General features: G+C 36.1%; 3 protein-coding genes and 1 non-coding gene across 5 annotated transcripts; 2 read left to right on the forward strand and 2 right to left on the reverse strand.

Annotated features, from left to right (window-relative positions):
* The first annotated feature begins 22,647 nt into the window (after window positions 1–22,647).
* Window positions 22,648–36,873, forward strand: MFP1 (MAR binding filament-like protein 1). Its single transcript, XM_059600239.2, has 4 exons — window positions 22,648–23,002; window positions 34,512–34,555; window positions 34,644–34,784; window positions 34,976–36,873. Exons 1-4 carry the CDS (start codon window positions 22,738–22,740, stop codon window positions 36,689–36,691), a joined length of 2,166 nt encoding a protein of 721 aa, XP_059456222.2. The 5' UTR covers window positions 22,648–22,737; the 3' UTR covers window positions 36,692–36,873.
* A 219-nt stretch (window positions 36,874–37,092) lies between these two features.
* On the reverse strand, window positions 37,093–37,166 carry TRNAR-UCG (transfer RNA arginine (anticodon UCG)). The gene has a single exon. It is a non-coding gene; the product is annotated as a tRNA-Arg (tRNA).
* A 3,312-nt stretch (window positions 37,167–40,478) lies between these two features.
* Window positions 40,479–48,575, forward strand: LOC132187264 (structural molecules protein). Of its 2 annotated transcripts, none has more exons than XM_059601524.2 (4): window positions 40,479–40,620; window positions 40,713–41,444; window positions 46,155–46,381; window positions 48,156–48,575. In XM_059601524.2, the coding sequence occupies exons 2-4, from the start codon at window positions 41,221–41,223 to the stop codon at window positions 48,161–48,163; spliced, it is 459 nt and encodes a 152-aa protein (XP_059457507.1). In that variant the 5' UTR covers window positions 40,479–40,620; window positions 40,713–41,220; the 3' UTR covers window positions 48,164–48,575. The 2 variants fall into 2 exon arrangements, with proteins under 2 accessions (XP_059457507.1, XP_059457508.1); XM_059601525.2 differs by having other exon boundaries at window positions 40,765–41,444.
* Window positions 48,576–49,639: 1,064 nt separating this feature from the next.
* Window positions 49,640–54,801, reverse strand: SULTR3;4 (sulfate transporter 3;4). Its single transcript, XM_059601481.2, has 13 exons — window positions 54,385–54,801; window positions 53,823–53,871; window positions 53,528–53,735; window positions 52,546–52,717; window positions 52,011–52,076; window positions 51,791–51,904; window positions 51,574–51,690; window positions 51,346–51,472; window positions 50,979–51,265; window positions 50,621–50,811; window positions 50,404–50,489; window positions 50,058–50,134; window positions 49,640–49,955 (listed from the first exon to the last, which is right to left on the reverse strand). Exons 1-13 carry the CDS (start codon window positions 54,712–54,714, stop codon window positions 49,812–49,814), a joined length of 1,968 nt encoding a protein of 655 aa, XP_059457464.1. The 5' UTR covers window positions 54,715–54,801; the 3' UTR covers window positions 49,640–49,811.
* Window positions 54,802–72,089: the final 17,288 nt, after the last annotated feature.

Below are 72,089 nucleotides of genomic sequence, written 5' to 3' on the forward strand. Positions count from 1 at the left end.
CAAATAGGGAGCTAACTGCTAAAGTTGTTATCAAAACAAAGATACCAAGAATGACTGTTATTGTTGTTTTGATAAAGAAGTACTTTTGACCATCTTTCAATATAATCATAGTACCTGTATTGAACTTGGTGGCCCTGCAGAACTTTGAGGTTAGATGGGTGACCCCATTCTTTTGCTGAAATGATCTTTGTGATATACATTTTATCAAAGATTATTCTTTTCTGTTCTAGATCAAATTTGTCTGGGACAGAGTCTTTGGTAATTGATGCTATTTGGAGTAAAATGTCTCTGTAGAAATTGATTGATTTAGATGGGTGAAATGGAATGAAATTCCATTTAGGAGGGAAATAATTCTTTACAAGATCCAAAAGATTCTTGAGATGACGTTGGTCATGTTCTACAAAAAACTGGTTTTCAATATAGGTTTATTGGACAAACCTAGATCTATTGGTATGGGTAATTGGGTGGTTGGTATAGAATTTTTGTTGCTGTATGAGTTTTGAAGAGTTCTGTTGGGTAGGGATAACGATTGCTGTAGGACATTCTACCAGCTGGTAAGGGTCCGGATGACTTGGGGATGCTAAAGTGGATGAAAAAGTAGGTCTTGGGGAACCAAGAACCTGAAACTTGTTTAACATGTTAATGGGTGAACATGTATCATAGGGGTTTACGTTCCTGGGCTCAAGACTATATGGTGACTTGGTTGTGACTTGATAGAAGGTGTTTTATTTTTGTTTTTACTGGATTGTGGCTTTTCAGCCATCTTTTCCCTGCAAAAATTCACGAGTGAGGAAATCAGGTATAGAATTTTGATCCCCTTTGATATATTCAATATCAAAATCAAAGATGCTTAAAATTAATTGCCATCTGGCAAAAATATGTTTACTTGCTATATTATGTACATCTTTTTCTAAAACATGTTTTGCACTTTTACAATCGACTCGAATTAAAAAATTTTGGTTTAACAAATCACTTTGAAACTTTGAGATGCATAATACTATAGATAAAATCTCTTTTTTAATAGTACTATAATCACTTTGTGTTGAATTCCAAATTCCTGAATGGAAACAAACAATTTGTTCAGGAGAATCTGGAGAGATTTTCTGTTTGAGAATACCCTCATATCCAATGTTGGAGGCGCCTGTTTCTACAATTTTGAAAGCTTTTACGTCAGGAATGCCAAGACAGGGCAAAGTCTTGACATATTTTTTGACTTCTTGGACAATTGAAGTATGAAGATCTGTCCAAGGTGTAGGGTTGCTCTTAAGACGATCATACAATGGTTTACAATATTTTATAAGGTTTTGATAAAATTCAGCAACATAATTAAAAGATCCTAGGAACCTTTGAAGCTGGTTTTTATCAAGGATGATATCAGGAAATTTGTCTGCAAATTGAATGGCCCGATCAATGGGTTAACCATTCCTTGACTGATGTTGAATCCTAGAAATCTGATTTTTGTTTGAAACAAGTTGATTTTTGTAGCTGAAACAACTAAACCACTAACTTTGATGATACTAAGAAACGAATGAAGGTGTTTCCAGTGTTCATGAATTGACTTTGAAAATATGAGGACATCATCTATATAAGCAATTGAGAAATGTGCTATAGGGTCAAAGATTTCATTCATGATGTTTTGGAATTCACTTGGGGCATTTTTTAACCCAAAGGGCATGACATTTCATTCATAGCGGCCAAATGGTGTAACAAATGTTGTTTTGTATCTGTCGTGTTCATGGATTTGGATCTGCCAGAATCCATTCTTCATTTCAAATTTTGAAAAAACATTGGCTTGACCTATTCTGTTTATCAGGTCATTTTTGTTTGGAATATGATATCTTATCTACTGTAAAACTTTATTAAGAGGTTTGTAATTTATTACTAATCTTGGAGCTTCTCGTTCTAATTCTGCATCTTTCTGTACGTAAAAGGCTGAACAGGACCAAGGGTACTTGCTTTTTTTAATTATTCCCTTGCTAAGCAATTCTTTAATTTCAATTTTACAAAGTTCCATTAAATCTTGATTCATTTGGACGGGTCTAGCTTTAGTAGGAATATTTCTTTCACTGAAATCTTTTTTACATACGGAAGTTTTACAATATGTTTTTTCCTATGCCAAAAGGCATTGCTGAGATCAGAACAAACTTCATTTTGTATTTTTTTCTTTGAATCTTTCAATTTTCAGTAAAAGGATGTCACTTGATCGTTGTTGTTCGATTCTTTTATTTTTAATTTCTTCTTTTAGGGAGTTCAAATGCTTGCTCTTATTCTATAAAATGTTAATTGTTTTAAAAATTGAAACTTCTTTTCACATATTGAGATCTTTAGTATGGGGTCTTTTGAAGAATTTAAATTTTACTTTCTCTCCTAAAACTTCTGTGGTAATTCCTTTGTGATCTGTAGTGAAAGGATACAAAAGACATAAAAAGGGATTCCCTAATATGACTTTTGAATCAGGCATGTTTTTTATTAAGACAAATGAAGTTTTGAAACAAACATGATCTTGACAGACATGTGCTTTAGGTAACTTGTAATATATCTGCATTTTACTGCCATTGGCTGATGATAAATGTTTTATAGTTTTTGAATAATATTTAGTAGGTATCATTCCTTCATGAATACAGTTTAAATCTGCACCTGAATCTATCAAAGCTATAACTTCAAATTCGAATTCACCATTAATAATTATTGTTACTCTAGAATGCCATTTTTGGAAATGGATTCTATCAATTATGTTTAAGTATTTTCCATCTGTAGTTTCTTTCAAAATTAAACTTTTGGCTGAAGATTTTGTAGATTTTTCGTCTTCTGATTCTTGTTCACTTTTAGATTGACTCTGTTCAGAAATTTTTTTATTAATCTTTAAAATCATTACTTTTTGTTCCAATTCTTTGTTTTTGGCCTTTAAATCTTTTATTTCTATTTTGATTTGATTGACTTCATGCTGTAAGTCTTGAAGGGTTACTTCCCTTTGTTTTGATTTAAATCTGTTGAGGATTTTATCAATACTAATTTGTGGTTCTGTAATTTTTATTGGTCCATTTTTTGTTTCATTTTTTATTAAATTACTCTTGAATTTTTTTAAGGTATTTGGCTTTAGTTTCTGGGTCTTCTATTCCTTCTATCAAATCAATTAGCATTTCTTCATGTTTAGTTAGTACATTTATCTTAAGTTTTGTTTTACAACATGAATCTTTGCAACCTAGTTCTATTTCTGAATTACTAGAATTTTGACTTGATTCATAATCTGTTGATGTGTTAAAAATTTCATCTTCATTGTCACTAGAATCTGAATTTCTGAGTTCTAAGATTTTATATAAATCTTCTTTTTCTTTGTTGAAAATTTTTAATTGGTTGATTTTATCTTAAGTTTTTATAAGCTTTTGCATTTATCTTAAGTTTTGTAATGGCCTGTTTTTCCACATTTGAAGCATTTTACTTTCTTTTTGTCATATTTTGTGTTTTTTGGTTTTTTGTAATATTTTCTTGCTATTTTATTTTTCTTGTAATATTCATTTGGTTCAAAGTTTTTGTTTTTTCTATAACCTTTTTTGTAGGGTTTTCTAACTTTTGCGTATTTATCCTTATGTTTTCTTCTAGAATGTGGTATAGGGGGTAAGCCATATTGTTCACAAAAATTTCTGATTTCATATTTTGCTTCTCTTTTTTCTTTGTTCAAGTTTTTATTTATCTTCATAGCTATACACATTTTTAATCATATTTTACTTATTGTACTTATGATGTCTCCGTAGGTGAGATTATCATATTCTATAATTCCAGTTTTATTACTTAATTCTTCACGGATTTTATGGACAAATAGGTTGGGTAAACAATTGATAAATTTCTCTTTCCAGAAGGCATTTTTACAGTCATCTCTTAACATTACTCTTGACATAAAAACATCTTTATACCATCTAAAATCACTTAAGGTTGGACACCTAAGGTTACTTAATTGGTCATGGATTCTTGATGTAACATTACTAAGGATTCTTGTAAAATGTTTCATTATGGTGTAAATTAAAACATTAATTCCATCGAGGATTCCTCTGTTATGTGCTTCATCATAAATTGGAATTCCTTCTTCATCTTTTTGAACTGCATATTTTATTTCACTACGATTTGCTTCAGTTAGATATTTTTCCCACCAAGCTTTTAATGTTCCCGTAAATCCTGATGTTAAAATGTCTACAATTTCTGCATTTGTTTTTTCTGAATTTGTAAGGTAATTATTAGTAACCATTGACATGTGCTGCAGTTTATTTAAAATTTCTTATTCAGACAAGCCATCAATATTCCATTCATAAATCTTGTCAGTAGAGACTGAAAATTGGTTAAAAACATTTTGTTCTTCATATTGAATGTCTGGTGGTATAGGTCTAGAGTACTAATTTGGGGAGTTAGGCGTTAGCCTAATCATTCTATTAACTTGGAATTCGCTGAATTGTTGTTCAAGTTGTTGTATTTCTTGATCTGTAGTTTGTTCAGATTCTGAACTTTGTGTTTCACTTGTTGTTTCATATGTGATTATTTGTTTGTCTTTTCTAATGACTTCAACAGTTTTAGAGGGCGAGGTTTCACTTTTGACGTTTTCAAGTTGTTTTAGCGCATCACTTTTGACATTTTCAAGTTGTTTTAGCATATTATTGACCTTTTCAAGACAGGTTTCGTCTTTATCCTTTAAGTATAACGTTTTGGATTGTAAAATTTTTAAGAGGGGTTGTTCGTAATGGGGTTTTTTCTTTTCAGTTTGAGTTTTAGTTGGGGGTGTAATTCTGTTTTCTATTCGGTCTAATTGTTTTCCTATGGTTATGAGGCTTTGGTTTGTGTAATTGTTCTGTTCCATGATCTTTTTTATTTTGTCATCTTTGGAAATTTTAAAAGGGGACGCTAAAATTTTTGATCCTTTAAAGTTTACAAAGATCGGTTCTTTTGGAGGGTGACTTGCTTCTATTATTGTTTTATCTTCTTTTTCCCACTATGTTAACATGTTTAATTTTTTATTTTCATAAATTTTTATAAAGTCAAAGAATTTTATATGTAACTTATATTCATTCATAAATTTTTCCCATTATGCAAAGATTTTTATTTTTTGTTCTTTTGTATATTTTAACTTATATTTTTCTCTTTTTTCTGTATTCTTTGTAGAATTATAGCTTTTTATTAAGGGTTGGAGGTCAAAGTAAATGGTTTACTTATAGTCATTAATTGTGGGTGTAAAGGAGGTTCTTCTATATCTGTTTGTGTTAGGGAATTTGGTCCTTCTTCTTCAAAATTTTCTTGATTAGCTGTATAACATGGGGAGCTTATTACAGATTCTACATTTATACATTTTAACTTTAAATTTTTATCTCTTCTTTAAGGTTCAATATTAACAGAGGAAGAGGCAGAATTTCTACGGCTTGTTGGTGTATCTTGTGGATTTCTATGGGTTGTTGGTGTATCTTGGAAAGCTGTTTCTTTTATCATGAATGATGGTTTGTTGAGTCTTGGTCTACCAAAACTTAACCTAACAGTACCATCTAAGTATTGTTGTAAACAGTTTAGATCAAATGCTGTATTTTTTGTTTTTGTTGGAATGTTTTCATTTTCTAAAAGCCATTCCGATGGGAGTTCTACTTCAGACCATACTACTGATTTTGGTACTCTAACATTTGCATCACAAGAATGTGTTTGTATTAGTAGAGTTTTATCTTTGGGACTTTTAACAAGAGAATGAACATTAAGATTTGTTTTCATTGATTTATAATAAAATCTGTAAATTAATGCTAAAGGTTGGCTTACTTCTAACATATCATAATTTGATGTTTTAATGTTCAAAGTTAAAGCTTTTAAGATCTGTGGATCACTTAAACTTAAAGTGAAGTCAGGGAAATAGTCAAAATGAATTGGTCATTTATGAAGACTAGATTCAACGACTCCTAACATGCTAGTGCTGTAATCTTTATGTCTTGTATCTCTTAAACACAAGCGTACATAGGCATTAATTCCTAGATGGACTAGGAATTTTACAGCAACTTGAATTAATCCTATGTGAGAGAAATTCATTTTATTTTCTCTAAGTTTTTTAATTACTTCTTTAGAAAGTAATTGACATGTATCATGATGTTTATTTAAAGCATAGACTTGTTCAACTGTTTTTACACTGTAATCATTGCTAAAAGACAAGGGTGAAAAACTTGATTTATAAATTTCTTTGGTTGGGACCTTGTGTATGTTCCAATCATGTGAATCTATATTTGCTTCAGGAATGTTATATTCTTCTTCATTAACTATATCAGGTAAAGAAGGTAAACTAGATCTAGAGCTCATAGAAGATGTGGATCTAAACAATCTAGACATCATTCAAAATTTTTGTTAAGATCAAGACAACAAAACTGCAGACTTTCTACTTCCAAATGCTTCTCTTTAACGGGTCTTTAAGTGTTCTGAAATAGCTATTTGTGTGTCCTATTATGTGGCCTCTCGACTTACAATCCTACCCAGCCTAACTGCGCTGATGGCACATTGACGGCACAAAGCGTACATCCCATAGAACTTAAAGGTTTTGCTAAAAATAACATATGAAAATATACTTGTTTTACAATTCTGTTTTTTGGAGTTAACAAATATATGAATAGACATCAAGATGAACAGATCTACACATGGCTTATATATATATATATATTCGAAAAGTAAAAGGATTTTATCTCTACCCCCATATACCTATACATCTAGTCAATAAAGTAATGAAATAAAAAGAAAACTAGAGCCTCATTAGATCTAACCGCTAAATAACTTGTGATGCGCATTTGAATAGGTATAAGCAAAGGTCTCACAAAAACAAAAAAGAAAATGTCCAATGCCATTGATTAGTGTCAATTTTGAAAAATCTCTAATCTTCATTCTAATGTACCTTTTATTTTCAACTATAAGCAAGGTTTTAAATTTGGAAAATATCCACAATATTAGAGGGACCACAAAAATGATATAATGTCGAAATTTGAGGATAATATATATATATATATTTTCAATGACAAGATTTGATTATTTGATTTTTTTTTTTACATATTTTCCAATATGTTTTCTGTTAAGACCAATATATTGGCTGTTATATTCCATAATTTTCATTTTTTATAATCTATACACACAAACGTAATACACAAATAAATTATATATATATATATATATATATATATATATATATATATATATATATATGTTGGATCAGTTGTCATGCTTGGGAGCCTTAGATTCTAGGTTCTGCAAGGAAGGTAAAAAGGGTAAGATATAGAGGGCGGCGATGTGGGGGGATGGCGGTCAATCCACCTCTGATGCCTAAGTTAGATGACAAAAGGAGTATAATAGTAATAACACAATGTAACGCCCAACAAAAATTAATTAACTTGTAATTGACTTTATGGTTCGCTTCTCAGCTTTATTCTTCACGAAACAAGACTCAAGGTTTATAATCTCTCCAAAGAGAGACTATAGCGGAAGACTTTTAACTATAGGATAGAGATAACAATAACTAAAATTATAACCACAATAAACAGAGTAAATAGAAAGTATCATAACATAAATAGATCCCCAAAAGTATCAGTCAAAAGCCGGTCACCAAAATAATAATACAGACCACTAGTAATTGTTATGAAATAGCATCAATGCCTAAGCTTAATCAAAGATAACATAATCACAATCTTGATCATCTCCTGATGGGTAGTTCCTCCATCATCCCGCATGGATTTGAGCCACATCGAGTCGAGATTCTCAAAATGACTTGAATCAAGTCCTTCACCGCCATTAATTGGTTCTCCGAATCCATCCTTTGTTAGAATCGTTATGACAACATAGGTTTCATAATGGAGGGGAAAATAATGCAATGGTAAGTCTAAAGACTTAGTGAGTAAAAATGCACATGGTACTTATGCCATTTAATGATGAACTCAATTTGATAAATTATGCAGTATTATGGCATGACAATTATTCATGAATGTAGTATAGATATAGTACATGCTATAATCATGTGAATCAATGATAGTTAAACTATATGGTCTATCCAAGATGTTACCCCTTCTCAGCATGATTGACGCTGTCCCGAGGGACTTGTAATACAATGTCGGTGCCCCGACCATTGTACGCTATCGTCCATAACACTAGCAGCCCGATCGAGTTTGACCTTGGGTGGCCCACACTACTAATGATGTATGTCCTGTAGTGTCCCGCCAATTACGGTTGTGTCGGTCACAAAATAACCATTGGATCCAAGGACCATATATCACATTCACACACACATTTGACCATGGAGTTAACATGTATGGTAAGCCCATGACCGTTATCTTGAACGTACTGGTGTACCATGTTATACGATGCAATTAATCTTATCAATCTTTTACATGCATGCTCTTACAATCTCACCATGTTTATTATCTTGTTTAAGCAGCACATTTTCACAAAGTGTAGAGTTCATAGCATAGCAAAAATGTGTTTTAAGAGAGTTTTAAAAATGTATGTTTGATAAACAAAGTAATTGTGCAATGCGAGAAAAATAACGGCTAGCATCATGTGAGTTTGTATTCACCTGGATCGCAAAATTCCTCCAAAGGTTCCTCCGGTGGCCAAAACTCTTCAAATTCGTGAAAAACCTAGTATCAGTTCTAAGTTTGAGCTAAAACAATCCCTGATCCTAAAACTTTGAAAATAGGGGTTGTTGTCTGAATGTTTGGACAAAATGGGCGAACGTTCTGCAAAACACGCTTGGGTGAATGTTTGGGCTCGAGGCTGAATGTTCGGCCATAATGTTTCAGGAGGCTGAATGTTCGGCCATAATGTTTCAGGAAAAACTCCCATTCGGTCCAACAGGCTTCTAATCAGTTCTAAACTAGTTATAGGTTACAAAAAGGATCTCTAACATACCATAGCCCAAAACAACCTTACCATGCAACAAGAAATACGCTAAATGACAATGAAACGCTAAATCATGCTAAAATCAAGGTAAAAACCTATAGGAACATTATAACCTCAAAAACTCCAACCAAACCATGGAATAAAAATCTAAGCACAGTAACAATTAAATAAAACACGAAGTTGGTCAAAAAGATTACCTCTATTTGAGCAAGAAAAGCTCTCATCCTCTCTTAAACCTTACCAAACACTCAAGTAGTGTTTCTCTAGGGCTCAAAAGGCAGAATAAGGTTATGAGGGGCAGGGGAGAGGGTTTATATAGGCGGAGAAAAGCTGAGTACACTTGTTGTGACAATTTGCAGTGCAACGAATGGTCAGTGGTCCTTGGCCGAACGTTCGGTGTATTGTGTGTACAGTGATTTAGAGTTGCAGGCGTACGTTTGGTTATTACCCATTGGGTCAAACCTAGGTCAACGAACATTCGGCGTGGTCTCCCTCCGAACATTTGGTGTACTATCTACCCAGTGGTTTCTTGGTTTTGCTCCCGAACGTTTGGCAGTCCTTCAGGTGAACGTTCAGGCAGTACTGAAAACTCCCAAAATATTACCCCAAACGGGTCCTAATGACCCGAGAGCCCTGGTTAGCCCTTTGACTAACCAGAGGTGGTTATTGGTCATAACTGTTTGGTTTTGCCTATTTCCGATTACCGATCAAAATTTATTGGTTAATTGGTTTCCTAACCGATTACTGACTGATAAGATTTTATTCCGAAATTTTCGGGTAAAACGGTTCGGTTAAATTGGTTTTCGTGGGCTTTTTATTGGGTAATTACTATTTGCTAATTGGGCAAAAAATTAGTTGTTTTTGGGGCCCAAATATATATATATATATATATATATATATATATATATATATATATTGACTAAAATAACTTATTGAAGCTTTTATATATTGATCCATACAACTTTTTTATATTATAAAATAAAATTTTCCAAAGCAAATGGACTAATTAACATGAGGAATGTTACAATGTTAGCAATATGAACTAAGCAAATCTCAACCAAACAAAACCACCCATGTCTTCAAATAACCCACATAAAGGGCAACACGGTTACACAACCCGAGATACAACCCAACTTTTCCATTGTCTTAGATCATCATCATTTTCTGTAGTAATATCTATTTGTAGATAATGTTTACACTTCAAAAAATGGATAAGGCTCAAAAAGCATATCCCAATCCGCCTTATTTGCTTCCATAGCCTACAAGCACTAGAAAACATCAAATGTCAAAAATAGTAACAACAAGAACAGTACTACGAAATTTAAGTTGATTAAACTAAGAGGTCAACTAAAATCACAATACGTGTGCGTGCTTGTTTGTGCATAATCTGATCAACATACAAAATAATGTGAAATTGTTATATCTTGACCTCCATGTGAGCAGAGTTGCAGAAACTACATATCACCAATCAAATCATGGAACCATAACCTCATGCACCCCAAAGTTGTGCGAAAATTTTGCACTTTAGAACACATAAGCAATTAGAGAAGATAAATGTAATGGAAAAATCAACCAAAACAAAGATGCAACAGAGTAATATGTTAAAAATAGAGATGCATACAAACCAAAGTAAACTCACAAGATACAGACTTTTAAGCATCATGGTAGTAAGAAATCAAAGAATACTAGTTCCTTTGGACCCACTCCAATGTTACTTGGACAATCCTACCATGCGAGAAACTTGTTTTATAATTTTAAGGGAAACTTCACTTACCCCCCTATACTTTCGCACTTTTTGCAGACACCCCCCCATTGTTCAAAAACTCTTATTTTGGTGTTTCAAACTTTCGTTTCGTTTCAAATACCCTCCTACCGTTAGCTTTTGCAGTTAAATCAAACGGAAGATTTAGTAAAAGACCTTTATACCCCTAAATTTTTTTAAAATTCCAAATTTACCCTTATTTATAAATAAAAAATTATGATTATAATTATTATATTAAAAATAATTTAAAAAAATGAAAAAGTGACCCACCAGGGGTCACTTGTGACCACCAGAGGGTTCCGGTTGGTCACAAGTGACCCCCGGTCACTATTTTTTTATTTTTTATTTTATATAATAATAATAATAATAATAATAATAATAATATGACTCGTGGGTCACAATACGGGTGGGTTGGATCTACTGGTAAACCCTTGGGTCAAGATTTTTTTTAAAAAAATTATTTTTTTATAAAAAATAAGGGCAAGATTGGAATTTCACACCCTTCCGTTATGATTTCACAGAAAATCCTAACGGAAGGGGCAAAGTGGAAGGAAACGAAAATTGGATACATCAAAGTGAGAGTTTTTAAACAATGGGGGGATGTCTGCCAAAAGCGCAAAAGTATAGCGGGTAAGTGAAGTTTCCCCATAATTTTATTGCATCTCTCTCAGCCTCTACTCCTCTACCCAACCAACAATAACCTAGGATCTACATCCACTGTCAGATTTGCAGACAAAAAATGGGCATTCTAAAATACTGTGCATCCTTATAATCACTCATACAGAAAAGAAATCAGATAGATAAAGTGGGTGCTAGAATTTGATCAAAACAAAATAAGATCACCTATAAGAACCGAACTAGGAGGTCCCCTTTACTCTTTGCCTTTGGGAGCAATTGAACTTCTTTAACATTTGTAAGGAAAGCCAGCCGTCCATCCTAATGGTAGACCTTCATAACCCAAACCAAAACAAACCCAAAAACATATCAGACAAGTAGAATTAATCCAAACAAAAACTAACCCAGATGAAGAATTAGATTTCAAAAGCCAAACCAAAACAAACCCATCAAACCCATACACTCTCAGCCTCTAAACCTAACTTTAGTGAAAAAACAATAAATCACCTGTTTCAAATAAATTCAATCACAGCCAAAAGAGTTAAAAAAAAAAAAAAAAAAAAACCAAAACTCACTGAGAGAAAGAAAGAAAGAAAGAGAGAATTGATCAATCAAACTCATTGAGAAAGAGAAAGAGCCAAAGAACTGATCAACTCACGACCACGACCACGACGCTGCACCACTGACACATGCGAGAGAGCTGAGAGTGAGACTGAGAGAGTGAGAGGGGCGTGCCACGTGCGAGAGAGTCAGAAAAATGAGAGTGAAAGGTTGTGACTTGCTTGTGAGACACTGAGAGACACCGAGAGGTGAGAGAACAGGGGGCGGAGGTTTGATTTAGGTTTAGGAAAAATTAAGAGTTACATTTATACCCCCTTACCGGTTTCTTATTGGTTATATTGGTTTTCGATAACAAAATTTTAATCGACCGATAAGATAATCGGTGTAAAATTTTTAACCGATTACCAACCGATAACTATCAGTTGCGGTTAATATCGATTCGGTCAAATTCAGTAGGCGGTTGGTAATCGGTTAATCTGCCCACTCTTAGTAATAGCCTAGTAATTACCCGGGGCACTACACACATGCAACCAGTAAAAGAGTATAATAGCGAAACAATAACAGATAACTTGTTAAGGAATGCAAGGGTGGAGAACATAGCACCTGCCTCCCTTCCCCTAGTCAGGGGCATTTTATAGTTGAAGCTAGGGTTAGGGGGGAGCATCTCACCATGCCGTGAGGGGCGTGATTAGGGGAAGAAGATATCCTCTTATTTTACTTATGAGGATGTCACATATTCCTTGATCTCTAGTCCTCTTGATTTAGGGATCTGAATCCTCTCCAATCCAAAAAGGACTAGAGAATATCCACTTCACGGCTTGACGGAATCCAAGGCCAAAAATGAGACACGTTGTTCTCACAATAATAAAAAAAAATAAAAAAATAAAAAAATAAAAAAAAAAAACGTTATACTACACACATTAACTTAAGCCCAATCGCTTGATTGTGTTCTATGGTCGCTTATTCTATTTCTTTCGGTGGGAACAGAATCAATCAATGAAGAGAGAGAATTTTCAAGAGGAAGAAGAAAAGAAGTACGAGCCTATTTGTCAACAATAGGGAAGATTTCTATCAATTCTCCATCCTGAATAATGAAAACTCCCCTCCCTCTAGTTTTTTTTCTTGGTTTTGTAAGGGTAAAGGAAGTTCACGACTGAGAGTTTATGGTAGGCGCGAATCCCTTCTGATTGGAAACTTTAATTGAAAGAAGTCAAATTAATTTAATTATTAGTTCATTCAATTTCAGTTGTGACTTAACTTTCAGTAGAATCAGTGGCAAGAGTGGAAGGAATTGAAGCTCTTCTTCAATCGGGAATAAAATGACGAGCTTGAAGAGGGAAGAAAAAGTAGAGTGATGGGAGTTATGTTGGAATAAAAACCTCTCGATCTGATCTTGAAAGAGAGGATAGTTTGCGACCAGAGATCGATCTCAATCTGTCGAATCTTTCTCCCCTACCATCAGTCGTCCAAAAGGTCGTTTTGGTCAAATCCAACACCAAAAAGAGCAGAAAAAAAAAATTCACACAATGATTCTGAAATGAAGAAATGAGGAGAAAATTAGAACAACCCATGAACTATGAAAAGATGAAAATTTTGAAAGATGAAAAATCCCATAGCACATAGGGGAGAAAATAAACAAAATCAACACAATGATTTCGAAATGAATAAAATTAGCACCACGAGTACGTGACCCTGGCTTTCCATGGCCACTTGGCGGTGTCCCTACCTACCCCCAGATAGTCAAGCGCTTCACCGACGGACGTCCTCATCAGATGGATATGGAAGGAGAAGAGGCCTTTCAGATTAGTGCCCTCAAAGACGACAACCAGTGCATATACTACATCATGATCTGCCGGGTCCACCCAGTGGTGAGCTTCACCTCTATTACCATCGAGAAAGCGCGCAGCCTCTATGCTCTCCCAACAGAAACCCCCATCGATTTCAGTTCCTTCATCATTAAGACAATGAAGGGAGTACGGTTGGCCGACTAAGGCACCGCCCTTCCATATGGAACTCTGATCACCTGGATAGCCAAACATGCCGAAGTATCTACAAAGGGCCTGACAGAGCTACCACCACCTCATGATTTCTCAATGCAAGCAAGTCTCACCTCCAAGGATCTGAGCCAGAGCCGAGACCACCATGAGCACCAAGAGCAGCAACAGCTGATGGAGAATCCTTGCCTATGAGCAGAGAGGAGCGAATGAGCCGTATGGAAAGCACGCTCAGCGAGATCCAGCCATCCATTCAGGGGCTACAAGTGGCGCGAGCAAAGGACCACGCCATCCTCATACAGTTGCAGAACCACTTGATGAGATCTCTCGACGTCAAGGATTACTGTATTCACAGCCCAAGCGTCAATCGAGGAAGAGGGAGCCCGAGCGCGCGAGGAACCCTGGTCGAGGATCTGTGGAGCCTAGCTCTAAGAGGGATAGGCGATCCCACTCTTAGACTAGTCTTGTGACGACTTCTTTTCTGTCTCTTTTTGTTTTTTTTTTTTTTTTGGCCACATTAGAAGTCTACCTTGGTGGTGCAAATTTTGGTGTGTATGCAGTCTTTCTAAACTTACTATACCTTATCCTTATATGAACACCGTAGATGCTAAACTTGCTATTCCTATTTTTATTTCATTATTGTTTTTGTTCTTTTCAAAGTCTTGTTTTATATATCCCAATTCTCTCAACTATTTTACAAACCCTTCCACGAGGAGAGACTTTTCTTTACTTTCAAAACTCGTAATTTCGAGGACGAAATTCTTATAAGGAGGGGAGAGTGTGATACCCGGTAAAAACAACCGTTTTTATTAAAGACTCAATATGGCTAAAAATTTCATAAAGCATAGTTTTAAAACAAAAGACCTAAGCCTTCACACATAACCAAGATTTCCTGGAAAGCCTTGAGGAAAAACCCAAGTTCCACCCTTTTCTAGCCGTATGAACACCAGGGGACCACCCAAATATACGAACCTGTCTTCAATGAGGACATATGCTCAGGGAACCACTCGTACGTACATTGACCATTCTTTGACCCAGTGGACAAGACCTAAAATGTACGCCTTAACCCTTTTATCCAACATGTAATAGTACCCGTACGCACGCTGACACCTTGAAAAGCAGTGTTAACCCATTTTCCACTTTTTCAGAGGAGGCATGCCTCCCACCCCCTATATAACACCCCCTTCGTCCTATAAACCTCTCTCACTCTTTGAAAAACCCTAATCCTAGTAGAAGAGGAGATTTGAGAGAAAAATCATGTTTTTAAAAGATGATTTGGTAAAACCCTCACACCCATTTCTTTACAAAAACCAAGTATGTTTTCAAAGAGATTTAAACCACTCTTTTATTACCTTGAGTTGTATGGTAACTTGCTATTACATTGTATATGTCTAATTAGTAGTCTAGAAGGATTTATATTAGCCCATAAATCTCATAGAAGCCTCAAAACACAATTTAAAGTTGTTGGCCGAAATACCTAACTCATTGGCTGAACGTACACTCTCGAGGCGGTACGTACGACGAAGGAGCAAGACATCTACCCCTTAGTTCCACCCGTGTAATATTAGGTCCAGCAATTCCTTTTGTTAGATAGAACTTAACACCATACTCATAGAAGTCCTCTAGTACTACGCATAACAATGTGTCGTATTTCGTTATAGCAGGATTTTGTGATGTTGGAGGACTCGAGCAGGCGAATGAGGTAAGTAAACACTTACGAATACTTTCCTTAAAAACGTGGAATATGTCAGCTGATTGACCACGCGTATGATATGAGCATGTCTACATTTTTGTAATAACTTGCTAACTGCTTTAATAACTTGTTGATAAGATGCATTGTATGACATGGTACACCGATATGTGTGGTATAAAGGCTATGAGCTTACTATATAGATTTGATTCTATAGTCAAATGTGTGGGTTGTTATATGGGTCTTAGATCCAATGGTTATTTCGTGACCGGCGTAGGCTTAACGGGCGGTCACTATAGGACGTACATCCTTAGTAGCGTGGGCCACCCAAGGTCAGACTCGGTCGGGCTGCTAGTGTTATAGAGGGTAGCGTACAATGGTTGGGGCATCGGCATTGTATTACAGGTCCCTTGGGACAGCGCCAACCCTGTTGAGAAGGGGTAATATCTCGAGTAGACCATATATGATAGTTATCACCTATAAAGCATTAGTTTTCCTACATTTAAATACTTAGGTGATTGCTGCCGGGAGTACACTACCCTTTATCAAACCAAACGATATTTTCAAAGTGTATTAATGGAGACAACTCCTCTTTTCAATGATATTGGAACTGCACGTTTATTTTCGCATAATAATAATGAGCTTATGTCATATCCAATTGTGAGGTTTACTTACTAAGTCGTTAGACTTATGCGGTTATTACTCTTATAGGGAGCTTGTTCCTAGAAACCAAGAATGGTTCGATTGCCACCAGAGACTTTGCTTTAAGATCTTCATGCTAGTATCAAGTTTGCTTTATATTATTGTTAGTTGCTCCATGCCTTGAAATTGAGGATTATACTTGCACCTGTAATAATTTATAGATTTCTTAGATTTATTTCACCTTCTTATGTATTAACTCTAATAATGCTTAGAGGGTTGTTCCCCATTTAGCCATTAGTTGGTTAAACTAGGGTAATTGCTAGTAACCCTGCCAGCCTAGTCATTGCCAATTTTGGGGGCTTTGCAGCGTTTCGAAGGGCCCATTCTAGTATTCTGCCATTCCTACCGTGGCCCAATGGAAATTAGTATAGTGGGCCTCTCCAAGGGCCCACTCCAGAAGTCTGTCATTCCCTTGGGTCATGGTAGTGGCGCAATGAGAATTAGTATGGTGGTTGTTGTGTGCCATTTGGGGAAATCTAAATGGTTTGGTGGAGGCTAAATAGTCACGTGATGTTCTACAGGGTGTTGCTAAGGCGTGCTATGATAATGATGTCGATTGTTATCCATACGGAGCTTCTTTGATCGCATGTCGCATCTATTTGTTTGACAGGGACATTTGGGGTCGCGCAACGTCTAGTGTGAGGCCTTAAAGGCCTGCCTTTTAGGGGCTGATGCGACATTTGAAAATTAGGCTGCGTCTCATTAAGAACTCCCCTTCTAAAGTCTTGGGGATGACGATGCGGCCTCTAGGGTCTACACGAGTTGGTGTGTGCGGGTATGGCTCTAAATTGTTTTTCTGTAAAGTGTCTTGGGAGTACGAGACTCCACCGTTCTCTTGGATATTTTTCTCTCTCTTCTCTTTGCAAACAGGTGTTTCTTCTAGTTTCTAGACCTTCATCTTCGTATCTTTGTCGTTGAGTTTGGTGGTAAGGCTTGGGAATCTAATGTGAGGGCTTCTGATCTAGAAAGGGCAAAAGTAGATTTTCGCTCCTGTGGACATACACCTCCGACTTCCCTCGCATTGGAGGAAGAGCTATTGGCGTTGATGGCAGCGACGAGGTCTGCCTGACGATGCCCATACTTCTAGTAGGATTTTGTCTACCGATTCCCAAGGTTGCAAATGAGATATTTGATGTCCTTAACCTCACCCTGTCCCAAGTTTCAGTCTTTTGAGAAAGGCTGATGTTGTGCAATTATCCACCTAAATTAATAAGCGAATAATCGTATGTTTTACTCGCAAGTATACAAGATCAAAACGATAGTATAGAAAGCAAGTATGAGATCATTCTCACGAGGATTGCTATAATTATGCTAAAAAGAAATTCCCTAAATTAATTAACTGAATTAAACAAGATAAGATTGAATTGAAATAATAACAATGAAATAAAATAAAAGATTGAAATTAAATAATAAGAATGAAAGGGTAGGGTTTTGATATCCACCGCTAACCATACTCGAATAAGATAAACAATATGCCAATATTCTAATCATATCAAGATACCCAATGTTTGCTAACCTAAGAGCATGGTATCTACTCCTTAAGCTATTGATTTTCCTAAGCAACAAATTAGGCATGGTATCTACTCTAATTCTTTTATCTCTCAATTGATTTAGCATGACACTAAGTTGTTCTTCAAGAAAACATAAATCTATGAAAATCGACAACCACATGAAGCCTAGGGCATGGTATCTACTTCAGGTTCTCCATGTTGATTAATCCAAGAACCTGTGATGGGGTTCTTTTGTCACTTTATTAAGCCCAGGACTAGGTCATCTAAATTGACTTAAATAACAAGTCCATACCACATGCATATGATGGTCAAGCACATTCAATAAAGCATAAATCTATGAAAATCGACAACCATACGAAGCCTAGGGCATGGTATCTACTCCCGGTTCTCCAAGTTGATTAATCCAAGAACCTATGATGAGGTTCCTTTGTCACTTTATTAAGCTCATGACTCGGTCATTCAAATTGAATTAAATAACAAGTTCATATCACATGCATATGATGATCAAGCACATTCATGTGAGGAATGAAATAACTTAGGAAATAATCAAGTTAAGTATCCAAAATATAATTGTGGCAAAGGCGCCATTATTGAAATCCTAAAGATACATGATTAGAGCTTCAATCGAGCCCTAACTAAAGTATTAGCTACACATAATTCAAATAAAAATCATCCTCATACAAAAATAATAAGAAAATAGGGAAGAGAAGAAAACCTCAAAACTCTTCTTGATCTAGCTTCCAACTTTTCTCCCGAGCTTGTGTTCTCCCCCCTCTATTTGGATGAATAGAGGGTCAATTTTATAGAGTTTGGAACAACCCTAGACGTTCTTGTGCAGCCTAACAACTCAAAAATCGGGTTGGAATTGGATTCTAGACTTTGAAACTGTGCAAAACTGTGTCAAAATGTGTTCTCTGGTGCCCAACGCACGTCTGCGCTAGATCACATTACTGCGATCGATCCTAATGGTTTGGACACTCGAGCGCATGGCTGCGCTCGATCCTAGTTGCTTGTGCGCTCGAGCCTAATCTGGCTTGTCGTCAATCGCATTTCCTTCAACTTTTTCCGAAAATGGCTTTTAAGTGTGGAACTTGCCAGAAACGATTGCTTTTCTTCAAAATCCTAAAAATGCAAGAAAAAACAAAAACAACTCAAAACATCAACTTATAACAAAACTAAGAGATTAACATATATGAATTAAGGGGCTTGAATGTGTAACATTCAACACTTATCACACCCCCAAACTTAAATATTGCTAGTCTCTTAGCAATACGAAACTAAAAATAAAAAGAAATATAAAAAAGCAACTACTCTACCTCCTTTGTTGTGGGAGACATGATTGCATTTAGCATATGCAATAAGCCTTTTAAACCCATAGGCATCCCTAGTAGGACAAGTGAAGTCTCGTGAGGGTTTAACATAAATGAATTAAGGGGCTTGAATGACTCAATACCTCAAGTTATGTTTATGGGTAAGGCCTTATTATCTTGTTGGTTTGACATGAATAACCCCATGTTCAAAGAGTTCTAATGGAGACCCATGGATTGTGTTAAGGTTTTAAGATGCGATTAGTGATGGGTTAGCGAGTTAATGATCTTGGGCGTACCTTTTAGTGCGTAGACGTGTTATTTGTGGTTAAGATAGTCTTAAGCTTGCTAATAGGACCTTAGATCATGCTTAGGTGTGTAAAGTTTGGACATTTTTCCAGATGGGAGGTTCTACCAGACCTTTGAACATTCGCAAGGATTGTTGAACATTTTTTGCTGAATGTTCAACATGATAGTTGAACGATTGACAGATAGACAAAATGACCATTTTGACCCCTATTAGGTTTAAGGGTATTTTCATCTAGATCAGAGGCTGATGATAGACCATTTCATATATTTGGACGTTATGGACTGTCAAGGGAATCAACCAGTGGAGAGTTACAACAATGGTGAATAAAACTTATACGGATACTTGTTATTTACATTTTTACATGGCATGATTATTTTATATATGTAAAGCGTGCATGTTTACAACTCACATAAAATACATTTTAGAATAGTATGAACTCTATTTTTGTCAAAATGATTGATGAATAACTAGATGATGAAAATTCTAAGTTTATACATGCATGCATGTAAAAGACTGTGATTTAAATTGTATCATATGACATGGCTGGTACACCAGTATGTGCGGAATAACAACCATGAGCTTACTATTATATAGGTTAACCTTATGGTCAAATATATTTACTTTTATTGTTTGGCCTTGGATGCAATGATTATTTGTGACAGGCAAGCCATGTATAGATGGGTCACCATTACGAAAGTCATTAGCGGCGTGAGCCACCTAAGATCGGACTCGGTCGGGCTGCTAATAAAGAATGATATATGGCAATATTCGAGGCATTGGTATTGTACTACAAGTCCATCGGGACAACACCAATCTTGCTGAAAAAGGGATTAATATCTCTAGTAGACCATCTTGTTTAACATATGACATGCTTACTTAATATATCATGTACTATATATATAATGCATTACCATAACATTCATTTTATTCAAAATAGAACTTCATTTATATTATTTCTTGTGATTTATAACCTTTTTTTTTTTTTTTATATATATATATATAATTGAGTTTACTACGTAATAACTAATTCGTTGACTAAAACTTATATATTTTCCATCTCTAAAACATATGTTGTTTTCTAGTTGGCCTATACCTAAATGCCAGATTTGAGTGAGAAAGATTTTGAGTCAGATGCGGCCGTTTGATGTAATGCTAGTGAACGGGTTAGTGCTTGAGGACTCATTGCAAGATTTTGGAGTCTGTTCATGGTAACGAGTACTATTGAATCTTAGTAGATGCTCCGGTTGTAATTATTAATATTGATAAAATAATAAAAACCATATGTTTCCGCAGCTTAATGTAGGAAAACGCACTTCAGCCCCCCAAAGTTTCATCTCATTTGCAATTTGGACTCCAATGTTTAAAAATTGTCAATGTACCATAACAAAGTATCAAAAATTTGCAACGTGACCCATCCGTTACCCATTTCTGTCTAATTTGACTGAAAATTTCTCACGTGCATGTTTTTGTCTCTACTTTCCAAAATTACCCCATATTTTTTAACGGAATTTCAAAAATACTCTCAATTAAAAAAAAAAAAAAAAGTTGGGTTGCCGTAGCCACCCCTTTGGCCATTTGAGGGTGGCCTAGCCACCCCTTTGTCCATGGGGGTGGCCAGGCCACCCCCATCTGGCCGGATTGAGGATGGCTCAGCCACCCCCAATGGACTAAATGGGGGTGGCCGAAACCATCCCCAAATGGCCAAAGGGGTGGTTGGGCCAGATCGGGGGTGGTGAGCCACCTGCACAGCCCATGGGGGTTGTTCGGCCACCTCCAAGGTGGCCAAAACCACCCCCAAACCCTTTGAGCCACTCTCAATCCAATCAGATGCCACCCAATGTCCAAATTGGGGTGGCTATTTTTTTTTTTTTTTTTGCTTTTTTGTTTGCTTGTTTGTTTTTTTTTTTAATAAAAAAAAAAAAAAATTTTAAGGTTAATTAGGTATTTTCAATAATTTTCGTTAGAGAAAATAGAAATTATTGACTGATGGGTCACATTACAAATTTTTGATACTTTGTTGGGTTGCATTGCCAATTTTTAAATATTAGAAGCTAAATTGCAAATGAGCTGAAACTTTATAGGGTAAAGTGCATTTTTCCCTTCTCTTTTTAAGGAGAAGTGATTCCTTATTCGTATTCCTTAGTAGAATTATATGAGGAGGTGAACCGTAAAATCACTTAATTTCTCGGAGCATTACGAGAAGAACCACTCCAACCACGATTTGGACTTAGCTACAGTAATACAAAGGCATAGATGCATTATCTCTATGGTGAGAAATGTGGAATTTCACACTCAAAAACTTTCATTTCACGGATCTGGAAAATCAAGCACAATTTGAGAGGAAAACGATTTGAGCAACTTTCTACTGTTTCTACATGAAAACGTTGTACATAGAGAACACAACACAGTTCATTTGACAAGTTGACTCTTTTATTTGGGTAAACCAATGATTTAAGCTGTCTACGGAGAACTCAATTCATGATTTCTACATTTTCAAACACAGCACAATCAGGGAAAATCAAGCTTACCACCATCTACAAAGACAAACCAACGACGCAGTGCCAATGCTTCGAAAAACATAAACAAAAACGCCGGATTTGGGTGGAAGAACATGAATGCGGTGGCTGGCGAAAAAGATACTTTTACTTGGGTGAAGAACTATGACAACGTGGTGAGTTTAGAGAAGTGTAAGGGGTTAATAAGTTTTTTATATTTAGTCCATATTCTCTTACAAATTAAATAGATTAATTATTAAATTTGTGGGGTCTACTTAAGTTCATAAATTTAATGGTTGATATGAGCCAAATATAAAGAAAATATTGATTCATAACATTTCTCATATGACGTGTTATAAATACATGGCTTATAGTTTTTTTTAGGTCAGTAATTAAATTGAACATATGTTATTATGTTATTGGTATTATATTATTGGATCTGATGCACCATACGAATGGAATCCGTCAAGATTTTGGACAAAATTTATTAGTATAAACTTATTTATTATTTTTGCATACTAAAAAGAGTTCTCAAAATATTTTTTATATACACAAAGCTTATTGCAAATTAATGTAAGCACATTGATTGATTTTGTAGTTTCCTTTTTTTCAAATAATGCCAGAAGGAAAACTTTTGTTTCTCTAGATGTGATCAAAACAAATTTGTTTTTCTTAAGAGTTTAGTGTAGGCTAAAACAAAGGACGGGGCTTTCTAGTAATTACGACAAAAAACATGGAGTTTTAGGTATTTCTAATTGGTCACAGTAACACAAAACTAGAGAGGAAAGATAGAATCATAGAAAGTAAGAACAAGCACTTCGTTTGAGTGCCACTCTGTCTCTCCTTCTCTCTCTCTCTCTCTCTCTCTTTCTACCCCCACCGAGAAATCAGAAAAAAGGTAGAAACGATGGGTTTTGTAATGGGGAGCTCTTGCTTTTTACACTCTCTCATCTGCCAATCACGCTTTCCTTCTTCTCCCCAATCCATTTTCTTCTATTCCTGCACAAGAAATGCAGAGACCAAGAGGAAGAGCATTGGTCCAAGGGCTTCTATGCACCATGAGGACCCAAACAACAATGTTCACTGCAAGAGGAGGGCCATTCTGTTAGTGGGTATTTCAGTTCTTCCATTATTGCAACTCAGGGCCGGAGCTCTTGAAAGCACCAGAACAAGTAAGTTGACAATCAAAGCTCCTAAGCTTTTAGAGATTTATGTGTTGGTTCTTTATTTTCTTCCTCCTCTTAACTTTTTCCCCTTTGTCTTGCAATTTCTATGATAAAGAAATTCTTATTTCTGGAACAACTTGATGACTTTGGTGATATGGGCCTTCAAAATATTGCTGTTATAATGTATACTATGGAAGGAAAGCTGTTTGGGTTTATTTTAGAGTAATTTATTCCGTACTATTTGAACTTGGAAATTAATCTTCTTATTTTTATCAAACAGTGTTTTTTCTGTTAGCTGCATTTTATTCTTTATTTATTTTTTTCAATTTTGTCCTTTCCTGAGCAAATTAATAGTATTGGTTAGGTAAATCTTTCAGTTTTTGGTCTGACTTTTGGGGCCGTCCAATTTGTTAATTGCGATTTCATTGTGCTACTAAATGATTTTAATTCTTTTTTAAGGTATCCAACTATTTATGCATGATATAATGGCTGATTACCTTAAACACCTTCCAAGACAATTGGGTTTTTCGCTGATGTAGCTTGAAGTTTGGGATGTGGTACTCATACAAATAATGGTATGAGAACCAAAGTGAAAATATAAGGATATTCAGCAGTAAATCTTGATTTGACTCACCAAGTTGTGTGAAATGGACTAGTAAACTCGGTTCTAGTGATTGGGGGAGGATGATAAGAAATTTAAGTTTTGGTGAGTTGAAAAAGTTGAGTTGGTTTTAATAGTTAGCATTAGCTGTTAAATAAAGTCTGTTTGAAACATCGAGATAAATGCGGAGCCGTATTGGTGCTTAAATATTTCTTCAAAATAGTCATTATTTTGAAACAATAATTATACAAGATATAAATTACAAATATTAGTAAAGGAACTTGGCTTAATGTAATATTTGATTTATGTGAACTCGACAATAGAGTCTGTTTAGATCATAGGATTTGAAAGTTCTTAATAGTGTAGAGTAGTTATAATTGTCTGGATTCAGGGGAATATAGAGAGAAGCTAGCTGATCATGGTGTGACCATTGGGATTTCATATACCGTTATATTTACCCTTCTCTTCTCATTGATATGGTGAAGATTATCAATACAAAAGTGCATAATATTCTTTGATAAGTAAGTGATCATTGAAAAGTAAAGCACAATAAGGAGGTGCAACCCTGTTTTACTAGAAGTATGTAAACACCCAAAAAGAAGAGTATGCAAGAGAAGCATCCAAAGAGAAAATCTAAGATTCAAAATTCAAAAGGTCCAAAAACTCCCATAAATTTGGGTAGGAAAAACAACTTTGGCTGATGTCCAATCATAGTTAGAGCATAAGAATGGAAACTTCAATTTCAATGCAGGTAATTCACACCCTCTTAAAATTCTGGACATTCCTCTCTCTTCTAATACAGCACATGATACACAAGGGAACTACCTCCCAAATTTCATGAGTACGATGTCTACCAAAATTTCCCTTCCAACACATTAATAAATCGGCAACATGTTGGAGGCTTCCTACAAACCCAAGCATATTTGGGACGGCATTATTGAGAAGATAGACAAGTAGTGGGCTAGTTGGAAATGATGTATTTGTCGAAGGGTGGCAGGGTTACCCTTATTAAGAGTACACTTGCCAATTTACCTACGTATTTCATGTTTCTCTTTCCTTTCTCGGTGAGTGTTGGTAACTCTGTTGAGAAGCTCTAGCGTGATTTCTTGTGGAGTGAGTTTGGCAAAGAGTTCAAATATTACTTGGTGAGTTGGTACAAGGTTTGTTCACCAATCTTTGACGGAGGGTTGGGTATTAAGAATTTGATGGTGTTCAATTGTACTCTTTTAGGTAAATGGTTGTGGTGCTATGGGATTGAAAGAGAGGCTTGGTGGAGAGTTGTGGTGGACTCTAAATTTGCCGTTTATGGGTGGGTGGTGTTCTCTTGACCTTGTTTGAGTGTTTGGGGTGGGGTTATGGATGAATATTAGGAAAGGATATGAGAAATTCTTGTTTCATACCATTTTTAAGGTGGAAGATGAATCCAGGGTGAGCTTTTGGCATGATCAATGGTGTGGGGGATGTGGTGTAAAGGCAACTTTTTCAGTTTTATTTGGTATTGCTTGTGCAAAAGATGACTTTATTGCGGCTCACTTGGAGTTTTTGGGTGGTTCCAACCAATGGAATGTAGGCTTTGCTAGAGTGGCGCACACTTGGGAGGTGGATATCTTTGCCTCATTTTTTCAGGTGTTGCACTTAGCTAGAGTGAGAAGTGGAAGTGAAGATAAGCTGTGGTGGGTCCCCTCCAAAAGAGGGTTGTTTAAGGTCAAATCCTTCTATTGCTCATTGGCTTATATTGAAGGGTGCCACTTTCCTTGGAAGAGTGTGTGGTGGACTCAAGTTCCTTTAAATGTGGCATTTTTTGCTTAGTCGGCAGCTCTAGGTAAGAACCTCACTATGGATAATCTCAGGAAGTAGCACGTCATCGTGATGAACAGATGTTGCATGTGTAAGATGAATGGGGAGTCTGTTGACCACCTTCTTCTTCATTCTGACATGGCTTATGCTATTTGGATTGCCTTTTTCAATTGTTTTGGGTTGTCCCGAGTTATGCCTAGATGTGTAGTTGATTTGTTTGCCTGTTGGTGGACCTATGAAAGTTCGTGAAGTGTCGCGCAGTATGGAAGATGGTGCCTACGTGCCTTCTATGGTGTTTATGGAGGGAAATGAATGACTCAAGTTTTGAGGACTGGGAAAGGACAATGGAGATTTTATCTTTATTCTTCAAAACTTTGTATATGTGAATAGCTTCTTATGTGTCTCCTCTGTCGATTAATTATAGTGACTTCTTTGTTCTTTTTGCTTAATCTAGTTATGTGTGTTTTTTTTTGTATACATCCTATGTACTTAGGGGCACCTTACGCTTTTAATGATATTAGTTGATAACTTATAAATAAAAAAATAAAAAAATAAAAAATTGTTTAGGCATAAACCACAAAACTCCAAATAGGCCAAATACGAACAATCACAAATCTCTGGCTATGTCATGGTGAAGAAGTAGATTATTTGCTGTCTATCCCTTGATCTATGTCGATATTTTACCTGCACCCTTGAAAATGATGGGATTGATGTCATACTCTTTATGCTGAAAAAGAATGGTTCATGCAAGGACATAAATTTAATTTGAGAGACAGAATTCTAATGTCAAGCTGGCTCAAGCCAGAGGAACTTTTGCTAAAATAATTAAGGAACCATCACCTCTACGCTCTCTTAAGCTTGTGCAGGGCACCTTTGGGTGTTGCAAAACTCATCGATTCCCGATATTGAGCTACTATTGGTAGAGATTTCAATCTTAACCACAGTGCATGTTTATGATTAATGCAATGAATCCAATGGATGGTCGTCATGGAGAAGGTGAGGGGTGCATGAAAGGAGGTAGACCCTCTGTGTCACGTTGGGCCTCAGGTGGTTGTCAATTGATATAAAACTTTTTAGAATCCCAGATAAATTTACAATATCATGGGAAATGATGAAAACTTAAATGAGTTATTGACCAAGAGAGAGACGTTGAGGCTTAAAATGTAGATTGGACAGAAAAGTTAGTGTTGCTACTACCTGTTCCAATTGGGAGATAATATTGTGGCAAGAAAGCTTGCATTTTTCTTTTCTTCTTCTTCTTCATCCCTAGTCTATTTAAGCATAATTTTGTATTGTAGTAAGCATCTTTTGATGGATGAAAAAAAAATCTACTGTTGTTGCCTTCTACTACCTGTTCCAATTGGGAGATAATATTGTGGCAAGAAAGCTTGCATTTTTCTTTTCTTCTTCTTCTTCATCCCTAGTCTATTTAAGCATAATTTTGTATTGTAGTAAGCATCTTTTGATGGATGAAAAAAAAATCTACTGTTGTTGCCTTCCTAAGCATAATTTTGGATGAAAAAAAAAATTTTGGATGAAAAAAAAAATTCACTGTTTAAGCATAATTTTGTATTCTTCTTCTTCTTCTTCTTCCTATATAAGCATAATTTTGGATGAAAAAAAAAATTCACTGTTTAAGCATAATTTTGTATTCTTCTTCTTCTTCTTCTTCCTATATAAGCATAATTTTGGATGAAAAAAAAAATTTTGGATGAAAAAAAAAATTCACTGTTTAAGCATAATTTTGTATTGCCCTACACCATCTTTGTTTCAGGCAACCACAGGACGTTTCATTAACCACACAAAACCAACTGAACACTCTTACAAAAAATCCCACACAGCCTTACCACCCATCAGTGTAAAAAAAAAACAAGAAACCCAAACAGAAAACCAGTCAGACAAATCCCAAACAGTGCAGGATACCTCAAAGGCATGTCCTTCAAGACCAAGGTCGTGATACAAGACGTGTACCACCATCGAGTTCATCCCAATCAAACTCATCCATTCCAGTACAGTACCATCAGGAGGTCATAATATGGGCAAGGTCAACAAAATTATGTAGACCCTAATGAGAGAGTCATGAACATATCAAATTGGAGGCCCCTACTTTCGACGGTCGTCTTGACCAATGGGGTTTCACTAAGTGGTTGCATGAAATGGACCATTTTTTTGAGTGGTACAAATTATCAGAGAATAGGAGGTCAAGTTTGCTAAGATGAAACTCAATGGGAGTGCTCAGCTTTTCTGGGAGTGAGTCGAGGAACTCCTCATTAGGAGGAATGAGCCTCCTATCCTTGACTGGGTTGAAATGAAGCTTGAACTTCAACAGAAATACTTGCCCCGGTCATATCGAGGTAACCTTTTGGACCAATGGAACAATTTGAGCAAGGAAATAGACTTGTCATTGACTATGCTGCACAATTTGATGAGTATAAGATGAGGTGTGCTGTATTCGAGGATGAAGCTATGGCCCTGAGTAGGTTTATTAGAAGAGGCCTCAATGACGACCTCAGGAGGGAACTTTTTCTCCGAGGTATCACCACCCTTAACCAAGCGTATACCTTAGTCCATGATTATTAGTTGGCAACCAAAATGCAATTTACAAGGCACATTGACACCTGAAACACAATCACCAAGTCTCTGCCTTTGGGTAGTAATTCCTTGCTAGGACCTCCTCCTTTGAAATCCAATTCTAAGAGCATTTCTATTAAACTCTTCAAATTTAACTTTTTTCTAAAATTTGAAAAAACTCACAAAGATGCCATTTAACAAAAGATCTTTACTCTATTTCAAATTTAACTTTTGTAAGAGAAACTCTCCAAATACCAAGAGCCAAAAACAGAAAGTTATTTAGCTTTTTAAGTGTAGATATTCATTTCCCTTCTCTCTATCGTCCACCAAGAACAAAGAAAGAATAAAAAATAATATTTAACGAAAGTAGAGAAAGATATAGAGAGTTTTGATGTTTGGTACTTTTAAAAGTGGCTCTCTAATTTTGAAAAAGTGGGTTTTTCTCTTCAAATTTAATTCTTTTTTGAAGAGCTTAATAGGAGTGCTCTAATGGTGCTGCTGCACTTGTTAGGGATGACAAAGGTAAGGGAGTAGCTAGTGATCCACAAGATGCATTTTAGGGTTCAATGCTTCAAGTGTTATGGTTTCAAGCATGTTGCCTCTAACTGTGCCAACAAGGCCCTTGTCTTTGATGGGAAAGAGCATGTGAGTGAAGAAGAGGCGTCGAAAAACTGATCTATGAGCCTAACCCTGATGAGTTCTGGGACTTAGATGATGATTGCTCAAGCGATCCTAACCATCTAGGTTGCATTCGTGCTACCTCATTTCAGATAGGTTAGCTAGAGAGTGGCCTTGAAATACCTGGAGTGGGTGTGGTAAGCTGTGCGCGTGAACAACCTAGAGAGGTTTTTGTGGTCTCTCAAGGAGAGCCAATGAAAGAGATAGGTTCTGGACATTCAGATGCCCCTAAGGTTGTCAAGTTATCTGGTCTTCTAAACCTACCTTATGGTCACATCAATAGGTCAATAGGTTTGAGTCCATTTGAAGTTGTTAATTGTTATAAGCCTAGAAGACCTTTAGATCTTCTCCTGCTGTCCCCTCATGTTATAGTTCTTGAGTTAGCCAATACATTTGCAGGACATTTGCATGACTTGCATAATGAGATCAGTAAACAAATTCACTCAAATAATCCCCAATATAAAATTGCAGCTGATGACTGCTGCAGCTGCAATCAGCTGCAAGGCATTTCCCACAAACTCATGATGCCTACCAATTCATCCCACAATAGCTGCCTATCATTATCATCATTGGGACCACACACACCTGCGAAAGCCCATTCGAAGTTATCACTAATACTTCGAAAAGAACATGCAATGATAAAACGCCCCACACAAATGTCCAAGTTTTCCACCACCCTTCTATCCCATATAAGCAAAATACCTCCAAAAGCTCTTGGATGGTATAAGGGAGCTTGACATCTCTGGGGAAGGTAGAGGGTTGAACGATGAGGAAAGGAGGCACAAAGTTGAGTTATCTTCGGAGTTGGAGAGATTGCTGTTGTGTGAGGAGATAAGCTGGCGTCAAAAATCTCGGGCTCTATGGTTAAGGGAGGGGGACAAGAATACCAAATTCTTTCACAAAGTGGCAAATTCAAACAAGAGAAACAATGCCATTGAGTCTTTAATTATCAATGGTTCTTTGTCTTCGGAAGCCACTGATATCAAGGCGCACATTATTCAGTTCTATACACAATTGTTCACTGAAAGCTATAGTCGGAGGCCTATACCGGATGGTTTATCGTTTCAGTCTATTGGAAGTGAGGAAGGTTTGTGGTTAGAAAGGGATTTTGAAGAAATTAAGGTGCTAGAGGTGGTAAAGGAGTTACAAGGAGATAAATCCCATGGCCTCGATGGTTTCTCATTGGGTTTTGTGCAAACATGTCGGGAAGTAATTAAAGAAGATATAATGTCTGTTTTCAGTGATTCCCACAACAAGGTAAGGTTTCAAAAAAGCCTTAATGCAACATTTATAGCGCTTATTCCAAAGAAAGCAGGGGCAGAGGAGTTAAAGGACTTTCAACCTATTAGTTTGGTGGGCATTGTGTATAAATTGATTTCCAAAGTGCTAGCGAATCGACTGAAAAATGTGTTAGAGAAGATAATATCAAAGTCTCAAAATGCGTATATCAAGGGGAGACAGATTCTAGATTCAATTTTGATAGCTAATGAATGTATTGATAGCCAGCTTAGATCTGGTGAACCCGATTTGTTATGTAAATTGGACTTAGAGAAGGCGTATGATCACGTGAATTGGGAGTTTTTGCTATTCATATTGCAACGAAGTGGGTTTGGGGTGAAATGGAGGAATTGGATAGCGTTCTGTATTTCCACAGTTCGATGTTCAATTTTGATTAATGGAGAACCCTTAGGTTTTTCTAGTAGCTCCCGGGGTATAAGACAAGGGGATCCACCGTCTCCTTTTCTGTTTGTTATTGTGATGGAGGCGCTAAGTAGAATGATGGAGGCTACTGAAACTAGTGGTCTTGCGGCTGGTTTTTCAGTGGGATCAAGGAACAATCCTGATCTCAGTGTCTCACATTTGCTGTTTGCTGATGACACATTGATTCTTTGTGGGGCCGATGAGGAACATCTCAGAAATATGCGGTGTCTTTTTCTATGTTTTGAAGCGGTCTCGGGGCTGAAAATTAACTTGTCAAAGTCTGAGATTGTTCCAATTGGTGAGGTAGAGGATATTGATAGGCTAGCAAACATTTTTGGGCGTAGGGTGGCAGGATTACCTATGAAATATTTGGGTCTTCCTCTGGGGGCACCTTATAGGTCTACCACCATTTGGAATGATATTACTGAGAAGATGGGAAGGAAATTGGCAAATTGGAAGAAAATGTATCTATCAAAGGGTGGGAGGCTTACACTTATCAAAAGTACTTTATCCAACCTCCTTACATATTTCTTGTCTTTATTTCCTATTCCTGTGAGTGTGGCGAATAGATTGGAGAAGCTACAAAGAGATTTCCTGTGGGGTGGTCTAAATGAGGAGCCCAAGTTCCATCTAGTGAAATGGCCTCAAATTTGTTCTCCCATGCAAGATGGTGGTTTAGGAATTCAAAACTTGCGCACTTTCAATCTCGCTTTATTGGGTAAATGGTTATGGCGATATGCAACGGAAAGGGAAGCGTATTGGAGGTTGGTAGTAGAAGTTAAGTATGGGTGTATGAATGGTGGATGGTGCACCAAGGTGGTGGAGGCCCTTATGGAGTTGGGGTGTGGAAACATATTCGGAGAGGGTGGAAAGTTTTCTCAAAATTTATTACCTTTGGAGTAGGAGATGGCTCCCACATTAGATTTTGGCATGATATTTGGTGCGAGGATCAGTCCTCAAAGGAAGCATTTCCTGCATTATTTTGAATTGCGAGTAACAAGGAGGCATGGGTTAGGGATCATATGTAGCTGGTCAATGGTGTTATACAGTGGAATGTTCATTTTTCACGGGCGGTACAGGATTGGGAGGTAGAGGTGGTGATGGCTTTTTTTGGGAAGTTATATGCTTTCCGTAATCACATGGGGGTGTCGGATTGCATGCGGTGGACTCCTTCTAAACGACATATCTTTGAGGTCAGGTCTTTTTTTCATAAGCTTTCTTCCTTGGGGACATCCTCTTTCCTGTGGAGGAGTATATGAAAAGTTAAAGTTCCATTGAGAGTTAGTTTCTTTGTGGACAGTGACTCTTGGAAAGATTTTGACCTTGGATAATTTGCGTAAAAGAGGTATCATTGTGGTGGGATGGTGTTGTATGTGCAAATACAATGGCGAGTCTGTAAACCATCTTCTCCTTCACTGTGAAGTGGCCCGAACTTTATGGAGTATAGTTCTCTCTTTTTACTGTTGCTTGGGTCATGCCTAATGAAGTGGTAGATTTGTTAGCCTGTTGGCGCGGTCAGCGAGGCATTATTTTAGCTAAGGAGGTATGGCAAATTACACCATTGTGCGTCATGTGGATTATTTGGCGAGAGTGGAATGGAAGATGTTTTGAAGATCAAGAAAGGTCAATGGAGGAGCTCAAAAAGTTGTTTATTCAAACTCTGTTCCATTGGACTGACGCTTTTAGTATGCCTCAATTTTTTACTATGTCTCAATTTTTATCTTTATGTTCTTCTTTCTGCCTTTAGTGGAGCATTTTTTTGTATTCTTCTTGTGTACTAGGGTTGCGCCCGTCTGTGCTTTTCAATCAATCACTTATTTATCAAAAAAAAAAAAAAAAATTGCAGCTGATTTATGTAGGAGTCTCATTGATTTTCATTTAGAGGATTATGTCATGGTCTGGATTAAATCCAAAGAGTCTCCACATGGATCTGTTTGAAAATTGCAAGCTGTAGTGCTTGGCTTTTCAAAGTGTTGCAGTGGGTTGGGCCAAAAGTATATGCCATTGATGTTCCACCCGACCCTGGTATTAGCTTCACACTTAATGTAGAGGATCTATTTGCTTATACAGGACCCACTATTATCCCAAATGATCCTTTCAAGGAGCCTTCCCTTGTCCCCAATACCAATCCTAAACTTGATCCTAGCTGCTTCTTGAGTTCTTATGGGGGAGGCTGTTCGCAGCATGTTGAGCCATTCCTCACCCATACAACCATCCTTTCCACCAGCACATAAAGAAAATATTGCTGCTATTTGGATGAGCAGGTTCTTTTTTCCAGGGATGGAGGAGTCCAACGTTTCCCAGTTCGTTGGAGAGGCCAACTAGACTAAAACCGCACATGGGTCGCCAAAGACATGTTGCAGCAGCTTGATCCTGATCCTTGGGAGTACTACCAGAGCTACTAGAAGCTATTCTCGATGGGGTCGACTTGTAACACCCCGGTCCCATATTGGGAAGATAAGAAGAAGCCCACATAGAGTGGGTAGTTTATAAAGATAGTCATGGGTGCTAAGTCCCACATTGCCTAGTTACTAGGTGAAACTGGGCTTTATAATGAATTCTAGGAAAGCTCCAAATTGACTAGTCTTTTTGGGGTAATAGTGCAGATATGGCTAGCGCTTTTTCCTGACTTGTTACAAGTAGTATCAGAGCCACCTAGTAACGCCAGGTCATGTGGTACTGAAGCACTGCATGACGTGGACCTGACGAGGACGTCAGGAGTTTAAGAGGGGGAGTTTATAACACCCCGGTCTCATATTGGGAAGATGAGAAGAAGCCCACATAGAGTGGGTAGTTTATAAAGATAGTCATGGGTGCTAAGTCCCACATTGCCTAGTTACTAGGTGAAACTGGGCTTTATAATGAATTATAGGGAAGCTCCAAATTGACTAGTCCTTTTGGGGTGATAGCGCAGATATGGCTAGCGCTTTTCCCTGGGTCGTTACACGACTTCTTCCCGTCCTGGGAGAGTTGATGGGGACACCCAATACGTGCTAGTGATTACACATGTTTGGCCTTGATATGTTATGATATTTTTTTGTTATCTTATTTTATTTTTCAATGGGATGGTATTTTTCAGACTTTGGGTTATGTTAATTTAGTTGACCTTTATGTTATTTTAGTGGGGCTATCAGCCCAAGTGTCAATAAGGTTAGGGTTAGGATTTTATCCCTACTCTATTTAAACATAATTTTGTATTTTGGTAAGCAACTTTTGATGAATAAAGAAAACAATTGACTGTTGCCACCTTCCTCCTCCTGACTTCTCCTCTCTCCCGTGCTTCTTCTTCTCTCCTCTTCTCAGCTTCTTCTCTCTCTTCAAACTTTCTTCTCAATTGCTTGTTTTCCCACATCACTTGGCATCATGCTAGCATGAGATTAGATCATCTAGGAAGTACATTTGCAGAAACAACTGATTTAAAGTCTAAGCTTAGATGTAGCAATGCTCGTTGCTGACTAGGCATTTACTAGTGCTTATTATCAAAAGGCTCCTATTTTGCTGACTTTTAGTAAGAGTGTTTGAAAATGCTCATTTTCATGTATTAGAGCAAGCGTAGGTCACAAACATATATCTGGACCGATTTGTCTTTACAAAAAGGCAAAAATAAGTGACAAACTCATATTTCATGCCCCAAAATTAAGTATTCTTTTTGGTCAAACAGTTTGTACCATCTTAATAAGGCTTGGAGGACATTCATCCACCTAAGGTTCTGAAATATGTGGGGTACTGCTACTTGCCAGCACATATTGACAAAAATTGTTTATACAGTAATGGCTTGTTGATATAGTGGTAATTATTTAGTATTTAGGGGCATTCTGATTTTTCTTTGTTTATGATGTTCCTAGTATCCTAAGATATTATTAGAACAAAAGGTTTTAGTGATGCAGACAAAAAAAATTAAAGAAACCTACTTTTGCCTACTCCAGCTCATAGTCCAGATACGTCATTACACAGCTCACACCTCCTCATTTTCAATTAAAATATTTCTTAGGCTTTTTCAGTTTTAATATGTTGCATAATATCTCTCACGAAGATTCTGATTATTTCTTCATCCTTTGGTCCTTTTTCTATCACAGACTAGTCTTTCTTCCTCAACTATTTTTATTTGGATCCAGTTTTAATCTCCTCCATTTGTGATTGTTTATACATTTATGCATTTTCTTTCAGAAGAAAGTGGGCTAAAGAAACCTGAGGAGAACCAAAAAGCAGAGGTCTGAATCTCTGCTAGATTAACTAATGAGTCCAGATTAGTAAATTCTATTGATTATATGTTTGTGAAAAAGTAACTTTTATGAACAGCAAGCACTTCAAAGAGATGCTCCACCAAATCCCTTCCTGTTTCTCTTGAATGGACTCGGAATATTTAGTTCTGGTGTGATTGGTGCTCTGTATGCATTGGCTCAAAGGGAAAGGACAGCTACTGACGCAACAATAGATTCTGTAAGCCACTAATGACCTTCGCAATCAAGCTTTTCTTATAAACTGATAGACTTGGAAACCTTTGAGCATTCTAGACAATCCCTTCTGAAGGAGCTCTTTTGTTTTCTATCATTACTATCATTTTATTGGCAGAGTATATTTTGGCTGGTTGTTGGATTTTATCCCATATATGCACTGCTTGAATTTCACAGATGAAGTCCCAACTGAAAGAAAAGGATGTTGCCATTGTTTCGTTGGAGAGAAACTTTGAATCAAAGCTACTGAAAGAACAGGAAGAACGAACCAAGCAACTGAGAAAGGCAAAGGAGGAGCAGCAGGCCTTATTGAACCAACTAAATTCAGCAAACAGTACAATTACAGGTTTGGGGCAGGAGCTGAAAAGAGAGAAAAGATTGATTGAGGATCTTAAAGTTCAAATTCAGTGTCTTGAAACCAGCCTTTCAAAGGCTAGGGATGATAAAAAGGAAGTTGAAGAGAATTTGAAGGAAAAGCTTGATTCAATTGAAGTCTTACAAGAAAGGATCAATTTGCTCATCTTAGAGCTCAAGGATAAAGAAGATAATGTTCGAAGTCTTAGCTCTTCTCTTGCTGAAAAAGAATTAGAGTTGAACAACTTGAATTTTACCTACAAGCAAACTAAGGATGAACTAGCTAAAGTGCATTCAGAAATCCAAGGATTGGAAGGTGAATACCTGAAAATTCAAAAGGAACTAGAATCAAAAAATTCTTTGTTGGACGAATTAAACACAAGACTAAGTTCTTTAACTTCTGAGAGAGATGATTCTAAGTGGAAATTGGATGTGATTCAGGAGGAATTCAATGATCTGAAGTCATCTTCTGAGAAGAAGGCAGCTTTGGATGCTAAGCATTTGGGAGAAAAAGAAGAGGAACTTCAGCAGCTAAAGCAAAAGCTTGAACTTGCTCTAAATGAAGTGAGTGCAATCCAAGCAATAATTGCTGATTTGACCCAAGAAAGGGGTAATTTGAAAGAAATGCTAGATATAGAATTGAGCAATGTACAGCATCTAAAACACGAGCTCAAGAGCACTAAGGAAAATCTTGGAAATTCAAGAAAAGAGGTGTCTGATCTGACAAGTAAACTGAAGCAGTCTAGAAATCTGTACACAGAGCTTGAAGGTGAGGTCTCTAGGGTTCATGCAGAGTTTTCTCAAGTTAGGGAATCACTCCAGAGGAAACTTGATGAGGCAACACTAAGTAGTGAAGCACTGGCCAGTGAGCTTACAGCAGTGAAGGAACTTCTGAAGAAAAGAGAGGAGGAGCTGCAAATTGTGTCCCATGAAGTAGCATCTGCAGTGGAAAATCGCGATAGCCTACAGAAGGAATTGGTTGGTGTGTATAAAAAGGCAGAAACTGCAGTAAATGATTTAAGAGAAGAAAAACGGCTAGTTTCTTCTTTAAGCAAAGAAGTACAGGCTTGGGAGAAGCAAATCTTGAAGGACAAGGGGGCCCGGAAATCCCTTGAAAGAGACCTGGAAGAGGCTACCAAATCACTTGATGAGATGAACCGACATGCTTTGACACTTTCTAGTGATCTAGAGAAGGCAAATTCTAGAATCTATGACCTTGAGGATGAAAAGGAGGTGCTTTACAAGTCTCTTACTGAGCAAAAGAACGCATCTAAAGAGGCCCGCGAAAACGTGGAAGATGCACATGACCTTGTCATGAGGCTTGGCAAGGAAAGGGATAGTTTGGAGAAGCGAGCAAAGAAACTTGAGGAGGAATTGGCAGCTGCAAAGGGTGCAATATTGCGGTCAAGGAGTCATATTAATTCAACAAAAGCACATGTAAATAATCAGCAAGCACAGCTAGGTGAAGCTGAAGGCAATGCCACTGTTACTGCAAAGAAAAGTGGGAGGAGGAGGAAGGCTAGTTCCCAAGAATCTTGATTCCCATAATCTTTTCTTCCCACCATGTTCAAATGCTCTTTTTATCCTTAGAAGTGAGTACTATGTATGTACTTTAGGAGTTTCATTGCCGGGTTTTGTTTCCATTTGTATGTATAGTAGTATCAGGTTCTGGAATGTTTTTGACTGATGGAATATGGTATGAATTTTTCAAATTTTCTTTATATATCCTTATATTGATCCAAGCATTGCAGGAAGCATTTTGTTTACCTTCTCTGGCTAATTAAAAGAACAAAAAATAAATTAAAAAAAATTCCAAGGTAAGTGGGATGGCTTTAGATGTAGAAGAAGAAGTGATTTTTCTTTACCTGCCTGCAATTAACTGAGAAGTTGGTAAAATAGCAATTAAAAAGAAAAAAATAATAATAATTAACTCAGGCGAGCGACCACAGTGGGAGTCGAACCCACGACCTTTTGATCCGAAGTCAAACGCGCTAATCCACTGCGCTATGCGGTCACCTGGTGCAATGTATATAGAGTATATTTAAATATCATGAGACCAACAATGATAGGTTGCTATGAAAAAGAAGTCAAAAACAAATTAATGTCCAGTTACCAAAAATCATTTCAAGTTTTCTAGTCCTAATCTGTAAGGAAATAGGTGGCTTTCAGGTTTATCCCAAAATTATCCCAACCTCTATTCTAATTTGTTTCACACGTTAGGGGGGTACTCATGACATATGAGTAATTTGCTCCATCATTTGTTGGAGTAATGTCAAGTACCATATTTTTATCATTATAAAATCTTTCTAAAGTTGATGTGGCTTTTAAAATTATAATTAATTTTAAATGAATTATACTTGAATTTTGATCCAATAGTGATTTTGAAAGCCACATCAGCTTTAAGAGGATTTTAGGAGAATAAAAATATGGTACCTAGAATTACTCTATTTGATGGGGTTTGTTATATCAACTTTTTTTTTTTTTTTTTTTCAAAAAAAAAAAAGTATATTAACAAAATTAATATATATAATATTAACAAAATTGTATTGTTAATGGTCTCTTTACTCTCTTTCTCGTTTTGTTTCCTTTTTTTAAAATAATAATAATAATAATAATAATATATTAATTATTGGGTTTTCACTCGTTTAAAAAATGGTCCCTATGCTTCAACATTAAAAAATAAAATAAATTCAGTCTGAGGTTTCAAGCTTTAAAAAAATCAATCCTACTATAATCTTTTTCATTCAATTTATTTTATTTTAAGGAGAAGACATTTTATACTTATTCATTAATAAAAAGATCATGAGCAAAAGCTCTTACAAATAGAGTAAAAAACTCTTAAGCAAATCATAGTCGAAGCTACGAGATTACAGACGTCAAAAATATCAATGAATCAACATCCACTAACCCATGACTAGCCTTTAGTTTTAACAGCATATCTTTTCCAGACAGACTCAATCCAATGCATATGTAGCTCTCATTCCTCGACCCTGAGAGCAGAAAACCCCTATATCGAAACTCATCCTCCTCGACCCAATAATCAGGATACCGTTCACATCCATAACCCAAGGGTATGGACCAAAAGCAAATATCCCACAGATCATCAAGCGGGCAGATCAAAAGAGAGGACAGAGAGCCTTATTACGAGCAACAAAAACACAAGAAAAAAAAAAAAAAAAAAAAAAAAAAACAGGTAGGTTACAAACAAGAAAAAATTGGAAAAGAAATACAAAGGAAAAAAGAGACAAAAGCCAAAAAAACACAAAAACAGAAAGCGATACCAAAAGAAAATAGGCATCAGCGAGGCTGCCGAAAAGCGACGGAAGGAGACGATGGACATGGACGGAGCCGGAGTGCTAGTGGGAAGAGCGCGAGTCGACGTGGGTCTAGCGGGGGACAGTAGATCGGACTTAGACCACTATGATCCAAGAGCCAAGCCAGAACTGAAAAATGACTCGACGGATCTAAGCTCAAGGGTAGTAGGAGAGGGGCTAAACCAAAAACGGGGCAAAGGAAGGGAAAAAGGCAGAAAAGAAAGGGAAAAAACACCGCATAAGGAACTAGGGAGCATCAGGTAAATAGTTTATCTCATAAGGTGAAGAGGGGAAGAGAAAGCAGCAAAGGATGAGGGGAGAAGGGGGAGATCAAAGGTTCTCCCCCTCTTCCTGTGCAGCGTTCTCTACTAGGAGAAGAAACCCTAGGAGAGAGGGAAAACTTTAACTTTCTTTGGGTTATTTTTTCATTCAAATTGCCAGTAGAGTTTCTACAACGTGAACAAGGTTTTTTTTTTGAAAGGAAAAACATTTCATACTCATTCATTAATAAAAAGTCGCTAGCAAGAGTTCTTACAAACAAAGTAAAAAGTTCTGAAGCAAATCATAGCCGAAGCTAAAGTTACAGTCATCAACCAAACATGGCAAACAAAGGCAACAACATCCGCTAACCCATGACTATTATCAGGTTTAAGTTCAGATCTGCACCAAACAGACACAATCCAATGCATAGGTAATGCTTATTCCTCTGCCTTGAGGGCAAAGAACCCCATTTTGTTTAGTAGCCAACCATCACGTGATAATAAAGATACTCTCTACAATTTGTGTTGAATTTTAATTATACCAACTACAAAATAGTAATACAAATAAATAAATAAAGGTGGATGGGTCTTTACCAGAAGTAGCAATTCGTATTTGTGTATCGAATTTGGATTGTATCGAAGCATATGAGTAAAATTATATAAGTTAATCTTAACTCGACTCGTTTAATTAAACGGGTCAAACCTCCAATCCTAATCCTTTAATTTTGTATTAAGTTCGTGTCGAGTTCACGGGTCATATCAAATTTTTTTTGTCATTTATGTCATATGGCAGATTCAGGTCGTATCGAAACATGTAGATAAGATTGTATAACTCAAACTTAACATGATATATTTAATTAAACATGTCAGACTTACAAACCTTAACCCTTTAATTTTGTGTTAGGTTTGTATCGAATTTGTGAGTCATGTCAAAAATTGATAGCCCTAATCTCCATAGCCTTCACGTAGACCCCAACTTCTTTTTTATGTTTTTTTTTTTTGTTTTTTTTTTTTTGTTTTTTTTTTTAAGTAACAGGATATAATTAGAATTTCATACATTACATGGCAGTTGGTAACTAGGTGGCTTGCTAATATGACAGAAATTTCACCTACAATTTGGTCAAGCACTTGACCGATGAGAAATGCTAGAGGTTAATATATATTTTTTATATTTGGCCCATACTCTCTTGCAATCGACCATTAGATTTGTAGACTTGTGTGGACTCTACATAAGTCAATGATGGGCTCTACAAATTTAATGGTTGATTTATTAAAATTTTAGAGGAATATGAGCCAAATTTGGAGAACATATTATAGATTAGGTTAAAAGAAATTCCTCCAACACAGTTAGGAGGAAAACTCTATCCTATTGACCCTTAGTATTTCTCTTTTTCAAACATATGAAAAAATAGGGGCCAATTTTTCTTTTGGACACAAATTTTCTCCAAATTAGTTTAGAAGAAATTTATTTTAAAATACTTTAATAAGTGACAAGTATCATTCAACATATTTAGATTTCTATAAAATTAATGTTTGGGTTCATAGATTAATGATGGAAGGGCAATAAATAACTTTTAAAATATTAAAAAAAACATGTGAGAAATGACATTTGACACTTATTAGACTAATTTAAAGAAAATTTCGCCGAAGTTTGAGTCATTCAATCTAATTGAAATAAATTTACCTTTTTCATTTTTTTTTATTATAAAAGAATGGAGAAAAATAATAAAAATAGAAAGAAAGAAAGAAAAAACAGAGCACCAGCCTGGGCTCTCAGTTTTGAGTACGCAAGGCGCAGCAATTTGGAGTGGTGCGAATATCCTACAAACAAAAACCTCGTGATTCCTTGCGAGAAAGAAAACTTTCTCTCGCACTCTCTTAACAATCTCATACGGTCAGCTTCCACCTGTCGATCTACTTCTTCTTCTTCTTCTTCTTTTCTCTATTTAGTCTTTGATCAATTGAATTTTAATCTGGACCTTCCAGCCCTTGCTACAATCATATTCACGCAAATCTGAATTTCACTTCATTCTCTCAGAAAAACTGGGTCTTGCTTCAGCAACTGGTTATATTTTCTGGGAAAAACTTTTTGCATTTTGGTTCATTGCAGATCCGAATCCACAAGACATGGGTTTGAATTTGAGTATCAGGAAAGTAAATAGAGGAGGGGAATTGGGAACACTGAAGGAATCAGATTGATTTGGGTTTTTCGATTTTGTTACTGCAGTATTGGGTTTTCTTTCGAAAGTAGTTTAGAGTTTAGAGTAGTGGATTTAAGGTAGTTTGAGTCGAAGGATTTGAGAATTGGGTTTGTGATGGGTTAAAAAATTGTTCGAAGTTCAGAAACTATTCGTGGGTATTATGGATATGGGTTTGATTATTGCGAGGATTTGAGAATTGAGTTTCAGATTCTGTGGACAAGAATTTTTTTTTTTTTTTTTGACTTGGAGAATTGGTTGGTGGGTTTGGGTTGCCTGGAAGAGGTGCTGTAGTCATGTTCTATGGTTCTGTTTCATGGGACCCTTGGCTCATTGTTGCCCAAATTGTTTGCCTTCAATGCTTATACTATCTCAGTCTTGGAGTATTCTTGACAATTCTTGTCGGGACTCGCGTGTCTAGGATGAGCCTGGTGTATTTCTTTGATTATGCCACTGCCACTACCTCTACAGTTACCGGCTGGTCTGTCATTGCTTCGTTTCTGCTCAGCTCGTTTGCAGGGTGAGAATTCCATTTCACTTTTATTTATAATTTCATAACTTAGATCCTTTGCTTTTGATGTCTCTGGCATAAATATGAATCTTAGTTTTTATTTCCGTTCAGCACGACATTTCTAAATTTTGAGTAATTAGAAATATTTGTGGATTTCTATCTCCTGCTTTTTACTTTCCAACTCCTTAAGTTTGTATGAGGTGTTATGCATGGTATGATGCAGACATGATGTTGTTATTGCCAAACCTTTATTAATTGCGATAAACTAAATGATTCCATTTTGGCTAAACTGCTCAATCTAGAACCATATTCTAGTTATTTTTACCCCATAATGTCATCTGCCATAGTATTGCGCATGTCCTTGTCATCCTTCTACTTATCCTTGTTTGCCTTCAACTGAATCACATTTTACTGGTTCAGAGGTCAGATTTTGTTATCATTTGTGAAATCATGGAAGTTGGCTTTCTCTTATCTTTTCTTTAGTATTTGTTATGTTTCTAATTGGGCTTGTAACTGCCCAGTTCAACATCCTCACCATGGTATATTAATTTTGGGAACATGTTTTTCAGTTAATGTGCAGTGGATGTCTTGTTTTTATCATTTAAAAGTATATGGTTAAGCATTCCTCTATTGTATGTATACCAATGACAGCTATATTATCTCTTTGTATATTGCACTTTTTAAATTATTTGGGCAATACATCTTGATGTTCCCCTCATTTTATATGATTTATAATGTTCCCCTCATTTAAGATGCCAAATATGGTGACAGTGGATTTTCATAATCATCTATTTTTTTACCATCCATCCTTTTTTCATTTCTCATCTTTTCTGTTAATTTTTCTTGCAGTAAAGCCTTTCTTGTTGACATTGGAAGTTTTTGGTTTCATTCTTTTGAGTTTTACTATTGATGTCATGCTTTTCAAGTTGGTCCATGAACATTCCTTCTGCCTTCCGTTTATTCTTGCAAAACGCAAGATGTCAAAGCTATCATCAATGATTTTGTTGCCAATTCGGGTTTGTTTTGTTTAAGATTGAACATCCTCAAACTTGAAGGATGTAGTCATTCTGGTGTTCAGCATGGGCTTGATTTAGTAGTTCTCTCTCCCTCCTGCATGAGTTCCTAATCATTTATGGATTTTTAATTTAGTCTATTCTACTAGCCTTCTACTCTAAGTTAGTATGACAAAAAATGCCTACGAGCTGGAGATGCAGGACATAAGCTGTATTGGGCTTAGATACCAATTTGATGTAGGATATTTAGGAAATTCAGCACTAGATTAGGGTTCTTGATAAGTACTTGAAGGCTTCCTTGATAGTACTCCCGACAGTATCCTTCTTTCCAAAATAGTGAACCACCTTCCTGATCTGAAAAACACAACTACCCCACCCGCTCCCTTCTCAGCCCTCCGGAGTGATGATGAAGCTTTGCCACCCTCTTGCACCGTATTCTGATACCTCCAAAAACCTACCATGGCTATTCATACGTCTTGGGCAATGTGCACTATACGATCCACTCTGAAAGTCCTATAGAAGTCCTGAAGATTGTCTGTTCTAATCAACTCCTCCTGTCTTTAACAATCAGCCCATGCTCGGCTTGCCCCAGTAAAAACCTCTGTTCCTCTCGGAAAAATGAATACCACTGTTACCAATCTCAGACAACATTTTAAATAATTTTGCTTCGACATAGAAGTAGCCCAAATAACCCATTGCTAATCAAAAGAAATACGAACCGCAAAATCCTTAATGATAATGCTGGGACGTGCCCTCACGCGCCAACTACCAAAGCCTCTTTTGGTATTTTTTCACAGTTGCATTTATTTTTTTTATCTTTTTTTGTTTCAACTTTTGCCTATTCTTGAATAGTACGTGTAGCTGATCGATATGTACTGAGAATAACTGTATAGTCTGAATTTTGAACCATATCTTATTTATCAATTTCTTTTCCTACAAGAGTGAATTGTCCCTCATGTCCTACCTGTTCTCCATTGAGCAATTCGGAGGCTTTCTCCTCATCAAAAGCTTCTAGCTCACCTTTTCATCAAGTTGTATTGAATCCTCTAGCCTTTTGAGCTCTGCTGCTTACTCTTCTGGCTTTTCGAGCTTTCCTGCATATTGTCTAGACTCATTCACATGCTCTTCTAGCCTTCCAACCTTTTGTTGGGGCAGTTTCTCTCTATTAGGCCTTTTCACTTGCTTCCCATGTTGTTTTGGCCTTTTGCATGCATTTTTAGCCATTCAACATTATATCTAGACTTGAAAATTGTACAGTCTGTTTGGCAAGATTTTTTAAAACTCTTTCGCATCTCAAACGTTGAAAACTCTTTTTAAATATCAGTTAACCAAACAGATTTCAGATGTGGCCTCCGCCATTTACACATTTTTCAAAACAAACCACAACTCTTTTGGTAAAAAAAAAAAACACTTCTCACCAATCACTATTCTATAAGTAAAACGCTAGACGGTTTTTATTTTATTTTATTTTATTTATTTATTTATTTTTTTAAAGCTAGAGGTTTATTTTTTCAGTTGTGGACGTTCCTTATTATATATTAAAAAAATCTGGCATGGTAGTCGTCCACCCAGTCGTGGTGGCGGTCACTGCAGTGGCCACTAGGGCCGTTCGACAGCCATGGGGCAGCATCCTTTTTTTTTTTTCCTAAAAAAAGTTTCTTCTTTTATTATGTAGAAATAGTTCTCATTTGTTTTTCAGAGACGTCAGGAATTTTTTTTGTGGACCCCACCAAATCAAATCTCAATTTTGACCTTTTTGAGAACTCTTTTCAAAACTCAAAACACTTTTCAGCACCTAACCAAACCTACCCCTAGTTTTTTTCATAAATCTTAATAACATCTCAACTGGATAGCCTTTTTGCAATAGCATCTTCTAAATCTTCTACATGTATATATGAGATCTTTTTTTATTTATTTATTTTTTTTTAAGTTCAGTTCTCATCCTACTGTTGAATTGAACAATAGTCATAGTTTCATTTTCAAACTCAAGAAATAACTCCTTATATCTTCTTGCAAAATCAGTCGCATACAAATCACCCTGTTGAAGAATATACAACTTGTCAAGAAGATCATCCTAAAGATCTTGAGGACAAATTTTGTCTCTTAGAAGTGCCTTACTCTCTTCCCAAATCAAATTTCTTGTGTAGGATCTCCCACAATGTGAAAACATCATGCAGAACCTTGCATTGCTACCATTTTGATGTAGTATAGAAGTTGTAGTGGGCTTACAAAGATTGAGATTCCCAAATATAACAGGAAATAAATAAAAGAATTTCAAAACCAAGTTGGAAACTACTAAACCTAATAGAAAAAGAAATCACAAAATAAAACACAAGGCATAAAAGAAGACTCAGGGGCCTCTGTTACAACCCATGTCAGCAAGTTTGAGATTACTAGATTACTCCTATTCTAATAGAACTTCGGTAAAAGATAAGACTCAATCGTAACTAGAATAGATTAGAAAGGACGCAACCCTAGTACACAATAAGTAAAGAAGAAAAAACCCCTTTAATGAGAAAAAGAAGAACATTCTCTTTGTTTTGTTTTGAACAGCGTTCTTTGGAACTTTTGTGCTAGTTACAATCTTTACAATGTTTCATTTCTGATCATATGTAAGTTGTAAACTTGAGAACTGACGAAATGTTTCCTACATTTGGAATCATGACTAGAGTGCTTCTTTTGACTTCTCAGAATCTAGAATCTCTTAGTGTTTAAAAAATACCATGGGTTTGACATGTCCTTGTGTGTTGTGCAAGTAAATTTTCCATTTTGTTGATGTGATACTTTGTGCTAGTTACTTTTTTGTAGACTATTGTTCTAGACCTGACAAAATGCTTGCTGACCAGAAGAAAACAAAATGATGGCCATTATCCCCTCCCCACCCCGCCCCCCCCCCCCCCCCCCCCCCCCTCCCCCCCTTCCTTCTAGTTTCATTCATATTGGTGGTAGAAGCTGTGCCAGTATTTGCTTTCATCCCATAATGTCTCCAAATTTTGATTGCCATACATTTAGCTGGTTTGTAGTTACATCTTGTTGTTAATGAAATTGGGTATTCATGAGGACAAAATGGTGATTAAAATTTTATTTACATGGACTGGGTCCCTGTCTTTATGGTATTTTGTGCTTTTAGAGGCTGTTTTCTGCTTACTTATCAAAAAAAAAAAAAAAAGAGAGGCTGTTTTCTGCTTTGTAAAGGTGCCCTATACCTTTAAAAACGTTTTATGCTAGTCTTTCCATAAAACTAGATCTATTATGCAGTATGTGGTGTATGACTTGAGATCCTATTTAGATAAATTGAAAATGGTACCACTGTAAAAGTCAACTTAAATGTTTATCAGAAATGTTAAGGCTAAAGGTCACTTCCCCCCCTCTCTTCTGCATTCACAAAGTAAGATTTTAATCTCACATGCTCTATGAAATCAATGTCATAGAGTGCTACTCTAGTTAGGTGTTTCCTTTTGTATACTTCCTGTGTACTTAGGGCCGCCTTACACTTTTAATGATATTTGTCAATTACTTATTTAAAAAAAAAAAAAATCAATGTCCTAGAGATGAAAGGAATCTAGCAAAACTTAGTAATGGTTTGCAGATGTGTATTATCTTGGAAAATGGCTAAGAAAATACATAGTATTTTTTTTCTTTATTCAGCAAAATGAAAAAATATATATTTCTCTTGTTGACTAGCAAATTTTTCTTGTTTATACAGAGCTGGATTTATGCTTTATCTGATTGAGAGGGCAAAAAAGTGCTTAGATTTTTCAGCCACTGTGTACATTATCCATCTTTTCATATGCATTGTATATGGAGGTTGGCCTTCCTCCATAACGTGGTGGGTTCTGAATGGTACTGGAATTGCAGTGATGGCTTTGCTAGGTGAATATCTGTGCATTAGACGTGAACTGCGAGAGATTCCCATTACACGATACCGTTCGAGTAAGAACTTTTCTTCTGTACATTAATCAAGATAAATGTTCTTTCCAGCTATTTGTTTCATAGGTGAAAGAGATTTTGTTACATCTGTTCTTGTTACATAGTTCACTATCAAATGGTGGCTGCTGACTACTTTTTAGTGGGGATTGATTTCTAATCTGTCATTTACATCAAGTCTGGTACTCAACTCCATGCATTGAATGTTGTTCCGCTGATACTGTTTTATACTCTGTTGGGTCTGCATATTAGCTTCTGAATTGTGATACTATTTATGCTTAATGTTTGAATTTGCACTTTGAGTTGTTTCTTTTTAGTTTAATACTTAGAAAATGATGGAAGCAATGCTCTGTCATAATTTTTATTACCATGAAATAGTCCATTTGCAGATATATATGCTTGTAATAGGGAATAAAACTTTAAACTTCTGCAATTCTTCTTTTTCTCTTGATGCCTATCTTATTGAGTCAACCTTCTCTTGGGCAATTTCCAATTGTTGATTTCCTTGTGGGTTGACAACAGCCTGTATGCATGATCTCAAGCAGCCATCAATTCATATAATTGGTGGGAGTTCACTGTTGTATTTCTGTCCAGAACTCGTTAAATGTATACTTGTTCGCTTGCTTTCATATATATTATTGATTTTGATTATGGTATACTATAGTTTGATATCCTTCACATGCACAGAAGAAGTTGTTGGTTGAACAGTAATGATAAGCAGTAAAATTATGACTTCTCTCTGGTTGAATCCTCGTGCATCAAATTCTTGATCAGTGCCACAATTCAGTCACAATTCAGTTATTATATGGTTATTTTACCACACATCAAAAGTCAGTTTGTCCCTTGTTATGTGTAGGACTTCTGTGAGCCCCTTGTTCTTTTGTAAACCTCTAAACATGAGTCTTTATTCTCAACCGTATTTTGGGACAAGGGATAACAATTTCAAATTTTTTATATTCTGTAAATAGACTGATCCATCTTATTGAGAATCAACCGCCAAAAGCTACTTGAGACAGACTTTCATTTTATCAAAAGTGTACTCGTAATTAAAAAAAAAAAAGAGTTCAGTACCAATTGCAATTAGTTCTCATCTTGGAAAATTTAAGAAAAATAATTGGAAGGAGATGCTGATGGTTCAGTTTGGAGAGGGAGAAAAAAGGGGCGGGCGGGTGGGTGGGTAGTTGATCCACGTTTGGTATATCCACCTTATCCATTCTAGATGGACCCTTTTACACTTACATATTCAGGTTCATGCTTAGAAAGAAAAAATCTGGTTCATCATTTCAAGTTTATTTTATTCTAAATAAAACGTACAGGTTTGTTGCCTTAAAAGGCAGATTTCAATTATTTGTTAAAACTTAATCCTTGGGGAAGTAGATAGGGTTGAAGTTCATCTCTCTCTCTCTCCCAACTCACCCACCCTTTTTTAGATAAGTTCCATTTGGACTGTGGTATTTGCTTGCTGTGTTTCTATATTTCTTTCGCTGTGATTTACTGGCTGTTTAATGTGATACCCAACTCTTTCCGAGTGCCCCTTTGTGTTTGTTGGATTGGCAGTTGAAGGATTGTTTTTCCATATAAATATTTTTTTTTTCTTCAGATTGATGGTCTAGACTCTAGGAATATTATGGGGGCAATCTTGTGCCTACTAGAAATCTCATAGCTTGAAATAGAATACTTTACCGGATTTAGTTCCAATTGTCAACAAGGGTTGCATAGTGTCTTATTTTAGCCCTTCTTGTAGTACCAACAGGATTAATTTGCAACTATTCCCATGCAGATGTTTGACTGATATGGCAGACTGAAGAGGCAAGGGCAAAATTTTCTGTAATGGCTGTTTCTTCCATACTTTTGGAGGGAGGATCACCTGGTTCAAGCGCATCAAGTACTGAATCTATAAGGTGTGATAAGAAAAAAATAGCTTTATCTCTAGATTCTGGTGGCTATGACAGAAGAAGTGCAAAGAAATTTGAGGTGGCATTAAATGACGGGAAGAATGAGAAAATGAGTATAGGAAATGTTTCATGTATGACTAACTGTAGGTTGTTTTGGAAAATGTGATCATGCTTTATTCTGCGTCTGATATATCATTCCTGGTTTATTTGTAATATGCTTAGTTTATTTGGGTCTTATTCTTTAAGATGATCAATTGGATGAATTTGAAAAATTTATATAATTCTGTGTCAAGACTTGTTTTATATGGTTGCGGATGTTTGTTTGTTTCTCACGTACTCAACAAATTGTGTCTGAGCTGGACCAGGCATGGGTATTGAACCAATTGGGCATAGTCTATGGCTATGGGGCTAGTAAACTGTCGTACTAGGTAGCTTGTTTTTGCGATTTTTTGGCTCAAGGCTAGTTATTAATAGGTGGTTTATTCAATAAACATACGTTGATTGTCCTAATTACATGTAGGTAGAGCTTACCCCGAAGCAAACATGATTATTCATATTTCGTAGAATAGATCGTGGGTTGGTTTATAATTGATCAGTTTGGCTTGCATATATGATAGATTCTTCGAATCTCATCGATATTCATCTTTATGGCATGCTTCAAACTTTTCATAAGGATGAATGAAATTTAGACAATTTATCTTATGGCTTCTTGTTAGAGATGGCCTTTCGACGGTAAGGAATTGGTGAAATGGGGTTGTACAGGGGATGTGCTCTTCTGTAGAGGTTGTTTAGAAAGTAGAGAGCATATGTTTTTTCAATGTTGTTGAAGTCTAATTACTGATCCTTACACAAAACTGGGAAGGGGGTTAAGGGATGGAAGGCTTGCCGGTTGAAAGCTAGCATGGGAAATTTATAGTCTTTGGAAGTAAATAAATGATCTTAAACATGGGAATCAACCAAGATCAGAGGAGAAAATTGTTCAAAGATTAAGCTGGGAGATGGATCATGGCGAAAGGAGGATTTAAGCTGACACCTGAAAATATGGAATTATGCAGAAGATGGAATTTATTGGCAAGGATTCTGTGAGTTCTGAAGTCTAGTTGATTGGCTGATTGCAATTGCTTGGAGTGTGGTTCTAGATGAGAATTTACTATAACTCAAACAATATAGTTCTTTTGTTTATTTGGATTTGTTGTTGTAATTCATATAAAGGGAGGTGTGGGTCAAATTTAGCTCTGCTGAAGTAGTTAGTGAGAGCAATTGTTGAGTGCTGATGTTAGTATTCTGTATTGTTTGAGTTATTTTATAGTAAATTCTCATTCATCTTGAGCCTGTTCAAGTGCAAAAATCTGAACTTCAAAATCGCTTCTTTGATTGAAGAGCATATAGCTTTCATCTTTCCCACTAGAAAGGGACAAAAAAGAAAGAAAAAGCTACAAGTTTGATTGCCTTTAAATACTGTCGCCGACTATAAAAGAAAAGAAAAGTCCTCTCCTGAGTCCTCTGAGTAGAACTCTTGTTTGATTGCCAAGCTTTGCAAGTCATGGCTGAGGATACCACAAAGAAGAAATGTGAGCCACAGCTTCTCCAACAGAGAGGTAGAGTCCATTCACACGGAAGGATTCCAAGAGTTGTGATTGCTCTAGCTTTTCCATCACACTCCCAACAGGATTTGCCAACACAAGCTACATAACAACAACCACAACATAACTAATCAGAACCCCACCAAACAATTCTGGCATTTATGAAACTTTCTGAGATAATTACTATATATTTATTTATTTTACCTTGAGTGTTCTTTTCTGCATCATCTTTCTGATTTCACATATTGCGTCTATACCACTTGTGTCTATGGCTGTCACAGCTGAGAATATAATAATAAAAAATGGTCAGCCAAATGCACCAGAATCGACATCGGTTCGTTGGACAACACTTTTAGAGGGTGTTTTTCTGCTTTTTGATTCAAAAGATGTCAGTTTTGAGTGTTTTGTGTTTAAAGTTGTTTGTTAACGCTTTTACGTTTTTTTTTTTTTTTTTTTAAAAAAAAAAAAAAAAAAAAAAAAAAGCAAAAAGCTTGTGTCGTCAAACAACGCCGATATCTCACGAAACGAGTTTGGATGACTGAAGTGTTACCTGTCATGTCTAAAATTATACATTTCAGTGTACTGGCATTGTTTGCCTTTATCCACTCTTCCTCCTCTCGAACCCATCTTAACATCCTGTGCCAAAAAACGTTAACAAGTCAAGGAGATGCTCAAGTGTATCCTACTAAAACTATATGCATAACTTCACGTAATCCCAAAGTTGTACTTAGAAGCAACTTGGAAATCATATATTTTGAGAGACTCACCTTTCTTGCAGGTAAGTTGAGTTTGCAAAGTAGATGGGAGACTCAATAGCAAGAATGAGAAATGAGGGCACCCTTGACGCTTCTCTATACCTACTGAGGTTTTGGTATATTTGAGTGCCCTGGATATTCCCTAATGCCATTGTGTTTGGCCTGGTGACATGCAACAGAATCTTGAAAACTGATATCCCAACCTGAATTTTGCAGACAATTAGCTTTAATAAATCATCACTTATCCTAAAAGCTTAAGCCGATAAGAAGGGGCGAGTTTAATCATTTAACTCCCCTCACGTGTAGGTTTAAACTCTCATTTAATAAGTGAAGCTCAACACGTGAAACATGAAGGGGTGAAAAAGCTTACCGCAATGGCAAGTCCTAGAGGCACTGAAATGAAAAGAACACCGAGAAAGGAGCACAAACAAGCCATGAAATCAAGCTTGTCAACTTTCCACAATTTGTATGCAGCCTGGTAATCTATCAACCCGATCACAGCCGTTAAGATGATGGCCGCCAAGATGACATTGGGGGTGTAATAAAACAGTGGCATCAGAAAAAGTAGAGTCACAAGCACAGCTGAAGCCATCACAATATTTGACACTGCCGTTTGTGCTCCGGCATTACAGTTTACAGCCGATCGAGAAAATGATCCTGAAAACATTATCTTATTAGAAACTTCAGCCATTGTTAAACAACTGCATAATTTGGAAAAGGGTATCATAATTGCATGCCTGTGGTAACATAGCATGAAGAGCATGAACCAGCCATGTTCATAAGACCAATAGCCATCATTTCTTTGTTTCCATCAACTTGGTAGTTTTTCAAAGCAGCAAATGTCCTCCCCACTGCAATTCCTTCCTGTAAGTAACAATACAAAACAGCAGGAATTTGGTAAGAGAAAAACATTGCTGTGGTAAATCACCGTCAGGGAGGCCCAACACGTAGAACATTCAACTTACAGTGAGAGACAAGATCCCTGTCACGATGCCGGTTTTAATAGCGACAGCTAGATAAGGGCCACTCAAGTATAGCATGTTTAGTGAAGGGGGATTAAGGCCCTTTGGCAAATGCCCAATCTTTTCAAAAAAAAAAAAGGATAAAAAGAAAGATCAATACATGATTAAACTAATGGAAAGAAAGAAGTTCCAAAACCTGCCACTTTTTAGTACTACTTACAATTGGAATTCCTCTTGCCTTAGACTTGAGGAGGAAAACTACAAGGGTTGAGAGAATAACTGAAGTTAATGGGGCTGCTGCTGAGACCCAAAAAAGCTTCGGTTTCCTATTGCTCTGTTTTCATTAATACAAAATTAATTAGAACATTAAAAACAAAAAACCAAAAAACAGAACATGTTGATGAGTAGATTATGCTTTTGAGCAGCAAAGAAACACTTACAATATGCCTTGTAGTCAACATAAAGAGGAGGAAACCAAAACCCATGACAATGGTTTGCCAAGACCACTGCACATCAATTGTACCACTATTACTCAAAATACTACTGAGGATGAAAATTGAAATTAGACTAATATCAATAAAACACAATTCTTTTTTTTTTTTTTTTTTTGTAACTAAAAAAAAAGAAAGAAATATTTTAATATCTCCAACAATTCCACCACAATAAAAGTTTGACATAAAGAATCAAACTTTTATTGTGTGGAACTGTTTGATATATTGAAAAATATATACATAATGATTCTCCCTGGAGAAAGTTGGTGGCACCAGGTCCTTCTAGTAATTATTTCTATGTTTGAGTTGCTTGGATTTATTAAAAGAAAGCATACATGGTTAAGTTGCCTTTATTAATAATTTTTTTAAAAAAAATTCTAAAAGCTCCTTTTGTGTAAATATCTAAAGTATTTGCTAAAAAAAAAAAAAAAAAGAGAATAAATTTCCATAGACTAGCGACTACTTTATTCTGGTTAATAATTACCTCATCTCTCTGGTTTAAAACAGAGGACATGACAGGAATCATTTGCATTTTGCTTGTGAAGTGGACGATCCCCAGCAATCCTTTCAACTGTTGCAATGATACGATGACGGCTGCACCAGCCATAAACCCAACTAGAGTTGCCTTTGACAGAAAATCAATTACAAACCCTAACCTGCAAATCACAAGTCAAAATCAACTACAAATTCAACAAGGAAAAGAAAATGATTATCTTCTTTTTATCAATCTCCATTTACAAATTATTCTTTTACTCTTTAAAAGGTGAAATATTCTTTTTTTAAGGTTATTAATTTATGTTGAGCATGTGTGATTGTAAAATGATTGAATCTCACGTTAAAACTGTGTCTAAAGTATGAGCGGTTAATATGACATAGTTGGATCAAAACCTATAAACTTTAGCTTTCAAATTAAGTGGTATGCTAACATACTATATTATAATCTCGTTGAGAGATTCTACAAGATGTTAATTTCTCTAACAAGTGATATCAGAGATAGGTCGGTGAAGCGTGGCATGGTGGACTGGCGCAAGCATTGACAAAGAGTTCCTAGAATAAGGGAAAAGATTCATGGCATGGGCACAAACGAGTCCTTAGAGTAGAGGAAAAAGTACACGACACGGGCAAACTCACCTAGCACATAAAAGTTGATAAAAAGTTTTCATTTGAGGGGGAGCCTAGCAATGTAGTGATGAACTCACTTATGAATATAAAAAGATTGAATTTCATATTGAAAATGAGTTACAAGTGTGAGCGATTAATATAGCATGGTTGACCCCAAACATATAAACTTAAACTTTTGGGTTAAAGACTCTATACTCAATCTCCCTAAGAATTTTTTTGTTAAAAAGACTTCTCTTTCTACCACCATTTCTAATATAGAAATAAGAGCAAATTTTGAAATAATATTACTCATTCATAATGAAATGACAAAAGAGAAGGGCTGAAGAAGTGAAATATTAGAATACCTTAAGAAACCTAGAGAAGCCTGAAAGAAACCAGCAAAGAGGGTGGCAGTGAAGGCCAACTTAAGATAGAGAATTGGGTCTTCATTAGGAGAGACTGCCTCACTTAGCATTGATCCCATCACCAAAGATGCTATTGACACTGGCCCAACTGCAAGATGTTTTGAACTTCCAAGGATTGAGTAAATCAATGGGGGCACAAAGCTTGAATCTGCATCAAACCCAGTTTTTATTTTTTATTAATTAATCAAAATAATTAATATTTTTAGTAAATACATCAGTGGTTATTGATACTTACATAGCCCGACTATAGGTGGCAAATTGGCAAGCTTTGCATAACTGATTCCCTGCAGTATAGTATTACAAACTAAATTAGATCACCAGAAAAAAAAAAAAAAAAAAAAAAAAAAAAAAAAAAAAGAGTTCTTGTCTCCAACGGTCAAATGGTTTGATAAAATGTATATTCCATTTCTATGATGTAGCCAAATAACATCACCTTATGAAAAAGGACATTGGAAAATATAGTTTATGAGGAGTAAAGACAAAAACCATGTTCATAGGATACATAATATACTAATTCATATGGTCCACGAGAAATGGAACCAAACTTCAATGACAAACATAATTAATAACTCCAAAGAGTTGGCTTGAATGGTAAGTCATTTGGTCCGGGTACTTAATGAAGTATCAAGTCCAAGGTTCAACCCCTTTTGAGTGGAAATCGAAAGCCCGAGTGTACCTAACTCTTGTAGAGGAGACGTTTTGCATGGTGTCTCAAAAATCTAGTTTGAGCGAAGCCCTGGACACCCGGATTATTAAAAAAAAAACAAGAAGAACAGAGCTTCATTTGTTTCTCTCACCTGTGGGATAGCGAGGCTGGCAATGGTAAGACCAGAGATGATATCAGAGCGCAGAAGAGGAACATTGTACTCAGAGCCCCATTGAAATATAGGGAAGAAAAACTGAAGAGAAAGGATGAATTTGTTGAGCCAAGTTTGATTCTTGAATCGGTAGAGTGGATCATCGGGGAAGAAGATCTCGGAGATCCTGTGCTTGAGTTTATGGAGAGTGGTTTTCTCTGGTGGAAGGCGAACGTCGTGAATTTGCATTGCTCCCCCCAACTCTGATGGGATTGTGAGATTGCTTTCTGGACATGCAAAGTGTTCCACTCTGTTAGAGTTGACACCCATTTCTCTTTGCTCAAAGACCCACCAAAATGCTCAACAAAAACCTCAGATACTGCTAAACAATGAAACCAAACAAAAAAACCCACTCGAATGTTGTGTGCTTGTGAAAAAAAATGAAGGGGTTCTGGGGATTATATAGATGAAGCAGAGAGAAGGGCATGTCTCAAATGGCAGTTAATTGAGCAGTTGTCAAATGTTGCGTGTCAGGAGCATTTTGGTCATTTCACTTGGATTTGAAAGATAAAATATAAATAAATTACTTTTTTTATTTTTTTAAGAAAAAAAGAGAAAAAAAAAAAAAGGCCATGGAATGAGGGTGTCATGGAGTTGAAGCGTCAGAACTAGTGCACAACACAATGGAGGGCCCTGAAGAACACTCTTTATGATTCTTATCGCTCCACAGTTTCCTTTTTAGGTAGATGGTTTTCAAGGGTGGAAAACTTGGAATATCTGTGGGGTCCTTCACTCCCGTTTCGATGGACAATAATGAACCATAAATAAGGTTGTAAATGAACCAGTCTGATTGACTATCAGTTTGATGGAATAGAATCCTCTCCATTTCATTTGAAATAGAGAGTATTTATTTAATGTAAAATAAATAGTAATATTGTCTTAACATTAAAGCTGAATGACCAAATTTACATTACTACCTCTTATTTTACGTTCAATACTCAATTCGAATTTAGTTCATTTAATAAATAAGCCAAGCTTGAACAAATTATTTAGCCCAGTGATAAAGTCGAACTCAACCCGTATTCAAAAGAATATTAAATAAACAAATATAATCTTGACCATTTCATACACGTCTCGATTGTACTCCATTTTTGTGCCCTGATTGTTGTTTTCTACTATGACTCCATTTGAGCCCTCACTGTTGTCTTTTGGTGGACTGGCATTTCCTGCACTTTTCGTGGGAGTGGGTCAAGGATTCAAGCGCCGTGCAGGATGTTTTGGGTGCAATGGAAGAGATAGAGCTAGCCAGCCCCAGGAATACTCAACAAGGCACTTGAAAATATAAAATATGGTTTAACTTAAACCCCTTCGATAATTAGATAATTAAATTTACATTTTTTTTTTTGGTAAGTCACTTCTTCGCAAATAGTCAGACTCTGGAGAGAAAGATATTAGCGTGTGAGAGAAATGGCTTTATGGGTATGTGACAGTCTATATAAGTGTGTGACAGTCTTGTGCGTGTGTGACTAATTAATTAGGAAGATAAACTGTTCATTTATTACAAGACTTAACCGAATGTTAGTAGTAGGGACAGAGATGGGGTGTCTTGACATTCAGTTAGAAGTCTTGTAATAAATAAACCGTTTATCTTCTTAATTAATTAATCACACGCCTATAAAACTGTCTCCCTCACACACAAATAACTTTCTCTCTCCAGACTCTGATTTCTCTCTCTCTCACACACTAATATCTGTCTCTCTCACGCTTTAGATCTCGTATGAACCTCTGAGTTCATGTAAAGTAAACCACAAGAACTAAGTTTATATTTTTTTCCCCTTTTTTGGGTTAAAATCAGTCACGCCTAAACAGCCCCATGTGTGAAGAAGGTGTTACTTGAAATGAAATAAGACAGAAGACATCTAAAAAAGCATATAATAAAGCAAATAAAAAACATCCAAGGGGGGGTGTTGGCTTTATAAATATCAAGCAATACAAAAGCTGAATCCATGCCAATCCATTCGACAGGCCGGCAGGCATATTGCCTAACATTGGTGGGCAGGAGAGAGATATCCAAATCCAATCCAAATTCCAATTGCCTTTTCTTCATCATCACTTGTGATCAACACAAACCCAATCATATGTAGGGCTTCCAATTCAATAAAAATGTATAAAATCATTACATACCCTCCCATCCAATTTAAAACATATGGTAATACTAAAATATACTTCACAAAATAACTTTTTATTGTGTTTGATCCATTCAATTTATGGAAAAAAAAAAAAAAAAAAACTAAATAAGTCGTTTTCATATTACTTTTCTACCTTTTTTATTATTATTTTTTATTTTAATAATTCTATTTAGCAGACTCCAATACAATTGTCATACAACTCGATAATGTGGCAGTAAAAATCACAATTGAATAAGTATTTAAATTTCCTTTTTACAAGTGATGATCCAATAGTTAGTTGATTTTTATTGCCATGGTATCTATTTATATGATAGTTATACAAAAGTTTACTAAATAGAATTACTCTATTTTTTTTTTTTTTTGGTTATTCAGTAACTCTAATTGTAGATCAAAACTTTGGTAAATCACACGGCCCTAGAGAGAAAAAACCTGTGGGGGAGTTTCCCCTCCCCCCTACTCCCCTCTTCTTTCCTCTCCCTCCCTTTTTTTATTTATTTTTTTTCAATTGTTTTTTTTTTTTGGTTTCTCCTACCAGTCCAGTTGCTCCAACCATCCTTTTGCTTATGTTGCGTTACTTTCATCCGCTATTCACCGTGCTGTGCCGCTCTTCGCCTTTCCGAAATCAGTTGGGCTTTAGATCTAGTTTTTCAAATCTAAATCTAGTTCCCTCAATAGGTTTCGCTCAGCCACCGTGGTCCGCGGCTCCTCAATAGTCCATCGGCGCAAAACGGCTTCATCTCGTCCACCACGCGCCGGCCAATGCGCTTCGCCTCCCTCACCCCGACTGTTGTAGCTGTTTACTGGCTTTTTTTATTGTGTTTTTGTTGTGTTTTTTGAATAAGAGTTTGATTTCTCCTTAAATCTACTTTCATGAGCCATCTTTAGGGTGAACGTTTTTATCTTAGCCTTTGGGTTGAGGATGATTAGTTTCGGTGTGAGGGTTTTACTCCCATAGCTTAGAAAATAAAAGTTTAGAATATGGGCTACCTATGTATTAGATTGAGTCTGCCTATAGCATATATGTTCTATAACTGAAGTTTGAACATGGGTTAGCGAATGTTGAAGTTATAGATAGGATTTGATTGTAAGATTTTTATGTTTGTTTTTATGATGTTGTAATCTCATAACTTTAGCTATGATTTATCAGAGCTTTATGCTCTTAATCTTTTTTCAAGGAATGAATATGAAAGATTTCCTTAAACAAAAAAAAAAAAAAAAAAAAAAAAAAAAACCTTTGGTGAACCTAAGTCCAGTACTCTATCATGTAGAGGATTTTTTTTTTTTTTTTTTTTTTTTAAATAAAGTACACATAATCCCCTCAAACTACAAATTCATTGTCAATTTCTTCCCTAAACTATAAATTGTGTCAATGTTCCTCCTAGACTACCAAAAAAATGTCAATGTTCCTAATGACAAAAAATATCATTCATAAATTTTTTTTTTTAAAAAAAAAAAATCTAAAAGAACACAAATTAGAAAAAAAGGGGGGCGGGGGGCAGCTCGATTTTTTTTTATTATTATTTTTTTTTCAAATTTATAAGGATATTTTTGTCTTATTAAAATTTTGGTAGAATCATTTTTGTCTTTTCCTGGCCAGGGTGACATTGATATTTTTGGGTAGTTTAGAAGGAAAAATTAACACAATTGATAATTTAAGAGAAACGTTGTCAATGGAGTCATAATTTGAAGATGGTATATATAACTTTTAAAAAAAAATTATTCGATATATATATATATATATTTTTTATTGTATTCGATATGTTTTTAGTAGTTGTATAAGTCGTTGTGGCATTCCTGAATTGAATCCTGGCTCTGCGTTGAATGAGGAGGCCATTCCATCAGGACCGTCGAATTGATGCCACCTTTTACTCCACTGGAAAAGATTCTCGCTAGCTAGGTAGCCAGTCTTTCTTTCTTTCTTTCTTGGGTCGGCTTCTTTTTTACTTCTCCTAATTTTTTTCTATATCTGTTAATATTTAATCCGTAAAAGAATCTATAATGTCAAGAGTATCAATTTAGTTGTAAAATCAGGGTCAAAAAGGAGAAAAAGATACAATAAATTTGCATATTAACTTAATTAGTAAATTAAGCACCAAATTAGCACCTATTTGGCATCTCCTACATATCAATTTATTAATAATAACAATGATATCTTTATTTATTTATTTTTCAACCCAATGAGCCTCATGATTGAGGTTGTTATAGACAGCCTTAATTTGTTTTCAAAAAATAAAAAATAAAAAAATAATTGTTTTTAAGTAAGAATTTTTATTTTTTTGATAAAATAAAAAAATGGTGTTCGTTGTTTGAGTGGTATAAAGAATATGTTTCTAATGCAACCAGAAAATATTTTCCAATCAAAAAACGTTTTTTGGTTGCTTGAGTAATTAAAAACACAAAAAAAAAAAAAAACAAAACAAAACAAAACAAAACCCGTATTTGATTTGTTTCTTATGTCATAAGGAATTTCCTTTTCCTGAAGAACTGTGTGACGTCCTACATTGTCTGGGTGTGGAAAAGATTGTGTGTTTATATGGAACGTGTTTTCTCTAAATATATGGAAGAATTTTCTGACAAATAGAAAATAAAGATAAATTTGTTTTGAATAGAATTTTATTTACGCCTCAAAATGAGAAATCTCATCTCAAACAAGAATATCTCACTCACACTAATAGCTAGATAATATAATCTATCTCCATTGGAGTAGAAAAGAACAGCTTAATTTGACTGACTTTAGGCCAAGTTTATGATTAAATTACAAAATAACACTAATTTTTAAATATAAACTTATATATACTAATAACTTAATTAATTATTGATCTAAATAAAGCCAAAACATATCAACTAGAACAAGTTGTCAATATATATATATATTTTTTCTTTTAAAATTTTCTCACAAAGTTATGTGGGTAAGATGTAGAAAGCAAAGATGACTGTAGTACAAAGGGAGGGTGCACTTCTTCATTAGAAAATTCCGGCAGCAGAAGTGTTTAGTACTGGGAAAAGATTAAAGCTAAAAATAACAAAAAGAACTTTTGCAGATTTCTATCTTATCTTTTTAATATGCTCAAGAAAATTAAAGCTGCCGACCTATGAGAATAGGGCTATAATCCTCGAGCTGAATATTGAATGATTAAGTTCTATTCATTTAATTTTATTTCAAACACAAGTGGAGTTCGGCGAAAGATGAAATGGAGAGGAGCCGGTTAGTTATTTTTAAAGGCAAAATTGTCCCAAAAAAATTAAAATTACAATTTTACTTCTCTTATTTTAACCAATCGGCTCCTCGAACCTCTTACTTAGAGTTTGTACTTATCACTGAACTAGATAATTTGTTCAATTTTGACTCATTTAATTTTCAATCAAACTCAAGCTTATTCACTAACTTTGTATTTAACTTATTCATTTTTTATATAAAGGTATTTTTTTTCTTCATAAATTCATATTAATTATTAGTTAATTAACTATAGTTAATATTTTATCATTTGAGTTAGTTAAAAAAATTAACTTGAATAGTAAATTATCCAATCTCAAGTTTATATGTATGTTTTGTAGTATATATATAAATTCATTATGCACGCACACACACGTATATTTAAACATATGCACAAACACACGTACACAAAAAGAGACATATATCTATATATATATTTTAGACTTATAATAACAATAATTCAAGTAATATTTATTATATTAGGAAAAAAATTTCTCTTTACTTAATATGTTCTAATTTCGAAATTAAAATAATACTATAAATAAACAATAAAAATAAAATTATACGAGTTAGCTAGGTTTATACAAGTTAGCTCGTTTAATAATCGAGCTTAATTTTGTGCGGCTCACTTAATTACTAATTCGAGTCAGATTTATACGAGCGTTTATCGAGCAGATTGTCGAACATATTTTTTCTATGTAGTGCTTATTGCTTTGTCAGCTTGGACTCGCCAATACTTGTGGAAAATTAATTAACTTCTCTTTTTGACCACAAGCAGTGGGTAATAATTTCGACCTACCATCAAACCAAGATATATATTTTAGTAATTTGTCTAATAATTGTACGTTAAATTTTGTATTATTTAATGTAATCCTTGAAGCAAAAGGGCAGACATGTTGGCATATTAGGTATGTTTATATTAGGAGCATATCGCAGTTGCATGCCTGCCGGTATGTCTGGATGTAACTGGCCGGAGATCCGCCAACAGATATGCGCCACATGAACAACTTGGTCGAAAAAGAAAATCTAAGCATTGATTCATCATGATCCTGCCAAATAATTCAATCACTATAAACATTCCTTTTTGTTAGACACTTGGCCAACTTCATCATTATAATACTCTTTTTAACTCACTCACCGGAAGGTTGCTAGAAAGTGTCATTAGTTTAACAAAGATGGCTTATCCTCGACCACCTCAAACCAATTCTTATCTGGTTAGGTAAACACAGATGCATGAGTGTAAAATCACTCTGAGTCTCACTAATGTTTTGATGGAACTGTGTCGCAGTGTGATTCAACCGAAACGTCTGTAATTTTCACCATCTAAGCTCCTGTTGTCATTGATTGTTGTCATTGATTGTCAACGAAAATGTGCTACTATAGTCACGTTCCATCGTTTAAACATATTCTGTCATTGGTTTCGAGGGAAGAAACAGTTTAAACACGTTCTTTACTGGTTATTGTTTAGGGTTTTCTATAGGTTGGTGATTCCCACGTGAGGCTCATTTGGAGTATAATTATTGCTACTTGGCTGGTGCTTAAGGAGTTATACTAGTGACAAAATAGTAGTAATCTTAAGAATGGGAAATTAGATACACGTCTATAAAGAGAGAGGTCCAATCCAAAGTTGAGATACTCTCTTCAGTGCAAAATCTTGTGGATGGGAGTCAAAAGTTTCAGCCTGTTGAATGCTCAGTTAAGCCACGTGAGCAACCCACTACTCCTAACTCTTTCTTTCTGCGTTCTTGCTACGTAATATATCAGCAACCACTGAATTTTTCAAACCCCCAAAGAGAATAAATTTTCACTTCACTTCAAAATTATGCTTGATTATTAGTTTCAGAATATTCTAACCTTTTTAAAAATAAATAAATAAATAAATACGCGGCGAGCGGTAGAGGCATTTGATTAGATTCTAAGCCAGAAATGCGGCGGAAGGGCTACCGCAATTTGGAAAACGGAAACTTAATACGGTACGCACGATGGACGGACCTGATTCAATCAGAAATTCTCTCTTTACGAAGATGTTCTGAAGAAAAAGGTTTGACACGTACATGTACGTGGTGGTTCTGATTTGGACGCATCCACGTACAATATCTGTCAGGAATTTGTTCTTCTTGTTGATTATAATATGATGCTTTTTTAAAAAATAATAATAATAATAATAAAAAAAGAAAAGAAAAAAACAAAGAAAGATATCTTAATCTATTCAGATTCTTTGAGGAGCTGGGCTCTTGCAGGTAGAGAAAAAAAAGTGTTAGGAATTAACTTGAAGCTACTTTGAACAAATTCATCAAGTGACCTGAAAAGGCAAAAACAGCCTGGAAATGTCTCTGGGTTTTAGGCCTACTCGAACGGGTGTCAAATTACAAATAAAAGACATTTTAATTTATAGGATGTTTAGTATATAAAATCAAACAATTGAAAATGCCGTCCCAAGTTTTTAATTGAGACAATTTCTCTCCTCAAATTATTAAAAAAAATTGCTAATGCCCCAAATGACAAAACTACACTTAAAAAAAAAAAAAAAAAAAAAAAAACCTAAACTGTTTTTAAGAAAATAAAAACCAGTGTGTAATTTGACACCCTTTAGGGTAAGCCTAAAACCCAAAGATATTTCCAGACTATTTTGCCGACCATCGAACATGGGGTGAAATTTGTTTGGATTGAGATTCTCTCGTATTTTTTAAAATAAGATATTTTTATATTCTAAAATTTGAGCTATCTATTTTATTTAACGGTCTAAATAAATACAAAAGTTTGTGTGTTATCGAGATAATTAGTTTTAATTTTTAATATGTAAAGCCCACGTGCCCCTTGAGAATAATTATAAAAATATCTCTCGTGTCTATCTTGAGTCCCTAATTAAATTTTTACATTTATTTAAATCGTTAGATGAAATGAATCGCTAAGATTTTAGAATATGAAAATCTCATATTTTTTAAAATATGAGGGGATTCAAATCCAATTTTTTACTGTGACTAATAATTAATTGAGTTAATTCATTTTTAATGTCATCTTCTTTACCGTAACTTTTAAGTCTCATTGTCATTATTGTAGTTCTCTTTTAAAGTAGATCTTCTTTGGGATTGCTTAAAAAACCGTAGGTAATTGGTAGGCGATATGGACCTTTTTCTTGGCTTACAAGTCAAAAAGCTATTGGAGCGGACCAATTCAGGCCCTTTTCCCCCCCTTCTTGAGTATCTTTCTTCGTTTTTTCAATGCTAGTCAAAAAGATTGTTCTACGTCTTTATCTTAATCTAAAATAATAACATTCGCAGTAAAGTAATTTAAGGAAATATGGAACGTGGTAATTTGCTCCAGTCCTGTCCCAACGTTGGATGTTACTCTCATTTATTCGAATCCAAAATTATCTTATTTTAAAATCAATGTTAAGCCAACAATTTTCATAAAAAAAAAAATTTATTATTATTATTATTTTTTATTTTTTTATTTTTGACAACTTATCATAAAATTAATGAAATACAATTGAAGAATCTGATCCATTTAATTAAATTGATTGAATTACACGTTCTGAACTCGACACTAAAGTATTATGAGTGCACTTTGTGAGGGTTGAGTCACACATTGAGAAAGTATAAAAAAAAACTAATAGTTAATAGTTAAGTATAAAGAAATTATATCATAGTGATGTTCAAATATGTATATTAATGCAATGTACTCTTAGTAAATAAACTTACAGATATATAGATTATCTCGCAACAACTAGTAGACACCCATCAGATTTGGACTACTACTTCCACAACTCTTGTACTGAGTGCACAACATAAAGTTAGTACCGTAAATTTGTTATGAACCCAACACAAAATTAACGGATTAAAATAAAAAGGTATGAACAATTTATTTAAATGAATTAAATTATGTATGACGTCTGTAATTTTGACACGCGTCTGTGCCATTCACAAAATGGTAGGTCCTGGTTTGAATGATTGAAGCCGTCCTTAGCAAGACGTTTGTAGTTGGGGCTTCTCGACCACCTTTGAAAGTTGGACAACATAAGAGCCTAGAGAGTGGCTTGGACTTATAGGTCCAAAATTCAAAGCGTGTAATGGGAGTACAAATGAGGGTTACTCGTATATCCAATGCCAACATTGAGACCAAGGCCATCCTAAGGATAATGTAACCACTCATCAATGAATCAAACACCTTCCAATAGATCAAAATGATGATAGCCTTCCGCGCTTGCTCCACCTTCCCCATTTCCATCCAAACAGCACAATTACTGCTTGCTTTGGAGATGGTGGACGCAATATAATTAGTTCCCGATACATTTTTCACATAAGAAAAAGCTCCTACCAAGTTATCCAATCACGACCTAAGTCAAAATCAGTCTTTTTAGATAGATAAAGTGATTATTTTATCTGGACGTGATCATAATAGTTACACAAAAAACGGTGAGAACTACAAATTCTACGGATTAAGCCACTGTCTGACTTAACACATGAGAACATCAGTAGAATCCAAAACAATTAATATTAATCAAATTTAAAAATTGAATCAAATTTTCTTAAAGTGATTGAACCGACCGAAAGTAATGTTCCTACCTAGTTTGATTGATCATGGTTAGTAGATTCATTTTTGGAGTGAGTGCATGAGTAGCTTAGCTAGGGTGTGACCTTATTCCTCATGGATGAACATGAAGAGGCTAGGGTTGATGAGTGGGCAGGTTTATTCTTGGAATATACCTTTCTTTCACATTTTGGAACAAGTTACGTGAGCTTTCCTAGTCCCTCAGAGTGGCCTTGTTGTTTGAATCATGCTTCGATTGACTTGATTTATGGGTGACGTACTTTTTGGTGCTCCACTCAAGTCAACTTCGAGGGGATCTTGATATGTTCTAAACGATTCTGCGCGTTTTGTACCACAAAAATCGTAGTGGCCGGACCACTACGACCCAATAAGCTTCATTCAATCCTATTCATAGGTTTTCTGCACAAACCCATCATCTTCCAACCAATTAAATATCATGCTCTAAAACTATTTTTTTTTTTAATAAAAATAATAATAATTAGAAAGAGTAGCTTGTTTATTAATCTTGTCTACTCCCGCAACAATTACATTAAGAACTCGTTTGGTTTGCGGATTCAGTATTCCATTAGGAAAATAAATAGCTATTACTAGGAGCCCGTTTAGTTTGTGAAATAGATCCCTGTAATGGAATGGCTACTCTTATGTAATAGTCATTCTTTTGTTTAATAAGGGCCTACTCCTAAGAATAGTTATTGTCGTGAGAATCACTAATCCTTTACACACAGGAATAGCTATTCCTCTAAAAAAATGAGGGGAATAGCTATTCTGGAAGGAATCTACAAACCACAAAAGGCTCTAACGTTTATGTGGGACAGTGGGACGCATTAAAAGAAAAAATGGTTTGGGGGACTGCAGAGAAGGCATATGTGGACAAAATCCAGAATAATATGACAATGTATTTTAATGACGTGGAGGGCCCAAACCACAATTTTTCGCCACCTACTACTCAAAATCAACATGCAGCAAAACAGGGAGCTAGGAAGGGACTTAAGGGGTATGTTGAGAGAGCTGGGGAGTCGAGTATGTCATCACGGTGGAGGCGCAAGGATCGGGAAGGTAGCGGAGAAGAAAGCACACATGAGGGGGAACTAGTGCAGCAAGGAAAAAGAAAAGGTGTTTCTTTGGTGGAGGAGCCAGTTAGAAGCCAAAGAAAAAAGGGCAAGGCAAATGTATTTGTAGCAACTAGCTTGGCGGAGGCTGGGTCACAGCCCCGCCATCAACAATGAGTGCCTTATGTTGGAACTGTCGGGGGCTTGGGATCCCCCAGACGGTTCGCGACCTTTGCCAATTGGTAAAGGACAAGAAACTCCGTTTGGTTTTTCTTATGGAAACCAAAATGATGAATAAAAAAATTGAATTTCTGCGAATAAAATTGGGATTTGATCAAATGTTTGTAGTTGATAGTGTGGGTCGTAGTGGTGGGTTGGCCCTCTTTTGGCTTGATGATTTTCAGGTGACCATACAAAATTTTAGCCGCAGACACATCAATGCGGTGATCAAAAGAACGAATGATGGGATTGAGTGGAAATTCACTGGGTTTTATGGGCACCCAGAAACTGCAAAGAGAAGGGAGTCATGGGCTCTGTTGAGACATATTGCATTGTTTTCTCCCGTGCCTTGGCTATGCATGGGGGATTTCAACGAAATTATTAATATTGGAGAGAAGTGGGGAGGGGGAAAGAGGGCACGAATTCTCATGGAGAATTTTCAAAAGGCACTCACGGATTGTAATTTAAGTGACTTGGGGTATCGAGGTCCAAAATTTACTTGGACCAATGGGAGGCATGGAAGAGCTTTCACAAAGGAAAGACTAGACCGAGCAGTAGCCAATGGAGAATGGTGCTCACTATTTCCTGATGTGGAAGTATATGTCTTGGCCAGGCGAAGCTCGGATCACAACCCCATCTTTATTTCCTTTGGGCAGACGGGCAGATATAGAAGACAGAGAATTAGACAATTCCGTATGGATGCACGTTGGACCAAGCTAGATGGATACAAAGATACTATTAAGAGTGTCTGGAGGGCAAAATCAAGGGTTGACGATCCTTGGTCAAGGGTAAAAAGGAATCTCTCTTCTTGCCAACATTCTCTGAAGGTATGGGTAAAAAAACAGGTGCTGTCCAATGAGGAAACAATTAGGCGGAAAACTGCAATGCTAGAAGAGTTGCAAGCTAAACAAGGGGAGCCCAACCACCAAGCGGAGGAAGAGATTAAAGCTGAATTACATGGGTTATTGGAACAAGAAGATATTAAATGGAGACAAAGAGCAAAGGTAGAGTGGTTAAAAAATGGGGACCGGAATACAAAATATTTTCACGCATGTGCCAAACAACGTATGAGGAGGAACCAGGTGAATTCTATCAAGGATGTACATGGTCGAGTGTGTGACTCACCTGCTACTGTGGGTGAGGCTTTCGTTAGCCTTTTCAAAACCTTACTTACTTCAGCGGAGCCGAGTGGTATGGAGGAGTGCACAGGTGGAATAGAGAGTAAGGTAACTTGTCATATGAACCAAAATTTGACAAGAGAATTCACGGCCATTGAAGTGAAGCAAGCCCTTGATCAGATGGCTCCATTGAAGGCCCCGGGTCCGGATGGTTTCTCAGCAGAGTTTTACCAACAAAATTGGGCCATTGTTGGCCCGGAGGTATGTCATGCAATTTTAAATTTTTTAAATGGTGCTCAAATGGATGGTAGTATAAATGCTACTAACATTGTTCTTATTCCAAAGATCAAAAATCCTGCTTGTGTGACAGACTACAGACCAATTAGTCTGTGTAATGTGCTGTATAAATTAATCTCCAAGGTCTTGGCAAACAGGCTCAAACCAATTTTACCCCATGTTATTTCACATAATCAGAGCGCTTTTATACCAGGCAGATTGATCACTGATAACATTCTAGCTGCATTTGAAACTCTACATTCGATGCACACTAGAATGTGGAGTAAGGTGGGTTTTATGGGAATAAAGCTGGATATGAGCAAGGCTTACGACCGGGTGGAGTGGACTTTTCTAGAGGCAGTTATGGCAAAAATGGGCTTTTCGAAGCGGTGGATTGAGTTAATTATGGCGTGTATTACCTCTGTCACTTATGCTGTGGTGGTTAATGGTACTCCAATGGGACACATCATTCCATCTCGGGGTCTAAGACAAGGTGATCCATTATCACCATACTTGTTCCTTATTTGTGCAGAAGCATTAAGTGCGATGCTGAGAAGAGCTGAAAATAGAGGGGTAATTACTGGAGTCCCCACCTCAAAAAAAGGGCCACGTATCAGCCATCTATTTTTCGCTGACGACAGCCTCCTTTTTTGTAAAGCAAATTTGGTGGAATGGAGACGGCTTACAAAAATATTGGAAAAATATGAGCGAGCATTAGGCCAAAAATTAAACAAGGAGAAGACTTCACTATTTTTTAGTCGGAACACCCCCGATGAAAAAAAAAACCGAGATTTCCCTTTTGTCGGGTCTCACAGCATCTAACAGCTATGATAAATATTTGGGGCTACCAACTTTGGTAGGAAAGTCGAGGGCGCAAGCTTTTAAGAGCATCAAAGACAGGGTGTGGAATTGTATTCATAATTGGAAGGTTAAGTTTCTATCACAGGCCGGGAAAGAGGTTTTATTGAAGGCGGTGGCTCAAGCCATTCCAACTTACTGTATGAGCGTTTTCAAACTCCCAGGGGTGTTATGTAAAGAGATTAATGGGATGATGCAAAAATTCTGGTGGGGGCATAAGGAGAACACCTCAAGAATTCATTGGATGAGTTGGGAACGGATGGGGAAAGCAAAATCGAATGGAGGATTGGGTTTTCGGGATTTGGTGACATTTAACAAGGCACTTTTGGCAAAACAGCTTTGGCGAATGCTACAAAACCCGGAATCTTTAGTTGCAAAAATTTTCAAAGCCAAGTATTATCCCAATGTCTCGATATTGGAGGCTAATGTGGGAAAACAACCTTCCTTTGCATGGAGGAGCATCCTATCGGCAAAACCAGTCATTAGTCGTGGGCTTATTTGGAGGATAGGGGATGGCAGGGATGTAAGAATTTGGGGGGATAGATGGATCTCTCAGCCTATATCTTTTTCCATTCAATCTCCAGTTCGAGTATTGTCGGCCCAAGCACGAGTAGTGGAGCTTATTGACCAAGACCGGAAGGTGTGGAATGGCCCCCTTGTGGACAGCATTTTTATCAAGGAGGAAGCTGACTTAATAAAAAATATTCCGCTTAGCCCACTCAGTCCCAAAGATCGTATGATCTGGAGATGCACTACTAATGGGGAGTTCTCTGTCAAGAGCGCATATCACATGGAGATGGAGGTGCTGACTATGGAAGGCGGTGGAGGGTCTGGTCCTAACACGGAGAGTATGGTGTGGAAAGCATGCTGGAAATTAAGGGTCCCCAATGCAGTTAAAATGTTTGTTTGGAGAGCTTGCCATAACCTTCTTCCTACGAAGGCTAATTTGTTTAAAAAAGGTGTGACAGATACAAATATATGCCCCTTATGTGAACGAGATGAAGAGACGGTGGAGCATATACTTTGGAGTTGTCCCACAGCTCAAGATGTATGGGGGGGTAGCATAATCAAGTTCCAAAAGAGGGTGTGTGAGGAGCGGCTGTTCATTAAAGTTTTTGAATCAATGATGGGGAGGTGTGAGAAGGAGGAGCTAGAACTCTTTGCTACCACTGCCAGGCAGATTTGGCTAAGGAGAAATACTTTTATTCATGGAGGGATTTTTACTCCCCCAAACCAGCTGGCACGTAACGCAGGTATTTCTCTGGAAGGTTTTTTGAAAGCTAATGCACTAGAGGACGACAACAATGAAACTGCGCAGGCCTTGCAGGATCTACAGAATGTAGAATGGCAGCCACCTTCCAGACATATGTTCAAGGTGAATTGGGATGCTGCGGTTTCAAAGAAGAAAGGATGCGTTGGACTGGGGATCATAGCTAGAGATTTCATGGGCAAAGTTTGTGCAGCACAAAGTATTACAGTTGAGCAACTTCTTGACCCGGCAACAGCGGAAGCAATGGCTGGATTGTATGCCATGATGCTGGGTAAGGATTTGGGTGGTGCAGGTTGTATACTAGAAGGAGATGCTCAACAGATTATTAAAGCAATAAATTCCCGGGACCCATGCAGAAGCAGCTTTGGCCACCTTATAGAAGACATTCAGAATGGGCTGCAGACTATGGGCAATTCCTATGTGATATATTGTCCAAGGGAAGCTAATTATGCTGCTCACGGGTTAGCCAAAAATGCTACCGAACATGTCATAGATTTGTTATGGAGGGATGAGATTCCACCATGTGTCTATGGTATTGTAAGGAGGGAGGAAGTCATTCCACCTCCATAAGTGTATTTTTCCACGGTGATTTTTTGAATAAGAATCTCAATTATTATTTCAAAAAAATATACACACAGGAATAAAGATTTATTTATTTTTATTTAAAATATGTGAGATATATTTTTACATCTTCTTAATTTATAAAGAAAAATAATATATTTAAATTTTAAAATTAAATTATAATTAAGAATCCTGCAGATAGCGCTGGATATAAGCTTGTGGTAGATAATCAAAGGATCTGCTTCAGTGTTGTAAAACAAAAGAACAGCACATTTGCTGTTAAAAAACGAATTAAATGGACAGAAGTTTTAAAACACACAACGTCTTCATGGGCTGGTTATATTGGGATTGTACTAACTTAAACCAATAAAATCATCAAATATGGAGATTTTTCTTTTAGGCGGCACCGGACCCTTCTGGGTACGTTCATATAATTTGAGCATCTGTAGGCAATGGAAAGCGGTATAGCTTTCCAGTTTCCACCTGTGGATTTCATAGCTTGCTTTTGTTTCATTTTGTATTTGGATTCATGTCAATCATGCATGATGTTTTTGCCTTGTATACTCTCTGTATCACTCTGGCCTACGGAACAATACGCCACACAAATACTCTGTTTTATGAAGCTAAAACAGAGGAAATGGCCAAAAGGGTTTTTACACATGCACCAGGGGCCTATCAATCTCTTGCCAATTATTCATTTCTGAAAATGTTGTTGCTTTTGTTAAAATCTGTTATGCTATATCTCAAGGTATGGAAAAACTTGACTTAAACTGCTATGTATATGCATGGACACATGCTCTTCGTTGGATATATACTCAAAAAATCATCTTCTAAACAAGCACATAAATATTACATTACAACAGGGCCCGAAGATTTGCCTATATCTCAAATGAAATTAATAATATTGGTAGAGTGTATGATTTAAATAAAATAAATAAGAAACTGAGAAAAAAAAAAAAAGTTTGCTTGGTTTTTGTTTTGATTTGAATTTGGGTTTGTTGGTTTATCTACAATTAGTTATTGTTTTGTTTGATTTCAAAAATGAGTAAGAAATTTTGGGTGTTCTATTTTGTTTTTCGGTTTTGCTAGAACAATTTTTGGTTGGTGTGGATTGTGTTAAAGTATTGATTAAATTATTAGATTTATCTTTTTCTATCATCTTAAACTTTTAGAATAAGTAGTAGTTTAACATGGTATTAGAACCAAAGGTCTTGAGTTCGAACCTTAACTCCGTCAAATTCACTCTCATTTCAATTAAAAATTCAACGAGTTCACACGTAAGGAAGAGTGTTAAAGTATTGATTAAATAATTAGATTTACTTCTTCCTATCAGCTTCGTTCTAGATGCTTCACAATCGCTGCAAATATCAAAGGAAGGGTGTATGCACAAGATTTCAAAATGTTTTTGTCTTAAGGTTTGTACCTAGTGTAAGGGCCTATTTATAGGCAGAGAAATATAGTCAGACATATATTAAGTCTCCTACTTCAATTTAACCTGAGATGTGGAGTTTGATTTGGACTCGGGAAAGCTTGGAATAGGACTTGTATAAACCGGATTTTTCAAGGAGTTCCAAATGGACTTGGATTGTATTTCCTACTCCAATTCAACTTGAAGTGGGAATCTATTTTGGATTCTCTGGGATAAAACCCAGTCCCGAAAAATCAAGGGTTGAGACCCGCAACACTTTTCCTAGAATTGAGAGATAAAGATCTCTAGTACCTTCCGTACTAAAGTGATTGTATGGCTATCTCGGGAGATGTTTGTCCCGAGGCTTGTATGTAGTGGATGAACTTTGGTCCCGGGATGTGTCTAATCCCAGGACCCAATCTGGCTATCACCCGTCATGTCCTCCCAAGATGACTCTATTCCCGGGAATGACCCATTTAGTATTTTGTATATCTTCCCGAGATATGCCAATCCTGAAGGTCTTGGTATATAGACCCTGAATTGGTAGCTATTCATGAGCTGGTTGGTTGAGTGAGATTATTCCCAACAAGTTTGGTTCTAATTTTTTGAGTTCTTTACTGTTTTGACCATTGTTTTGTAACATTCTAAGAACATTTGTCCTTTTGTAAAATTCTACAAAGTTGAGGACATTCTTTCATGTAAAGGTTGGATTAATATGGACCATAAGTTCGAAAATGAATAACAATTTTCTTTGCACTGCCATTTGGTTGAAAAGGCAGGTCCTGTAGTATGAATTTGCTTTTTAAAATACAAAATACTTTTTAGAAAACGAATTTTTATTCACCCTCTCCATGATCCAAATAAACTAAGATGACATTTTCCTCTTTCATTTAATCCTCCACAAATTTTTTAATGATATTCTTAATTCTTATCATTGTTTAGCTTAGTAAATCCCCCTCCAAGTCATCCTAATCAAATCTATAATAATAGCT

Source organism: Corylus avellana, chromosome 6, assembly GCF_965113065.1.
Source record: "Corylus avellana chromosome 6, dhCorAvel1.hap1.2, whole genome shotgun sequence".
Classification (NCBI taxonomy): Eukaryota; Viridiplantae; Streptophyta; class Magnoliopsida; order Fagales; family Betulaceae; genus Corylus; species Corylus avellana.

What these genes read in the sequence shown, in the direction of transcription:
- MFP1 (XM_059600239.2), top strand. Translation starts at nt 22,738, where the DNA reads ATGGGTTTTGTAATGGGGAGCTCTTGCTTTTTACACTCTCTCATCTGC. An exon ending in AGGAGAACCAAAAAGCAGAG is followed by an intron (nt 34,556 to 34,643) that starts GTCTGAATCTCT and finishes TTTTATGAACAG; the next exon opens with CAAGCACTTCAAAGAGATGC. An exon ending in CTGACGCAACAATAGATTCT is followed by an intron (nt 34,785 to 34,975) that starts GTAAGCCACTAA and finishes TGAATTTCACAG; the next exon opens with ATGAAGTCCCAACTGAAAGA.
- LOC132187264 (XM_059601524.2), top strand. Translation starts at nt 41,221, where the DNA reads ATGTTCTATGGTTCTGTTTCATGGGACCCTTGGCTCATTGTTGCCCAA. An exon ending in CTGCTCAGCTCGTTTGCAGG is followed by an intron (nt 41,445 to 46,154) that starts GTGAGAATTCCA and finishes TTGTTTATACAG; the next exon opens with AGCTGGATTTATGCTTTATC.